We start from the raw sequence: 72,089 nt of genomic DNA, 5'->3' as shown, positions 1-72,089 counted from the left end.
TTGTATTTGTAAATCATATTATATATATAAAGGAGCAGAGTTCTTTGTTGTGCTTTTGAAAGTATATATAAAAAATGATGTATATAGAATTTTATTCCAATCGAAAATGGATCCTGCCCGAACAAAAATAGAATACTAATTGGATTCGAATTGAGTTGGCACAGTAAACATGCACTCTTTCTCTGCAAAAATTTGAACAAAGCGGGGAAAGTCGAAGTAACCGCCCGAAACCAAAATCTGTGAGATGGAAATTATTGCCTATCCCTGGTACGCAAAGCCTATCGGCTCGAATTCTATTGGTTTCGAGAGGGGTAGGTTTGTAATTTCACTCAAACGTGACATAACCGCCTCTCACCCGGATTCATACACGGTGGGCGCCAAAACACAGTGTCTCCTCGGCCGAAATCGCCTCCCTCCCCGATTCATACATGGTGGGCGCCAAAACAAAGTCCCGTCAGCCGAAATCTCCGTCGGCAAATATTCGGTGTATGCGAGATTACCGTCCTATCCCCAACCGACTAATATTGCTGCGATGTAGGAAATTTTAAACGGGGGCTAAGTTTGTAAATTTCCTCGCATTTGAGACAAGCGCGCCCTGAAGACATGGTTCCCCCTTTCCTCTGTCCCTCCATTTCCCCATTCGTACTCCGTGGGCGCCAAAACACCCTCTCCACCCCAGCCTCCTCCGTCCGCCACCCCATCCACCGGCGTCCTCCTCCACCATGCCAGAGCTGATACCCTGACGCCGTCGTCCATTACAAGAGATCGACCTCTCTCATCCACGGCTTCAGACCAGGATCCTTGCATCCCATCCTCTCGCTTCATCCCCGCCGTCATCCACCTTGCCGGCGCCGCTCCTACGACCGTCTCGTCCATCGCGTCGGGATATTTCCCCCGCCGCCACCGTCTACCCTCCTAGATCTGCTTCCATGCCGCCGACAGCCATCGCTACCGCAGCACCGTCAAATTCTCAGCAGATGCATACATGGCGCCGAACCAGAGGCGGTACTCTTTTGTATCTACTCAACTTATTTATCGCAGCAAGAAAATAGATCGCCACTGCTTTACTGTGATTTCTTGTCCATCACTTAGGGTCTTACTTGTTAGTTGAAAGCAAACATGGGTTGCGAAGTTGCCTTTGTCCGGTTTGCACCTTCAGATCCGCCATGACACGCTCAACACTATACTCACAATGCTTATGGTTTTCCCCTTTTATAATCCAGACTAATTAAATGACAATAGACTAAATTTCAAAATTGGGTCAGTCAATTTTTGAGAGCTCGACGGAGTTCGCCGGAGGCAAGGAAGGGGCTCGGGTGGGGATGGTGGTTGTGGGGGGTGGTGAGGCCTCGCCGAACAAAGAAAACTCGACGTTGGTGGGGCAGGGTGGGGGTGGGGGTGGTGGAGTAACACAGGCGGTGGGGGCGGTTCAGGGCAGAGCGGGGGATCGGGGCCGGTGGTTAGGCCGGCGGCCCGTGCGGTGTTCTGTAGGGGAAGAATCAGAGACGAGGAAGAAGAAGGGTTAGGAGACATAGGATCTTCATCCAACCGCCTGAAATGGTCGGCTGACACAAATGATGAAAGTCACGCGACTTCCATGCAGACATTCCTTTATACTCAATACCATCATCGTAGCTGCTTAGCACTGCTCCTCAATCCATTAAGCTAAACAACGTGCCACTCATAATTCCAAACTTGTTGCTCAAATACGAATCTGATATGATGTCGATATTACTAAAACGGAAAACGTTTAATTGGTCAGCTAATGTTCCTACTTTACTTTCGAAAAGCATGTACACCACATATAGAGAGACAACGGGGAGTTGCATTCTTAATGCGCTCTGGTTCATCATGTGTGGGCACTGCGCAACGAACATTTTATTATACAAAATCTGCTTGCTCTTCTTTAGCATGTTCCTCTTCTGTTCTTCTTTAATAAGTACTCTTTCCATTCCTGAATACAAGTCTTTGTATAGATTCCACCATGGACTACATATGGAGCAAAATGAGTGAATCTACACTCTAAAATGTATATGTATACATCTGTATGTGATCCATAGTGGAAATCTCTACAAAGACTTATATTTTGGAACAGAGGGAGCATGATAGTAGTACAGTATGTTCCTTGTAGTGAAGAGGAGCAGGGACATTTGCAGTGTAGAGGTCTATTCGGTCAGTTGTGATGGACACTTTCAACTCTTCGGGCCTCTTTGATTCGTAGGATTTTGTAAACATAGGAATAGGAATTGTAGTGGCCTGCCCACTTGAATCCTATAAGATTAGCAAGGAAATGCGGGGAGTTGTGTCGCCTTTGAGAGTTACACTGATATTAACAGTACCGCACCTTCAGTTGAAGAGAGCTGGTATCCAAAGCCTTTCTAGCTGTACCGGCAATAGTGGCCCATATTTTCCAGCAAGTTCCACTTTCCTGATTTTACTTGTGATGCTTACGGTTTTCCCGTTACATCTACACTATGATCTGTGTAGCTGCTTTGTGTCGCACTAGCAGCAGTCCACTCTTGAAGCTAAACAACACACCAATCATAAGTCTAAACCTTACTTCTTCAAATATGAATTGTGATATGATACTAATATTAGTTAACAGACACACATTTAATTGGTCAGCTAATGCTCCCACTTGATTTTCCAAATGCATGTGGCCACATATAGAGATACAGCATGGAATTGCATTTCTTTGGGCGTTGTGATTCATCATGAGTGGGCAAGCAACATTGTATGCAAAGAAGCGGAACCTCAAGAATATGCTTCCTCTTCTGTTCTTTAACATGTTCCTCTTTTGTTATTCTGTATTTAGTATGTACAGTATGTTCCTTGTCAGGAAGGGGAGCAGGGACATCTGCAGTCAACAGATGATAGAGCTGGCATGTACGTGATCGATAGGCTTTCAATTAGTAGCGGCAATACAACACCGTATTTTCCAACCAGTTCCACTTTCCCGATTTATATATGCTGGTTATGGTGTACCCCTTTTATATACACTACGATCTGCCTAGTTGTTGTGTGCTCTTGTTATCATGGTTTGGCAATAAACTCTCTATACAGTATATTATGAACATATCATCTGCCAACTATCCTTACTTCTGGAGCCTTTTTGTGTACTTGTGCCAGATTATATTAATGCACGCACCATATTACATCACACATGGGCTCTCTCATCAGAATCCAGTGATAGCACACAAGGGTTTACAGAGAGCCCCTATATTAGAATATCCTCTGTATTACAAAGATAATCTCACTACTATTTATGTTTTCATGCTTCTCAGATATTGTACGTAATCACAATGAATATCAGAGTCCGTGCATCAGAAGAATATTGTGGAACACTGCAACGACTAACAAAATTGGCACCAAGGTATTGAGTGCCATTCTGGATGCAATGAAACTCATACACTCCCCACCTGCAGATTCTTGTTCAAAAATGATCCTAATGACTATTTTGACCTCGGGGAGTCGAGGGCAGATGGCCTGTCATGTTCACCCATCAAGGTGCTTGTTCTAATTTGGCAAGGGTTTATTGATTGCACTATCTTGCATAAGGTGTCTTGCATTTCTTCTACTTTGTTGCACCGCCATCTGCTTAGTTTACTCATCATATATGTCAAGATACCCATCCATTATCAATACATATTCCATCTGTCATCATATCATGTTTTTTCACTCAAATGTTCTTCTTGTGCATCAGACAACAAAAAGGAAGAGGGTGATTGCCGAACCTGAAGGAGCGCCAGCAAAGTCCTTGACAAACATGGTGGTGCCGGAGAAATTAGACAGCACCCCACTTATATTGGCTCTACAACCAGTGACACAAAATGTAGGACCGACTCGCCCAGGAGGGGTCGGGTCATGCCACTAGCGGCTTAAGATGAGGAGGCCCAAGAGGATGTGAAGATGGCGGTCCATAGAGCAAGCTTGTTGAAGGCCCAAGACCCGGGGACGACTTGAGGCCCACGGGAGTGAACCGCCATATGTTTAACTTGTATTGTAAGGAAAGCTTAGTTGGTTACCGAGCCGAACACGTTGTGTATGAGTCGGCTGGGACTCTGTAAGCCGCCGGGCATCAACCTGTGTATATAAAGGGGTGACCCGGTGGCGGGTTAACTCAAGAAACAACTCATAAAGAACTAGGTCAAGCGTATTCGCTCCCTAGTAATCGAAACCCAAGCAATACAACCTAAAGCAGGAGTAGGCTTTTACCTCGTTGAGAGGGGCCGAACCTGGGTAAACTCTCTGTGTCCTTTGTCCCGTTTAACCCCTTCAAGCTAACCTAGTTGCGATGGCTCCACACCTAAGTACTTTTGCTAGGGCATCTGCCGTGTTAAGTCCACGACAGTTGGTGCCCACCATGGGGCCAGTGACGGTGGTTTCGAGTTCTTGAAGGGAAGCTTCGCAGGGATCAAGGGATACGCCGTGGGCCGGATGACCAAGAGTCCTCGCGGCAAGCTCTACATCGACGACGCTGGCTGGGGCCCCGAGGCCGGCTGAGTACGGGTACCGGTCCCCTTCGGTGGAGTCCACGTCTTCATCGGCAAGATCAGCGAGCCAGGGCTTGAGCTGGACACATGCACTAACATCATCGAGACGGCTCAGCGTGCACGACCCGCCAAGGTTCGACCCACCGTGAAGCACGCTTTCGTGGGTTTTACTCAAGGAGTGAATCTTGAGGAAGGATCTGTGTCCGGCGGAGAGATGGCCATCTACTCTGGTGATGAGTCCTCAACTGGCGAGACCAATTCCATATATCAATTGCAATACGGCGGGCTTGGGGGCTGTTCCGATGGCGACAGTATTCCGGACCCCTATGAGCCACCAAACCGGGTCGCGATCTTCATGGCCGGCACACAACTGGTGCTCAATTCAACGACTGATGCGGCTATGACTTCTAGTTCAACGGCTGCGGTGACGGCTGGAGCGAGCGGCTCTGCGCGCGCGCCGGCTCAGGTTCTGACCGAGCTGTTGGATGTTTTGGCAACTTTAATGGGGGCAGAGGTAACCCCAGAGACTCAAGAACAACACAAAGTGGATGTCGCGAAGCTGCGAGATGAGATAGCTCAAGCCAAGGAGGAACTTGCTGCTGAGAATGCTAGGATGGCGACAGAGCGAGCTGCCTTGGACGCACAATCACAATGGATTCAGGAAGAGTCGTTCCGGCTCACCTTGGATCAGAACGCTTCAAACGCTATTATGAGGAGGAGGCACCAGACCCGTCTACCCATAGAGTTTAAGGCTAGGAACCTTTTCAACACGCCTGGAGCAGGGACCAGTGACCGTTGAGACACCCGTGACCGGAGCGCCGGTTCAGCCACGTACTGTAGACCCGCCTCTTTTGAATTTGACTCCGCCTCAGCATGTTCTGACACCACCGGATCATTATTCTAACCCTCTGGACAATATGATTGTTGCGGCTACGCAATTGGCGGCTCTCCCCGTTGAAGGTGAGTCTCCAGCCGCGATGGAGATACGGAGGGCCGGAGAGCTTCTTCAGATAGCGGTGGCTCAACAGGCGGCTTATTCGTACCACCGGGAACGGATTCATTCAACCCCTCGTCCAAGCCGGAGTTATAATAGGCATATTGACTCGCCAGCAGTTTCAAGCAGTGAGCGGCACCATAACCAGCCTCGTAGGCATGACCCGCCGCGTGCTGGTAATGATGCTCAGGCTTTGGTGGATCAGGGCAGGGTGCGTCGGGAGGCTGAGCTGGCGGCTCAACAACAATCCCCGGCTTACCCATCGGCGTCTGTGGAGGCAGGAGTGACCTTTGGAACCCTTGGTGTGCCATGTTTAGTGCCGGCTCTACGTAATGAGCGTTTGCCTAAGGATTTCAAGGGCCCCCGCAAGGTGCCTAATTACATAGCGGATCAGCCCCCAGAGGCCTAGATTGAGAGCTATGAGATGGCTATGGAGGTGTTGGATTTTAGTGATGATGCATGTGCTAAGTATTTCACCATGATGTTGGATGGGCCGGCACGCACTTGGCTGAAAGGATTGCCCCCTAACTCCATCAGATCATGGGCTCAGTTGAAGACGCGTTTTATCCAAAATTTCAAAGACACATGCAAGCAGCCTATGTCGATTCTTGATTTAGACTCTTCCAGGATGAGGGCGAGTCGACTACCAATTGGGTGCACCAGATCTCGGCCGTTATAACTCATCGGACAGTATCAACGCCGGCTCAGCCGTCCTAATGTTGGAAAAGAATTGCCGTTTCCTTCCCCTTAAGCAGAAGCTGGGGCGGCTTAAGTGCCACTGCAATGATATGGGAGAGCTCATGACGCTCTTGTTAAATACGCCGACTCTGATAGTACTAAAGACCCCGAGTCTGACAAGGAGAAGGCTGGCAAGGGGAAGAAGAATGGCAGTGCAAAGGGACAACAACATAATACGGCGGGTCAAGGTGGCAACGGTAAGCGCAAGGCTGACGGCGGTTTAGAATTTGTGGCTGACACCAATACGCAGAATAATAATCAGCGTCGTAAGGGGAAGTCGTCAGTACCCCGGTTTGGTGGGCCAAAGTTCAACCTTGAGGCGATGATGAATCAACCTTGCCCGAAGCACGGTACGCAAGAGAAGCCGGCCAGTCATCTATGGAAGGATTGCTTCATCATGAGGGAGTACAGAAATTCCATTTTTTCAGAATAATCATTGCCCGAATGGCGGCTCAGGATCCGGCTCTCATGGACCTGGCTTTGGGGGTGGCGACTCAAGCTCCGGTTTTCAGGGCCAAGGCAATCAAGGTGGTTTTAATCAGCAATCTGGTCAAGGGAATCAGCAGCAGCAGTCTGGTTATCAGAGCAATCCGAAATAGCTGAATAGTGGTCAGTATCATGTGTTTACCATGAGCTTGTGTAAACGAGATCAGAAGATTCATAAGCGGGCGGTGAACGCGATTGAGCCGGCAGTCCCTCGATACTTGCGATGGTCTGAACATCCTATTGTATGGAGCCGTGAGGATCACCCGCCCCGGGTTGACAATTCGGGTCAGATGGCTTTGGTGGTTGCGCCTCAAGTTGGAGGGTACAAGTTCACTAAAGTGCTCGTGGGTGGAGGCAGCAGCATCAATATCCTTTATTATGATACTTTTTGCCGTATGAATCTAACTGACAAAGATCTTAAGTCGTCTTCTACTATTTTTCATGGGGTGGTGCCCGGTAAGTCGGCGTACCCAGTGGGTAAGATAGCTTTGGAAGTGGCCTTTGGAGATGATCATGATTAGAGCTGAGACACTGACTTTTGAAGTAGTCAAGATCAAGAGCCCTTATCACGCCCTGTTTGGACGGCCGGCTTATGCTAAATTCATGGCACGGCCTTGTTATGTTTATTTGCAGCTTAAGATGCCGGGTCGTAAGGGCACTATCACAGTACACGGCAACAGGAGGATAACTTTGGAGTGTGAAGAGGGAGATGCTACTTATGCTGAGTCTGTTTATGCAACAGAGGAGCTGAAGTTCTACAAAGACAATGTTGACCCGGCCGATATGACACCTTTGAAAAAGCCAACCACAGAGCATGACCCTTTGTTGAAGTGTAAGTCGGCAGATGACACTAAGATGGTTGACTTTGTTCCTGGTGACTCATCCAAGCAGTTCAGTGTCAGTGCTAATATGGATCCGAAATAGGAAAGCGCGCTCATCAAGTTCATCCATGAGAACTAGGACATCTTTGCATGGAAGCCTTCAGACATGCCAGGTGTACTGAGGGAACTCGCTGAGCACACTCTCAATGTTGATCAAAAGTTTAAACCGGTCAAGCAATTCGTTCGTCATTTTAATGAAGAGAGGCGAAGGCCATTGGTGAAGAAGTGGCCCGGCTCTTGGCAGCTGGGTTCATCATTGAAGTTTTTTCATCCTGAATGGTTGGCTAACCCGGTGCTGGTACTTCAGAAAAATGGCACCTAGCACATGTGCGTGGATTATACAGACCTTAATAAGGCATGTCTGGCTGATCCCTTTGCTCTCCCTCGTATTGATCAGATCATTGGTGCTACGGCGGGTTGTGAGTGTTTGAGTTTTCTGGATGCTTATTCTGGGTATCATCAGATCAAGATGGCAGTTAAGGACCAGGAGAAGACAGCTTTCATCACTCCCTTTGGAGCCTTCTGCTATGTGTCTATGCCTTTCGGGCTCAAGAGTGCCCAGGCGACTTATCAGCGGTGTGTTCAAAATTGCCTTCATGACCAGATCGGACGCAATGTTCATGCTTATGTGGATGATATTGTTGTGAAGTCCAGGAAGAAGGAGACCTTGATAGATGATTTGAAAGATACCTTTGACAATCTCCGGGTCTACAAGATGATGCTTAACCCGGCCAAGTGTGTCTTTGGTGTGCCAGAAGGCAAGCTCTTGGGTTTTTTGGTTTCTGAAAGAGGCATTGAAGCTAACCCGGAGAAAATCAAGGCTATCACTTCTTTGGCTAAGCTGGCGTGTATTAATGATGTATAGCGTCTGGCGGGTCGTATTGCGGCCTTGAGCCAGTTTATAAGCCGTTTGGGAAAAGGCTATCCCTCTGTATCAGATGATGAAAAAGACAGATCACTTTGTCTAGAGTGATGCTGCCGATCAGGCATTTGAGGCATTGAAAAAGAACTTGGCTGAGCCGCCAATCCTTGCAGCTCCTATTGATAAGGAGCCCTTACTGTTATATGTGGCTGCTAATAGTTGAGACGTCAGTGTGGCAATCGTTGTGGAATGGAAGGAATCATGCAAGGAATATCCGGTTCAGCGGTCAGTTTACTATGTCAGTGAGGTACTCATTGAATCTAAGCAGAGGTACCCACATTGGCAGAAACTGGTTTATGGCGTGTTCATGGCTAGTCGTAAATTGAAGTAGTATTTCTTCGGTCATCCCGTCAGTGTGGTCAGTTCTGCTCCTTTGGGGGATATTATTCAAAACAGAGAATCCACAGGTCGGGTATCCAAGTGGGCCATTGAGCTTGGACCCCATGGTTTGAAGTATATGCCTCGGACAGCTATCAAGTCTCAAGCACTTGTGGATTTCATCAATGACTGGACAGAGTTGCAGATGCCTGAGGAGAAGTAGGGTAGCACATATTGGGCTATTCACTTTGATGGATCCAGGCAGTTGGAAGGCTCGGGGGCTGGAGTTATTTTGACTTCCCCACGAGGTGATAAATTTTGTTATGTCTTGAGGTTGATGTTCCATTGTACTAATAATGCAGCTGAGTATGAAACCTTGCTCCATGGTCTTCGGAAGGCTAAAGAGATGAATCTAAGCTGGGTGAGGTGTTTTGGCGACTCAGATTTGGTGGCTCAGCAAGTTTCAATAACTTGGGATTCCAAAGATCCACTCATGGTGGCTTATCGCCGAGAGGTTGATGCTATTGCTGGTCACTTCAAAGGTTATCAAGTGGAACATGTTGATCGTAGGAAAAATGAGGCGGTTGATGCTTTAAGCTGGCTAGGGTCCCAGCGTAAGCCGGTACCACCTAATGTTTTCCTTGATATTTTGCATAATCCTTCAGTTAAATTGCCTACGGAGGAAGATCTTGTTGTTCCCGACCCGGAAGCACAGTTGGTGGCAGCTCTTCATGCTATTCCTGATTGGACAGTTCCATATTTGGCTTATATGACCCGGGGTGAGTTACCTGAAGATGAAATTTTGGCCAGGCGGATTACTGATAACCCACAAGTATAGGGGATCGCAACAGTTTTCGAGGGTAGAGTATTCAACCCAAACTAATTGATTCAACACAAGGGGAGCCAAAGAATATTCTCAAGTATTAGCAGTTGAGTTGTCAATTCAACCACACCTGGAAAACTTAATATCTGCAGCAAAGTATTTAGTAGCAAAGTAGTATGGAAGTAACGGTAATGGTGGCAAAAGTAATAGTAGCAGTTTTGTAGTAATTGTAACAGTGGCAACGGAAAAGTAACTAAGCAAATATCAATATGTGAAAAGCTCATCGGCATTGGATCAGTGATGGATAATTATGTCGGATGTGATTCCTCATGCAACAGTTATAACATAGGGTGACACAGAACTAGCTCCAGTTCATCAATGTAATGTAGGCATGTATTCCGAATATAGTCATACGTGCTTATGGAAAAGAACTTGCATGGCATCTTTTGTCCTACCCTCCCGTGGCAGCGGGGTCCTATTGGAAACTAAGGGATATTAAGGCCTCCTTTTAATAGAGTACCGGACCAAAGCATTAACGCATAGTGAATACATGAACTCCTCAAACTACGGTCATCACCGGGAGTGGTCCCAATTTTTGTCACTCCGGGTTACCGGATGATAAAACATAGTAGGTGAATATTGACTTGCAAGATAGGATCAAGAACTCACATATATTCATGAAAACATAATAGGTTCAGATCTGAAATCATGGCACTCGGGACCTAGTGACAAGCATTAAGCATAGCAAAGTCATAGCAACATCAATCTCAGAACATAGTGGATACTAGGGATCAAACCCTAACAAAACTAACTCGATTACATGGTAAATCTCATCCAACCCATCACCGTCCAGCAAGCCTACGATGGAATTACTCACGCACGGCGGTGAGCATCATGAAATTGGTGATGGAGGAAGGTTGATGATGACGACGGTGACGGATTCCCCTCTCCGGAGCCCCGAACGGACTCCAGATCAGTCCTCCCGAGAGGGACTAGGGCTTGGCGGCGGCTCTGTATCGTAAAACGCGATGAATCCTTCTCTCTGATTTTTTTCTCCCCGAACGTGAATATATAGAGTTGGAGTTGAGGTCGGTGGAGCTCCAGGGGGCCCACGAGACAGGGGGCGCGCCCGCGGGGTAGGCGCACCCCCCACCCTCGTGGACAGGGTGTGGGCCCCCTGCTCTTGATTCTTTCGCCAGTATTTTTATATATTCCAAAAATATTCTCCGTGAAGTTTCAGGTCATTCCGAGAACTTTTATTTCTGCACAAAAATAAGACCATGGCAATTCTGCTGAAAACAGCGTCAGTCCGGGTTAGTTCCATTCAAATCATGCAAGTTAGAGTCCAAAACAAGGGCAAAAGTGTTTGGAAAAGTAGATACGATGGAGACGTATCAACTCCCCCAAGCTTAAACCTTTGCTTGTCCTCAAGCAATTCAGTTGACAAACTGAAAGTGATAAAGAAAAACTTGTACAAACTCCGTTTGCTCTTGTTGTAAATATGTAAAGCCAGCATTCAAGTTTTCAACAAAGATTATGAACTAACCATATTCACAATAACACTTAGGTATCATATTTGCTCATATCAATGGCATAATCAACTAGCGAGCAATAATAATAAATCTCGGATGACAACACTTTCTCAAAACAATCATAATATGATATAACAAGATGGTATCTCTCTAGCCCTTTCTGAGATCGCAAAACATAAATGCAGAGCACCTCTAAAGATCAAGGACCGACTAGACATTGTAATTCATGGTAAAAGAGATCCAGTCATACTCAATATAAACTAATAGTAATGCATGCAAATGACAGCAGTGCTCTCCAACTGGTGCTTTAATTTAAGAGGATGATGACTCAACATAAAAGTAAGTAGATAGGCCCTTTGCAGAGGGAAGAAGGGATTTGTAGAGGTGCCAGAGCTCGATTTTGAAATAGAGATAAATAATATTTTGAGTGGCATACTTTCATTGTCAACATAACAACTGTGAGATCTCGATATCTTCCATGCTACACACATTATAGGCGGTTCCCAAGAAGAATGGTAAAGTTTATACTCCCCCACCACCAACAAGCATCAATCCATGGCTTGCCCGAAACAACGGGTGCCTCCAACTAACAACAGTCCAGGGGAAGTTTTGTTTGCAATTATTTTGGTTTGGTTTGAGCATGGGACTGGGCATCCCAGTGACCAGGCATTTTCTCGTGAGTGAGGAGCGGAGTCCACTCTTGAGAATAACCCGCCTAGCATGGAAGATACAGACAGCCCTAGTTGATACATGAGCTATTCGAGCATACAAAACAGAATTTCATTTGAAGGTTTAGAGTTTGGCACATACAAATTTACTTGGAACGGCAAGTAGATAGCGCATATAGGAAGGTATGGTGGACTCATATGGAATAACTTTGGGGTTTATGGAAGTGGATGCACAAGCAGTATTCCCGCTTAGTACAAGTGAAGGCTAGAAAAAGACTGGGAAGCGGCCAACTAGAGAGCGACAACAGTCATGAACATGCATTAAAATTAATAAACATTGAGTGCAAGCATGAGTAGGATATAATCCACCATGAACATAAATATCGTGGAGGCTATGTTGATTTTGTTTCAACTACATGCGTGAACATGTGCCAAGTTGAGCCACTTGAATCATTTAAAGGAGGATACCACCTATCATACCACATCACAACTATTTTAATAGCATGTTGGCACGCAAGGTAAACCATTATAAACTCGTAGCTAATTAAGCATGGCATAAGCAACTATAATCTCTAATTCTCATTGCAAACACATTTCATTCATAATAGGCTGAATCAGGAACGATGAACTAATCATATTTACAAAAACAAGAGAGGTCGAGTTCATACCAGCTTTTCTCATCTCAATCAGTCCATCATATATCTTCATTATTGCCTTTCAATTGCACGACCGAACGGTGTGGATAATAATAATAGTGCACGTGCATTGGACTCAGCTGGAATCTGTAAGCATTCACTATAGAGGAGAAGACAAGGTAACATGGGCTCTTTGTTAAATCAACAATAATGCATATAAGAGCCACTTCAACATTTTTATCATGGTCTTCTCCTCTCGACCCCCAAAGAAAAGAAAAGAAATAAAACTATTTACACGGGAAAGCTCCCAACAAGCAAAAGAAGAACGAGAAATCTTTTTGGGTTTTATTTTAATTATTACTACTACAAGCATGGAAAGTAAACTAGCTAAAAGCTACAGCTAAATTTTCTTTTTGGTTTTTCTTAAGGTTTTTCAAACACACAAGAAGAAGGCTTAAAACAGAAAATAAACTAGCATGGATAGTACAATGAAAAAGTATGAGCACCGACAACTGGCATGAGTGTGTGAACATGAATGTAACATCGGTGAGAAATACGTACTCCCCCATGCTTAGACTTTTGGCCTAAGTTGGTCTATGCCCACTGATCAAAGTGGTCCTCTCCGGTGTACTGAGGAGGATCCTCGGGGCGCCACTGGTTAGCGAGCTCCTTCAGATCCCACTGATAAACAGACTGCTGGTAAGGGTCAAGTGGTGGTTCCGGTTCAGCCTCTGGAGCGGGTGTCACGCTCAGGTATGCATGAATGGCCTCCGACAAAATGAGGTACGTGCCTGAAAATATGTTAAACAGAGAGGGTGCAGGCAAGGTAATAATCTCATAGTAATTTTTATCAAATATTAATTTATACTTAAGCATCTTCTTCTTATCTTTAACAATAAAATCATGTGCTACCATACTCTTATAATCTAGAAAAATAGGAGGCAGCAACTTTTCCTCTTTCTCATAATGCCTAATAGGTATATTAAAGTGTGCAGCAAGGCGCGAAGCAAAGATGCCTCCAAAGATGGGACCCTTTGTACGGTTCAGATTTAATCGTTTAGCAATAATAGCGCCTAAAGTGAAAGTAGTATCACGAAACAAGGCATGGCGCAAAATAACAATATCAGGGGCACTAAGGTTTCCACTGTTCCCACGACCAATTAAGCATCTACTAGCAAATATTGCAAAGTAACGCAGAACAGGAAAATGTATGCTAGTGATTCTTGCATCGGAAACTTTCCTTGTTTCCCCTACAGCAATCATATCAATAAACCCTTCCACATCATTACGATGTGGTTCCTCTATGCTGCCCGCAAAGGGTAACTTGCAAACCGCACAAAATCATAAAGTGACATCTCCTTAAACTCATCATATAAATAAAAATCCACCGAAGGTGGCGATCTCCTAGCATGGAAATGAAAATTTTGCACGAAAATATTAGTGAGGAGGAGATACCGTTCGCGCTGGTCGCGGAGGAAGACGACGAGGCCCGCATTCTCAGCCAAATAATAAAAATCATCATAAATCCCGGCTGCTCTCAAGAATTCATCACAAGGCCATTCACACGGACGAACTTCCGCGGTGCGAGGAAGATTGTATTTGGGCTTCTTATCTTCTTCACTTTGTTTATCCTTCGAGCTTTGGCTCGAAGAGCCCCTCAATAATCTCTTCATCATTCTCTGAAAATTTCTGAAATTTTTAGTAACTCAAAATAGAAGTGAACCAAACTCAAGAAAATTGATAGCAGCTACTCCCACAAGTGCCTAGAGACTATATCATGCATTATAACTACTTGGGACCAAATAAATTTGGCATGCAAGCTCAAGAACAGGGTCACCTAAGCAGCAAAAATTTGCAATAAATAAAGCACTAGAACAAAAACTAATTGGACCATTGGAGGAGTCATACCGAAGAACAATCCCCCAAAGCAGTTTTGTGAGTGAAGCTTTGAGCAAGGAGATCGAAAATGGCAGCAAGATGAGCTAGAACTCGTGCTTGAGCTGGTGGGTGATTTTTTCTGGAGGAAGACGAAGTGTGGGGGTGCAAGAATAAGTGGAGGGGGCCACGAGGGGCCCACGAGGCAGGGGGCGCGCCCTGCACCCTCATGGCCAGGTGGTTACCCCCTCTAGTGTGTTCTCAGTGCCAATAATTCTTAAATATTCTACAAAAAATCATATTTCAATTTCAGGGCATTTGGAGAACTTTTATTTTCGAGGTATTTTTTATTGCAAGGATAATTCAGAAAACAGACAGAAAAATACTATTTTTGCTTTAATTAATCTAAATAACAGAAAGTAAAAGGAGGGTACAGAGAGTTGTGCTTTCTAACTTCATCCATCTCATGTTCGCCAAAAGGAATCCACTAACAAGGTTGATCAGGTCTTGTTAACAAACTCATTCCGAATCGCATGAAACCGGAGAATTTTCGAATAGCACTAGGTTACCTCAACGGGGATATGCACGTCCCCAACAATAAGAATATCATATTTCTTCTTGACAGTAGGAAGAGGAAATTCAAAACCTCCAATAATTATCGTTGAAGTTTTTCCAATAGAATTGATACTGTGGACTTGAGGTTGTTTCCTCGCAAAGTGTACCGTATGCTCATTACCATTAACATGAAAAGTGACATTGCCTTTGTTGCAATCAATAATAGCCCCTGCAGTATTCAAAAAGAGTCTACCAAGGATAATCAACATGCTATCGTCCTCGGGAATATCAAGAATAACAAAGTCCATTAAAATAGTAACGTTTGCAACCACAACAGGCACATCCTCACAAATACCGGCAGGTATAGCGGTTGATTGATCGGCCATTTTCGAAGATATTTCAGTAGGTGTCAACTTATTCAAATCAAGTCTACGATATAAACAGAGAGGCATAACACTAACACCGGCTCCAAGATCACATAAAGCAGTTTTAACATAGTTTCTTTTAATGGAGCATGGTATAGTTGGTACTCTTGGGTCTCCAAGTTTCTTTGGTATTCCACCCTTAAAAGTATAATTAGCAAGCATGGTGGAAATTTCAGCTTCTGCTATCTTTCTTTTATTTGTAACAATTTCTTTCATATACTCAGCATAAGGATTCATTTTAAGCATATCAGTCAAACGCATACGTAAAAAGATGGGTCTAATCATTTCAGCAAAGCGCTCAAAATCGTCATCATCCTTTTTCATGGATGGTTTAGGAGGAAAATGCATGGGTTTCCGAACCCATGGTTCTCTTTCTTTACCGTGCTTCCTAGCAACAAAGTCTCTCTTATCATAACGTTGATTCTTTGATTGTGGGTTATCAAGATCAACAGCAGGTTCAATTTCTACATCATTGTCATTGCTAAATTGAGCATCAACATGAACATTATCATTAACATTATCACTAGGTTCATGTTCATTACCAGATTGTGTTTCAGCATCAGAAATAGAAATATCATTGGGATTCTCAGGTGTGTCAACAATAGGTTCACTAGAAGCATGCAAAGTCCTATCATTTTTCTTTTTCTTCTTTTTAGAAGGACTAGGTGCATCAACAGTAGTTCTGTGAGAATCTTGCTCAACTCTCTTAGGGTGGCCCTCAGGATACAAAGGTTCCTGAGTCATTTTACCCCCTCTAGTCATAACTCTAACAACATTATCATTTTTGTTATTATTTAATTCATTGAGCAAATCATTTTGAGCTTTAAGCACTTGTTCTACTTGAGTGGTAACCATAGAAGCATGTTTACTAATAAGTTTAAGTTCACCTTTAACTCTAGACATATAATCACTCAAGTGTTCAATCATATAAGCATTACGTTTCAATTGTCTTCCAACATAAGCATTGAAGTTTTCTTGTTTAACAATAAAATTATCAAACTCATCTAAGCATTGGCTAGCAGACTTAGAACGAGGAATATCACCTTCATCAAATCTATAGAGGGAATTTACCTTTACTACCTGTGTCGGGTTATCAAGACCATGAATTTCTTCAATAGGTGGTAAATTCTTAACATCTTCAGCTTTAATACCTTTTTCTTTCTTGCATATCTTCAGGACTGAGAAATAGAATACCCCTTTTCTTCAGAGTTGGTTTAGGAAGTGTCCAATCATTTTCTTTACTCAACATATTATTCAATAGCAATTCAGCTTGATCAACAGTTCTTTCCCTGAAAACACAACCACCACAACTATCCAGGTGGTCTCTGGAAGCATCGGTTAGTCCATTATAAAAGATATCAAGTATTTCATTTTTCTTGAGAGGATGATCAAGTAATTGGAGAAGCCTCCGCCAAGCTTGTGGGAGACTCTCTTCTTCAATTTGCACAAAATTATATATTTCCCTTAAGGCAGCTTGTTTCTTATGAGCGGGGAAATATTTAGCAGAGAAGTAATAAATCATATCCTGGGGACTACGCACACAACCAGGATCAAGAGAATTAAACCATGTTTTAGCATCACCCTTTAATGAGAACGGAAATAATTTAAGGATATATTAGTAATGAATTTTTTCCTCATGAGTGAATAGGGTGGCTATATCGTTTAATTTAGTAAGATGCGCCACAACAGTTTCAGATTCATAGCCATAAAAAGGATCAGATTCAACCAAAGTAATTATCTCAGGATCGACAGAGAAATCATAATCCTTATCAGAAATACAGATAGGTGAAGTAGCAAAACCAGGGTCATATTTCATTCTAGCATTCAAAGACTTTTCTTTCACCTTAGCTAATAATTTCTTAAGATCATATCTATCATTGCAAGCAAGAAAGTCTCTAGCTGTTTCTTCATCCATAACATAACCCTCATGCACAACAGGCAATTCATATCTAGGGGGAGAATCTTCAGCATCACTTTCATCAATATTATCAGTTTCAATAATTTCATTATCTCTAACCCTAGCAAGTTGTTCATCAAGAAATTCACCTAATGGCACATTAGTATCAAGCATAGAAGTAGTTTCACCATAATCATCATGCATAGCAGAAGTGGCATCATCAATAACATGCGACATATCAGAATTAATAGCAGAAGCAGGTTTAGGTGTCGCAAGTTTACTCAAAACAGAAGGAGAATCAAGTGCAGAGCTAGATGGCAGTTCCTTACCTTCCCTCGTAGTTGAGGGATAAATCTTGGTTTTTTCGTCTTTCAAGTTCCTCATAGTGATCAGCAGATATAAATCCCAAGTGACTCAAAGAATAGAGCTATGCTTCCCGGCAATGGTGCCAGAAAATAGTCTTGATAACCCACAAGTATAGGGGATCGCAACAGTTTTCGAGGGTAGAGTATTCAACCCAAATTTATTGATTCGACACAAGGGGAGCCAAACAATATTCTCAAGTATTAGCAGTTGAGTTGTCAATTCAACCACACTTGGAAAACTTAATATCTGCAGCAAAGTATTTAGTAGCAAAGTAGTATGGAAGTAACAGTAACGGTGGCAAAAGTAACAATAGCAGTTTTGTAGTAATTGTAACAGTGGCAACGGAAAATTAACTAAGCAAAGATCAATATGTGAAAAGCTCGTAGGCATTGGATCAGTGATGGATAATTATGTCGGACGCGATTCCTCATGCAACAGTTATAACATAGGGTGACACAGAACTAGCTCCAGTTCATCAATGTAATGTAGGCATGTATTCCGAATATAGTCATACGTGCTTATGGAAAAGAACTTGCATGACATCTTTTGTCCTACCCTCCCGTGGCAGCGGGGTCCTATTGGAAACTAAGGGATATTAAGGCCTCCTTTTAATAGAGTACCGGACCAAAGCATTAACGCATAGTGAATACATGAACTCCTCAAACTACGGTCATCACCGGGAGTGGTCCCAATTTTTGTCACTTCGGGGTTACCGAATCATAACACATAGTAGGTGACTATTGACTTGCAAGATAGGATCAAGAACTCACATATATATTCATGAAAACATAATAGGTTCAGATCTGAAATCACGGCACTCGGGACCTAGTGACAAGCATTAAGCATAGCGAAGTCATAGCAACATCAATCTCAGAACATAGTGGATACTAGGGATCAAACCCTAACAAAACTAACTCGATTACATGGTAAATCTTATCCAACCCATCACTGTCCAGCAAGCCTACGATGGAATTACTCACGCACGGCGGTGAGCATCATGAAATTGGTGATGGAGGAAGGTTGATGATGACGATGGCGACGGATTCCCCTCTCCGGAGCCCCGAACGGACTCAAGGTCAGCCCTCCCGAGAGAGATTAGGGCTTGGCGGAGGCTCCATATCGTAAAACGCGATGAATCCTCCTCTCTGATTTTTTTCTCCCTGAACGTGAATACATAGAGTTGGAGTTGAGGTTGGTGGAGCTCCAGGGGGCCCACGAGACAGGGGGCGCGCCCCCCACCCTCGTGGACAGGGTGTGGGCCCCCTAGTCTTGATTCTTTCGCCAGTATTTTTTATATATTCTAGAAATATTCTCCGTGAAGTGTCAGGTCATTCCGAGAACTTTTATTTCTGCACAAAAATAATACCATGGCAATTCTGCTGAAAACAGCGTCAGGCCGGGTTAGTTCCATTCAAATCATGCAAGTTAGAATCCAAAACAAGGGCAAAATTGTTTGGAAAAGTAGATACGATGGAGACGTATCAATAACCCGGCGGTCTAAGTCAATGACTATTGTCAATGGAGAGTTGCACCGATGCAGTGTCACAAGGGCGTTTCAACGTTGTGTTTTTCCTAAGGAAGGCCGAGAGATTCTATGAGAGATTCATGAAGGAGATTATGGCCATCATGCCGACTCTAAGTCTCTCGTGGCTAAGGCTTTTCGTAATGGGTTCTATTGGCTGACGGCTCATGCTGATGCAAAGGCTTTGGTCAGCAAATGTGATGGTTGTCGGAAATTTTCAAGACGAGCTCATGTGCCGGCTCAAGAATGGAGGATGATTCCAATTACTTGGCCGTTTGCAGTCTAGGGGCCGGATATGGTTGGACCGTTTAAAAGATCCAAGGACAAAAAGATTCACCTCTTGGTGGCGGTTGACAAGTTTACAAAGTGGGTTGAGGCAGAGCCGGTCAACAAGTGTGACGCAGCAACGGCGGTTCAATTCATCAAAAAGGTGATTTTCTGTTTTGGATACCCTCACAGCATCATCACTGATAATGGCACTAATCTGTCTAAAGGTGCTATGAAAGAATTTTGTCAACGTGAACATATTCGTCTTGATGTTTCATCTGTGGCCCACCCCCAATCCAATGGTCAAGCTGAAAGAGCCAATCAAGAAATCTTGAGAGGCATAAAACCCCGGCTTATGGTCCCTTTGCAGAGGATGACGGGTTGTTGGGTGGAGGAACTGCCCTCGGTGCTATGGAGTATCAATACTACCCCCAACAGATCTACGGGTTACACGCCTTTCTTCATGGTTTACGGAGTAGAGGCGGTTCTCCCTAGTGACATACGTCACGACTCACCCCGTGTGGCGGCTTATGTTGAAGCTGATAATGAAAAAGAACGTGAGGATGCTCTTGACCTCCTAGATGAGGAGAGTGACCTTGCAGCGGCTCGCTCAGTGATTTACCAGCAAAATCTGCATCGTTATCATAGCCGCTGGGTTAAAACCCGGACCTTTCAAGGTGACTTGGTGCTCCGGCTCATCCAGGATCAAACGGACATGCACAAGTTATCCCCACCTTGGGAAGGGCCTTTTGTGGTCAGCAAAAATCTGAACAACGGGTCATACTACCTCATTGATGTTCGAGAGCACAAGGACTCACACAAGTCTGAGGAGGAGACCCGCTGGCCATGGAACATTGCTCATCTTCGGCCTTATTACACCTGAGCCACCGGCTCTTGTGATGTACATACTTCTACTAATGTATATATTATGATTAGTACAATAAAGCCGGCATCCCTGATAATTCAGGGCCTCTGTCGTTTCATTTCTGAGAATCTAAGTCTTTATTGTCAATTCATAAGATCACTTGGGGGCTTCCTGCTCATTGAGCATAGCTATGACTACCCTCTTGATCCGGCTTGTACGCCTTGATTGCAAATTACTTGGGGGCTTCCTGCTCATTGAGCATAGCTATGACTACCCTACTGATCTGGCTTATACGCCTTGATTGAAAAATTATTTGGGGGCTTCCTGTTTAATGAACAGAGCTTTGTTTACCCTTTTAATTGGCCTGGACGCCAGGTGTATTCACCAAAAATCTGGGTTATCCTGCATTTGTATGCCTGTCACTCCGACCAGGTATTCCTGGAATGACTCTCCGAACTCTTGACAGTCAATCTTATAAAGACCTTGAACTTGTCAAAGTTAAAATGACGATTGGTCATGTGAAGCCCGGCTTATAGGTTTGAATAAAGGATTAACTCAGTGGCTGTGCGGCCCTTGAATAGCACTTGATATTGAGGTTTGGCAGCCTATGAAAGCCTTGTTTTTTCTAGTTTGATTTTATTTGAACATTTTTTGCGTTCATCTTTTGTACCATATTGATATATGGTTTAAAAACGGTTCACGCCATGTAGCCTTAATCTTTATGGCTCATATTTTGAGCATATCCGGAGTTTTGATAACCCGGCCTGGCTTTGGACGATAAGTCGCCAGTGTGCTTTGATTATACGCTTGGAGTTCTACGCTCTAAGTCTTTGGGACGTTACCCTTGCTGCATATGGCGTTGTAAGCCGGCAGTATGAATAAATTGCATAGGGCGCTGCGCTCTAAATCTTTGGGCGGTTACCCTTACTGCATATGGCATGGTAAGCCCGCAGTATGAACAAATATCACAGGTATGTTATTTACTTGTTATGGATAATGAGTTCTTGATAAACCCGCCCTGGTTATGGACTATATAGTCACCAGTGGATTTTATATGGGGCATTATGACCCGCCCTAGGGTAAACTGCCAGGGCACATGTTATCTGCTTGTGTGCAGGGAATATGATAAACACGGTCTGCATGATTGATGATATTATAAGCATAAGTACCAGATCTTCAACATCAGATCAGCGGTTCAAAAGTGTTATGCAAATAAACATGCACGATGGCATGGCAGATCATTGTTTTCAATCTAGCCTATTACAAGGCATCGAGCGGCCTAAAAGAATAAGTGTTTTTGATACACACAGCATCCAATGTTGTGGATGATAAACCGGCCATTGGATCAGTTGTCTTGGCCTTCACATGTTGAAGCTTCCGGGTCATCTTGCACCGGCTCTTCTTCTTCTTGATCACCCATTGGTTGGAAATCGGGTGTGGCCCAGTCGATGCCAGTCAAAGCTCTAAACACAGCTTCATCATCTATAAGACTTGATGGATCAATGTCAGGAGTGAAGGTGTGCTTACGTGTGGGTGGGATAAGATCCACGGCTTCATGAACCGGCGCCTTCACTTTGGTGTTCTCAGCATCATAAACCGGGTGGTATTTGGAGAGGTCCATCTCATCAGCTAGTTTCCTTGCCCATGGACGCATCTCTCTTACTATTGGGGTGAAGTCATCAGCGCTGAAGGGAGACCCATCTTCTTTTAGGCTAGGACAGCCGGTTGATATCTCTTCCGGGTCAAGTTCAGCTTGCCACGCTTTTGCCCGGCTCAAGGTAGTGATGGCACCGGCTCTGGCGGCTGATCGCTTCAATTCGTCAACCCTTTGTGGCAGCACAGACATCTTTTCCAACACTTCCTTGATAAGGGAAGGCGATTGCTTCTTATGCAAGGTAGGAGAAATAGCCCGTTGGGCACCAGTGCACAACTGCTCCACAAGGGTATATACGGCTTTCAGCCTTGTACGCATATCATCACCCAGCTTGGAGCTTCTGGAACCTGCATTAGTAAGTATGTTTATGAACATGATCCATGGTTGTTCAACATTGATGAAGAAAGATTGAAGTATACTGTTACTTACCAAAGATGGCTGATGTCATATTGTTGATTTGATACTTTAAACCGGGCAACTCATCGGTCACTGGCTGAAGGGCAGCTTCGGCATTTTCCGCTCTTTTCAATAGGGCTGCCTTTTCAGTCTCCCAGCTGGTTCTCTCAGCACTAAAGTCCTTTTTCAGAGTTTCAATGTTTTCCAAAGCCGTCTTCAGCTCTGATTTGGCCTTTGAAGTCTCTGATTGCTGAGTTTGAATGTTTTGCCTCAGATCATTGACTTGGGATTCCTTCATATTCAGTTCAGCCTGGGACATGCAAAAGATGGGCAGCGTTATGATCATCTTATTTGAAGTACCAAGCACAATACAAGTATTTTACTTGGCACTTGGGGGCTAATGTACATTGCTCATTTTTGAAGACCATTCTATGATGACCCGACTCAAATTTTTTGACTATGGCCGGCTCATGGGGGCTACATATTTGGATTCTTGTTCCTAATTATGGTGATAAGTCCCGGCTTAGCCATGCTGGTTAAGCCGGCCCTTGGGGGCTACATATGTGAAATTAAGAGCTACAATTTAAAGTCCCGGCTTCAGGTATGCAGCTTAAGCCGGCCTTGGGGGCTACTTGTGTTGATTTTGCAGTTCTAACATGCTATGACATGGATATCAAGATCAACAAGGATATTTAAAGTCTACATCATATTCAAGTTTTTCATATTCAATAGACTTGGTGGCTGACAAATATATATTTATGTGAGACAAGTTTTTTATTTACCTCAAAACGATCTTTCATGAGATTAACCAAGCCGGCTTCAAAGTCACGGCTGGTGTGAAGGCGGTTCAAGTAGCCCGCGTGAAGCTCCTAGGCATTAAATTGAGCATAACTCTCCAGATCCAGTTTCCACTTGCCTTTGTTAGCAACTGATAATTCCTCTTTTGCGTTGTGCTTGGACAAGACGGTGGGGTTACCTGGTGCTGTGTAAGTCGTCCCAGTAACTGTGACGTCTTCGGTTTCTTGAGCCAGCTGAGCGGGGCTGGGCGGCTTAGCATTCTCTGGACCAACATTCACGGGGTCCATGGTGACAGGGTGCTCCTCTGGTGGCGGATCATCCATGGCTGCTTCAGAAGTTTGATGCAAAGACTCAGACATTGTCTGCTTCTCCAGATCAGTGACCTTGGGATCTTCGGTCGGTTTAGTCACTTTCAGCTTCTTGTTAGGTTTGGCCATAGCACTGAAAGAAATGCATGATGAGACAAGTAAATCAATTGAATAAGGAGTTACAACAGGAAGGCTTGCTACCTCTTGAGCACTGCGTTGGTTTTCCCTTGAAGAGGAGAGGGTGATGCAGCAAAGTAGCGTAAGTATTTCCCTCAGTTTTGAGAACCAAGGTATCAATCCAGTAGGAGGCTACGCGCGAGTCCCTCGCACCTACACAAAACAAATAAATCCTCGCAACCAACGCGATAAGGGGTTGTCAATCCCTACACGGTCACTTACGAGAATGAGATCTGATAGATATGATAGGATAATATTTTTGGTATTTTTATGATAAAGATGCAAAGTAAAATAAAAGCAAAGTAAAAAAGCAAAGGAAATAGCTAAGTGTTGGAAGATTAATATGATGAAGATAGACCCGGGGGCCATAGGTTTCACTAGTGGCTTCTCTCAAGAGCATAAGTATTTTACGGTGGGTGAACAAATTACTGTTGAGAAATTGACAGAATTGAGCATAGTTATGAGAATATCTAGGTATGATCATGTATATAGGCATCACGTCCGAGACAAGTAGACCGACTACTGCTTGCATCTACTACTATTACTCCACTCATCGACCGCTATCCAGCATGCATCTAGAGTATTAAGTTCATAAAAACAGAGTAACGCCTTAAGCAAGATGACATGATGTAGAGGGATAAATTCATGCAATATGATAAAAACCCCATCTTGTTATCCTTGATGGCAACAATACAATACGTGCCTTGCTGCCCCTACTGTCACTGGGAAAGGACACTGCAAGATTGAACCCAAAGCTAAGCACTACTCCCATTGCAAGAAAGATCAATCTAGTAGGCCAAACCAAACTGATAATTCGAAGAGACTTGCAAAGATAACCAATCATACATAAAAGAATTCAGAAGATTCAAATATTGTTCATAGATAAACTTGATCATAAACCCACAATTCATCGGTCTCAACAAACACACCGCAAAAGAAGATTACATCGAATAGATCTCCACGAGAGAGGGGGAGAACATTGTATTGAGATCCAAAAAGAGAGAAGAAGCCATCTAGCTAATAACTATGGACCCAAAGGTCTGAGGTAAACTACTCACACTTCATCGGAGGGGCTATGGTGTTGATGTAGAAGCCCTCCGTGATCGATGCCCCCTACGGCAGAGCTCCGGAACAGGCCCCAAGATGGGACCTCGTGGGTACAGAAGGTTGCGGTGGTGGAATTAGGTTTTTGGCTCCGTTTCTGATCGTTTGGGGGTACGTAGGTATATATAGGAGGAAGGAGTACGTCGGTGGAGCAACAGGGGGCCCACGAGGGTGGAGGGCGCGCCTGGGGGGTAGGCATGCCCCCCTACCTCGTGGCCTCCTCCTTTATTTCTTGACGTAGGGTCCAAGTCTCCCGGATCTTGTTCGTTCCAAAAATCACGTTCCCGAAGGTTTCATTCCGTTCGGACTCCGTTTGATATTCTTTTTCTGCGAAACTCTGAAATAGGCAAAAAACAGCAATTCTGGGCTGGGCCTTCGATTAATAGGTTAGTCCCAAAAATAATATAAAAGTGAATAATAAAGCCCAATAATGTCCAAAACAGAAGATAATATAGCATGGAGCAATCAAAAATTATAGATACGTTGGAGACGTATCAAGGCTTAAGTGTTCTTTTTTTTGACAGAAAGACTGTAAGGGAACCCCCTACAGTATAATTGGTGCAACAATCCCAAATTGCAAGTACCATGCCTTGAACCTGGGTGGGTGGGAAGGCATCAGCCCCTTCCCACCACTAGGATATGCCTTAGTATGCAGGCTTAAGTGTTCTTACTCGGGTACAGTCTTGAAAAGAGGGACCTGGGTCCCAGTTGAGTCGCCAGAAGAAGAGTGAGAAGTTCCCTGATAGTTTGAATCAGAAGGGTTAAGAGGCTGTCGAAAGAGACCCGCCTTGGGAAAAGCTAAGTCGGAAATTTGTGAAACCTCTGCCCGGCACTTGCGAGGAGCCGGCGTGTTGGGTAAGCCGGAGGATAGAACCCCACCGCCGCTATTCCGGGTTGTGCAGCGAGCTCCATGCTGCTGCTTCTTCAAAATAAAGTTGGGATCCAGGTAAGCTAAAGGGTGAGAAAACCTTGCTTTCTGGCTCGCTTGATGAACTTTCTGTCTTGGCAGCGGTTCTGTGTCAGAGGAAAGGATAGTTACCTCTTCACCATCTGCGTGGCTGCCCCCCGCGTCATCCTGATAGTGATCATTGTCAATAAGATGTACAAAAAATGAGCCAAGGGAATCAAGTTCTACATTTGACTCATCATCATCCAAGTTAAATAACTCAGAGGGGGTGGTCTTCTTCTTGGCAGGCTTTTTCTAAGCCTTATTCTTTGTCGGGTCTTCTTGGCCCGCTTATCTTGCAGCTTCCTATTCCAAAAAGGAGAATTGGCCTGCGGGAATCAAATGGGTATAAGAGGACAGTTTAAGTGAAGAAATGATTAAATCGGAAATTGTTTAAAAGCTTACAGCTGGCGGCTTGTTGAGAACGCAGAAAGGATTCAACCATGTTTTGCTGCAGTCTACCAAGCTCTCGTTCAGCAGGGACTTGGTCATATCATTGATATCATCATCAGTTGGCTCTGTTTGGTTGTGGCGTTGGGGGTCTTTGACAGTTCCAGTATACTCGCACATTAAGCCGGAGCGGCGGCTTAAGGGCAGAATTCTCCATGCGACCCAACATCGAACTAGGTCGATACCATTCAAGCCATTAGCCATTAAGGCTCTGATCTTTGAAAACACGGGCATATATTTCGCCCGCTCGTCTGTGCTGATCCGTTCCAGGAGGTGGTGCCTGTTGCTAAGTCGGTTTTCACGATAACCCGGCAGAGGATTTTCCCCTTCTGGAGAGGTATCTTGGCAGTAAAACCATGTCTGGTTCCAGTCCTTAGGATGACTGGGCAACTTGGCGGCTGGGAAGGTGGCTTCTTTCCGCCTCTGAATTGAAATACCGCCTAATTCTAGGCTGGGTCCATCTATAAACTCAGTCCGCCGGTTCAGGTAATAGAATTCCCTGAACAGCTCTACAGTGGGCTCCTGTTGAAGGTATACTTCACAAAACACTTGAAAGTTACAAATGTTTGAGACGGATTTGGGCTCGATGTCTTGGGGATGAAGCTGGAACAAGTGCAGTACATCGCGGAAATTTTTTGAGCCGGGTGGGGAAAACCCCCAGAGTAGATGATCTGTAAAGACAATCACTTCACCTTCCTTGGGCTCAGGAGGGATTTCTATGCCTGGGACCCTCCAATGGATATCATCTTTTTTAGCTAAGACACCCATTTTAACATACTCATTCAGAGTTTCTTCAGTGACCCGGGAGACAACCCAGTTGCATGAAGTAACAGTCTTGGTCATTTTGAGGATGAAGGCCTAGAAAGAAAAGATTGCCGGTTTAAGATTATGCTGACTAAGCCGGCTAATGATCAAAGAGTAAGTGCTACAAAGGTTGACATGATTAAACCGGAAGGTGATTGCCGGGCTACGCGAATTATGAAAGTATTTGGCGGCTTAACAAGGGGACTAATGCTATATGGCGGGTTATGGTTTATCATATAAGCCGCCCGTATGATCGTAGTGTGACAGATCTGAAAATGAATTTTTGCTAAGTAATGGACAAACAGATTCCACGGATTGATGCTATGACTTTGGATCTGCAGCAGTTCAGAAAATAAAATAAATTCTAGACATAAATTAAAGTAGTGGAAGAACTCATGTGTTTGGATGGATCTTATACAGGAAAAGTATCTACTACAATTGGAAAAAGGGATGCTAAGCTACTACCGCGTGTCTTCAATATCATATCCAGATTCAACTACGTGATCTAAAGAAGGAAAAGAAGAACCGAGAAGAACTCTGACGAACTGGGCAAACCCTAATGGAGATCTGATACGTGGGAGGAGGAGTACTTACTGATGCTGTTGAACAGCGGAGGTGCGGCGCGGTGCTCTGGTCCGTTCAGGTTGATGCAGCGGCTGGAGTTGAGGCAGTTGACGAAGGCTGACGGCGGCGGAGCTCGGGCGCGTGGGGGCATTGCGAGGAGGAAGACGAAGAAAAGGGGGCAAGGGTTAAAAAATGAAAAGGGCTCCTGTTCCTATTTATAAGGAGATGGATAAAAGGCATGCGCGGGAATCGAGGAGGCCGAAAAATGATTATGTGGCTGCACGGATGCCTCGATTTTTGGGAGGTCCATTAAAGATAAAGATATATTGAGATGTTCTGGGCTTCGTGCGAAGTTAATGCGAGATGACGTCATGGCGGGTTAACGCAATTCTGTGAGTTGACGTCATGGCGGGTTATAACAAGTTCATAAAAGTTGACGATGGAAGACTCTGCTGAAGGTGTTGACGATTGATGTAAACAAGTTCAAATCAACCTGGGGCCTAATGTTGAGGATATAGCTACTGGGTATGACCCGCCCAGGAGGGGCCGGGTCATGCCACTAGCGGCTTAAGATGAGGAGGCCCAAGAGGATGTGAAGATGGCGGTCCATAGAGCAAGCTTAGTGAAGGCCCAAGACCCGGGGACGACTTGAGGCCCACGGGTGTGAACCGCCATATGTTTAACTTGTATTGTAAGGTAAGCTTAGTTGGTTACCAAGCTGGACACGTTGTGTATGAGCCGGCCGGGACTATGTAAGCCATCGGGCATCAACCTGTGTATATAAAGGGGTGACCCGGCGGCGGGTTAACTCAAGAAACAACTCATCGAGAACTAGGTCAAGCGTATTCGCTCCCTAGTAATCGAAACACAAGCAATACGACCTAAAGCAGGAGTAGGCTTTTACCTCATTGAGAGGGGCCGAACCTGGGTAAACTCTCTGAGTCCTTTGTCTCGTTTAACCCCTTCAAGCTAACCTAGTTGCGATGGCTCCACACCTAAGTCCTTTTGCTAGGGCATCTACCGTGTTAAGTCCACGATAGTGGTGACGGAGAAATCAGACAGCACCCCACTTATATTGGCTCTACAACCAGTGACACAAAATGTAGGAACGACTCCAGCAGACTGTACCCATACTTCACTGGCCACACCACTAGCCCCACCACACAGGACCTGCACTCCAGCAAAAGGTATGCCGATTTCAGTTGCCATAGCACCAGCCGTACCACAGAAAAAAAATCCCGGTCCAGCAAAAAGTACAGCAAGTCCACCGGTCGAAGACCTATCTCAACTGCAGAGACGGCCAATTCCTGCAAATTGGAACCCCATTCCAGTTATTCCCAGTTTAAAAGACAATGTTTTCAATGTTGTTAGGGACTACGTGCATATATTCCCATCATGGGAAGATTATAGTGAAGACAAACACCATTTTCACATCTTCCTGTCCCACTTACGTGTAAGTGCTATTATTCATGGTGATTATTTCCTATTTTCTGCTGGTTGAACACATCAATGTTTTACATTACATTATTGTAAGTAGGCGAGGGTCAATCTGGACAGTCATGACAAGCAAAGCTTGCTTTCGCTTTTCAAGGAAGCATTGCAGCAGTATCGGTGTTACCTGAGGAAATCACACTTTGATGGCAAGTCTATAAACGAATTCCGGTGAAGTCTCCTGTGATAAATTTAGAAGACATTGAATGGAAAAACCTTGTTATGCAGTGGTCTCGTTCCCAGGATGAGGTACTGTCTATGATATCACATGACAATTTGAACTTCTACTTTTCCGCATGTGCCTTATGGATCTCTTTTGTAGGAAATCTACTCGAAGAATTCCGGTTTGAAAAGGACGACATGATATCGCAAATATGCCGCCCGCTGCTTTGCTCTTGTTAGTACTTGTTGTCCTGTATCACTGTACTTGCATTCATACCTGGTGCATGATATGCTTATCAATTATTCACTCCAAATTATCTGATCTGTATGAATGGTTACATTAGTCTAGAATATATCCAATGCCAATGAAAAAGTTTAGCTCTGCATTGTTCTTCTAAGTACGTGTTGTCCTTTATCAGTGTACTTATATTGACAGCTAGTTGTTCATGTACCATCACTCTACAGATTATTTTCCTTTGCCCTCCATTTTCTACACATCAGATCTATATTTACTCTTACCATAAGGTTGGATAACACCGATGATACTGAATAAGTTTAGCTCTGCATTGCTCTTGGTTGTACCTTTTGCATGTATCGATGTACTTACATTTATAGCTACTTGGTTATGTAGCATGATATGTCTCCAACGTATCTATAATTTTTTATTGTTCCATGTTGTTTTATTATCAATCTTGGATGTTTTATAATCATTTTATAGTCATTTTATATCATTTTTTGGTACTAGCCTATTGACATAGTCCCAAGTGCCAGTTGCTGTTTTTTTCATGTTTTTTACATCGCAGGAAATCAATATCAAACGGAGTCCAAATGCCACGAAACTCCACGATGATTTTTATGGGCCAGAAGGAAGGCAATGGGCCCTGGTTGCACCTGGGGGGTGCCCCGAGGGGGGCACAACCCACCAGGGCGCGCCAGGAGGCCCAGGCGCGCCCTGGTGGGTTGTGCCCACCTCGGGTACCCCCCAGACCGCCTCTTTGCTCTATAAATATGACAATATTCCAGAAACCCTAGAAGAGGCATCGAAATATTCTTCCAGCCGCCGCAAAGTCCAGAACCACCAGATCCAATCTAGACACCATCACGGAGGGGTTCACCACTTCCATTGGTGCCTCTCCGATGATGCGTGAGTAGTTCCTTGTAGACCTTCAGGTCCGTAGTTAGTAGCTAGATGGCTTTCTCTCTCTCTCTCTCTCTCTCTCTCTCTCTCTCTATATATATATATATATATATATATATATCTCGCTGAATTATCAATACAATGGTCTCTTGGAGATCCATATGATGTAACTCTTTTGCGGTGTGTTTGTTCGGATCTGATGAACTTTGAGTTTATGATCAGTCATATCTTTTTATATCCATGAAAGTTATTTGAGTTTCTTTGATCTCTTATATGCATGATCTCTTATAGCCTCGTATTTCTTCTCCGATATTTGGGTTTTGTTTGGCCAACTTGATCTATTTATCTTGCAATGGGAAGAGGTGCCCGGTAGTGGGTTCGATCTTACGGTGCTCGATCCCAGTGACAGAAGGGAAAATGACACGTATGTATCATTGCTACTAAGGATAAAAAGATGGGATCTATAACTACCGGCATATAGATAAACGGATCTTGTCTACATCATGCCATCGTTCTTATTGCATTACTCCATTTTTTCATGAACTTAATACACTAGATGCATGCTGGATAGCGGTCGATGTGTGGAGTAATAGTAGTAGATGCAGGCAGGAGTCGGTCTACTAATCTTGGACGTGATGCCTATGTAATGATCATTGCCTGGATATCATCATAATTATTTGAAGTTCTATCAATTGCCCAGCAGTAATTTGTTTACCCACCGTTTGCTATTTTTCTCGAGAGAAGCCACTAGTGAAACCTACGGCCCCCGGGTCTTCTTTCTCATATATTTGCCTTGCTGTTTATTTTTCCTTTGCATTTTTATTCAGATCTATTAAACCAAAAATACAAAAATACTTTGCTGCACTTTATTTTATTTGCGATCTATTACTTCAAACTATTACAACTTTATCCCGTCATCTCGCCAATTTCTGGCGCCGTTACCCGAAAGGGATTGACAACCCTTTTAACACGTCGGGTTGCGAGGTCTTGTTATTTGTGTGCAGGTGTTGTTTACGTTGTGTTGCTTGGTTCTCCTACTGGTTCGATACCTTGGTTTCATAACTGAGGGAAATACTCTACCGTCGCTGTGTGATACGTCTCCAACGTATCTATAATTTATGAAGTCTTCATGCTATTATATTATCAATCTTAGATGTTTTATATACATTTATATGCTATTCTATATGATTTTTGGGACTAACCTATTAACCTAGAGCCCAGTGCCAGTTTCTGTTTTCTCCTTGTTTTAGAGTATCGCAGAAAAGGAAAACCAAACGGAGTCCAATTGACGTGCAACTTGACGGAGATCATTTTTGGACCAGAAGAAGCCCACGGAGTACCGGAAGTAGGCCAGAAGAGTCCCGGGCTGCCCACGAGGGTGGGGGCGCGCCCCCTGCCTCGTGGACAGCTCGGAAACCCCCCTGGCTGAAATCAATGCCGACACCACTCATATATACCCAAACTTCCAGAAAGAAACCTAGATCGGAAGTTCCACCGCCGCAAGCCTCTGTAGCCACGAGAAATCAATCTAGGCCCTCTCCGGCACCCTGCCGGAGGGGGCCATCATCACCGGTGGCCATGGAGGAGTATCCCGGAGAGGCCATCATCGCCATGAAGGCCAAGGACCAGAGGGAGAACCTTTCCCCATCCCAGGGGGAGGCCATGGAGGAGGAAGCACAAGGGGGAGAACCTCTCCTCCTCTCTCTTGGTGGCGCCGGAGTGCCATCGGGAGGGGAATCATCGCCACGGTGATCGTCTTCATCAACATCACCACCATCATCACCATCCTCATCTCTTTTACACGGTCCACTCTCCCACACCCCGCTGTAATCCCTACTTGAACATGGTGCTTTATGCCACATATTATGATCCAATGATGTGTTGCCATCCTATGACGTTTTGAGTAGATATCTTTTGTCTTTGGGTTGATTGATGATCTAGATTGGTATGAGTTGTATGTTTTACTTTGGTGTAGTCCTATGGTGCCCTCCGTGTCGCGCAAGCGTGAGGGATTCCCGTTGTAGGGTGTTGCAATACGTTCATGATTCGCTTATAGTGGGTTGGTGAGTGATTGAAACACAAACCCGAGTAAGTGGGGTTGTTGCGTATGGGAATAAAGAGGACTTGATGCTTTAATGCTATGGTTGGGTTTTACCTTAATGATCTTTAGTAGTTGCGGATGCTTGCTAGAGTTCCAATCATAAGTGCATATGATCCAAGTAGAGAAAGTATGTTAGCTTATGCCTCTCCCTCATATGAAACTGCAATAGTGACTACCGGTCTTGTTAATAATTGCCTAGGACAATTCCGCACACCGATCCACCATTATTCCACACTCGCTATTTATAATATTTAGTAATATATTCTAAATTTATGATAACAGCACCTACTTTCATATTTTAGCTCTCCGATATCATACAAAGTTATCCACTTCATACCCACAACGTAGTTTTATTTCTCGTTGCTAGTTGGAAGCAAACGTTTGGTGTACGTAGAGTCGTATCAGTGGCAGATAGGGCTTGAGAGAATATTGATCTTACCTTTAGCTCCTTGTGGGTTCGACACTCCATACTTATCACTTCCACTTTTGGAAATTGCTACGATGATTCCTTGCACTTGGGGATTATCAAGCTCTTTTCTGGCGCCGTTGCCGGGGAGCAATAGCGTGGGGTTGATATTCTCGTGTGTGCTTGTTTGCTTTCTTCACTAAGTAGATTTTGTTTTTCCTTTTTGTTTCTGTTTAGTTGTGGGTGAAACATACAAAAAAATTTAGAAGAATGAAAATACAAAAAAAAATTACTTGCCTTTCATGCCTAAAAAGTTTTTGAAAAAGAGAAGTGATTGGAAAGTTATGCATTGAAGAAGTGAGGGTCGACCTTGAGCACTTGTGTTCATGCTCACAGAAACAATGTAGAATTTTTCATGGAAGTTTCTCTTTAAATAATTATCCCCTTGTATATATCCATTGTATTATAAAAATAATGTGCCAAGCTTTGGTTTTAGGATGATTAGATTGCTTGTTTACTATGTGCAGAACAAAAACAGAAACTTTGGCTGTAGTGCGTGAATTTACGTTTTTTACTGGAAAGTCAAATGGGTCTGAAACTTTTTGCACATTACTTCTGTACAAATTGTTCAAATTTTCATATTTATTTCATAATTTTAGGAGTTACAGAAGTTTACCAAACTTCCAGATTACTACAGACTGTTCTGTTTTTAAGAGATTCTGTTTTGCGTGTGTTGTTTGCTTATTTCGATGAATCTATGGCTAGTATCGGGGGGTATGAACCATAGAGAAGTTGTAATACAGTAGGTTTAACACCAATATAAATAAAGAATGAGTTCATTACAGTACCTAAAGGTAGTGATTTGCTCTATTACACTAACGGATCTCGCAAGTTTTTGTTAAAGTTTTGTGTGGATGAAGTGTCCGAAGGTCGAGGAGCTTTCAATATGAGAAGAATAAAGAGAGGCAAGAGTTCAAGCTTGGGGATGCCCAAGGCACCCCAAGTAAATATTTCAAAGGATACTCAAGCATCTAAGCTTGGGGATGCCCCGGTTGGCATCCCATCTTTCTTCTTCAACAAATATCGGTATACCTCGGTTTTTGTTTTGTTCACATGATTTGTGTCCTTTGTGTTTTTGTTTTTCCTTTAAGAACCATAATAGCATGATATATCCCTTCATTTATTTATAGAATACTTCATGTGCTTCACTTAAATCTTTTAAGTATGATCTTACAGAATTGCTCTTTGTGCTTCACTTAAATCTTTTGAGTATGGTTTTATAGAATGCTTCATGTGCTTCACTTATACATTTTGAGCTTGGATATTGGTTAGTCTATATTAATTGTAGAATTCTCCATGAACTTCACTTATATATTTTGGAGTATGAATAATACTATCATTTAAAGTGGGTTTGGAAGAGTGTCAACTTTAGGAATTAGTGATCCCACTATTTTGGAGGGTGTTGAATCTTAGTGTGATATTTATAAAAGTGGATTTGGAAGAGTGTCCACTTTAGCTAGTAATGATTCCACTATTTAGGAAGAGGTTCCAATTGATTATGAGAACAATGTTCCTATTCTTGTTGCTACTGAAAATTGTTATGCGGGAGGAATACATGCTTGTAGGAGTTGCAATAATATCAAGTTTCCTCTCTATGCGCTTAAAGTTTTCAAGTTATACTTGTTTTGCCTTCCTATGCTAGTTGATTCTTGTTCCCATAAGTTGTGTGCTCACAAAATCCCTAGGCATAGGAAGTGGTTAGATTTAAATGTGCTAGTCATATTCTTCAAGATGCTCTCTTTGTGTTTCGATTCTTGTCTATTATGTGAGCATCATTGAAATCATCATGCCTAGCTAAAAGGCATTAAAGAAAAGCGCTTGTTGGGAGACAACCCAATATTTACCCTTACTGCTTTTGTGTGTTTACATGATTAAGCTACTGTAGTAATCATGTTTTATAGCTTTTGTTTCAATAAAGTGCCAAGTAAGACCTTTGGGAAGACTTGGGTGAAAGTTAATGTGATCTTGCTGTAAAAAACAGAAACTTTGCGCTCACGAGAATAGATGTCAGTTTTTACAGAAGAGTGATTTTGAGTTGATTCTTTTTGCAGAAGATTAATAGACAAATTCCTCACGTCCACCAATTATTTCATAATTTTTGGAGTAGCAGAAGTATGGTTTATGTTCAGATCATTACAGACTGTTCTGTTTCTGACATATTCTGTTTTCATTGCATAGTTTGTTTGTTTTCTAGTTTCTATGACTTATATTCCTCAATATAAATTTTAGAAATGATAGGGTACAGTAGTCATTGTGTGAGAACAATTATTAACCTTGTCTTTGACAGTACCAAAGTGAATGGTTTGCTCTTTATCATACTAACCTATCTCACGAAGTTACGTTAAGTTTTGTGTGATTGAAGTTTTCACGCTTTGGGTGAGATATCGATATGAGGAGAATAAGGAGTGGAAGACCCTAAGCTTGGGGATGCCCAAGGCACCCCAAGGTAATATTCAAGGAAGACTCAAGCGCCTAAGCTTGGGGATGCCCCGGAAGGCATCCCCTCTGTCGTCTTCACAACTATCGGTATATCTTACTCGGAGCTATATTTTTATTCGTCACATGATATGTGTTTTGCTTGGAGCGTATTTTCAATTTTACTTGCTGTTTGAATAAAATCATTGGATCTGAAATATTGAATTAAAAAAAGAATCCTCCCATGGCTAGTTAATTATTTGACTACTCAGTGTTCTTCACTCATATCTTTTGGAGTAGTTTGTCATTTACTCATGTGCTTCACGTATATCCTATGAGTAAACGGTTGGATAAATTGAATGTCATAAATCTGAATTTATATATGTTTCATATGCTTATAACATGGGGAGTAATGACTTCACACATAATAAGTATAGGTAGTAAACTTATTGAAAGTTAGCAAACGTAGAATTGGTCACTTGAACAATTCATGAAAGAATATTGAAGGAAGAGGGATTTCACATATAAATATATTATCTTGGACATCTTTTGTAATTGTGAGCACTCATTAAAATATGACATGCTAAAAGTTTGATGTTGGACAAGGAAGACAACGTAATGGGTTATGTTTTCTTATATCTGAAATAAAGTATATTGTCATGGATCGCCCAACACGTTGAGCTTGCCTTTCCCCCTCATGCTAGCCAAATTCTTTGCACTAAGTAGAGATACTACTTGTGCCTCCAAATACCCTTAAACCCGGTTTTTCCATAAGAGTCCACCATACCTACCTATGGATTGAGTAAGATCCTTCAAGTAAGTTGTCATCGGTGCAAACAATAAAAATTGCTCTCTAAATATGTATGATTGATTAGTGTGGAGGAAATAAGCTTTATACTATCTTGTGATGTGGAATAAATAAAAGCGACGGACTGCATAATAAAGGTCCATATCACAAGTGGCAATATAAAGTGACATTCTTTCGCATTAAGATTTTGTGCGTCCAACCCTGAAAGCGCATGGCAACCTCTGCTTCCCTCTGCGAAGGGCCTATCTTTTACTTTTATCTCTTACCCTTATGCAAGAGTCATGGTGATTTTCACCTTTCCTTTTTACATTTTATCCTTTGGCAAGCACATTGTGTTGGAAAGATTCTGATATATATATCCAATTGGATGTAAGGCATCATGAACTATTATTGTTGACATTACCCTTGAGGTAAAAGGTTGGGAGGCGAATCTATAAGCCCCTATCTTTCTCTGTGTCTGATTAAAACTTTGAACCCATAAATATCGCGTGAGTGTTAGCAATTGTGAAAGACTAAATGATAGTTGAGTATGTGGAGTTTGCTAAATCAAAGCTCTGACATAGACCCTTCCTGAAAATAAGATGAATTGCAATTGTTTGATGACTGAGAATATTGTTTGTTAGTTTTCAATAAAGTTTATGATCTATACTTTAACATGTGAATAGCTTGTTACTTTATCATGAGAAGTTTTATGAGATGAGCTACTGTTATGAAATATAATGATGCTAGAAAAGGTGGCTGAAATTATCATTGATCAAACTTGTGCACTTGCTAGCATTCACACTTCATAAATTATTTCTTTTATCATTTACCTACTCGAGGACGAGCAGGATTTAAGCTTGGGGATGTTGATACGTCTCCAACGTATCTATAATTTATGAAGTCTTCATGTATTATATTATCAATCTTAGATGTTTTATATACATTTATATGCTATTCTATATGATTTTTGGGACTAACCTATTAACCTAGATCCCAGTGCCAGTTTCTGTTTTCTCCTTGTTTTAGAGTATCGCAGAAAAGGAAAACCAAACGGAGTCCAATTGACGTGCAACTTGACGGAGATCATTTTTGGACCAGAAGAAGCCCACGGAGTACCGGAAGTAGGCCAGAAGAGTCCCGGGCTGCCCACGGGGGTGGGGGGCGCGCCCACCCTCCTGGGGCGCGCCCCCCTGCCTCGTGGACAGCCCGGAAACCCCCCTGACGTGAAATCAACGCCAACACCTCTCATATATACCCAAACTTCCAGAAAGAAACCTAGATCGGAAGTTCCGCCGCCGCAAGCCTCTGTAGCCACGAGAAATCAATCTAGGCCCTCTCCGGCACCCTGCCGGAGGGGGCCATCATCACCGGTGGCCATGAAGGAGTATCCCGGAGAGGCCATCATTGCCATGAAGGCCAAGGACCAGAGGGAGAACCTTTCCCCATCCCGGGGGGAGGCCATGGAGGAGGAAGCACAAGGGGGAGAACCTCTCCTCCTCTCTCTTGGTGGCGCCGGAGTGCCATCGGGAGGGGAATCATCGCCACGGTGATCGTCTTCATCAACATCACCATCATCATCACCATCCTCATCTCTTTTACGCGGTCCACTCTCCCGCACCCCGCTGTAATCCCTACTTGAACATGGTGCTTTATGCCACATATTATGATCCAATGATGTGTTGCCATCCTATGACGTTTTGAGTAGATATCTTTTGTCTTTGGGTTGATTGATGATCTAGATTGGTATGAGTTGTATGTTTTACTTTGGTGCTGTCCTATGGTGCCCTCCGTGTCGCGCAAGCGTGAGGGATTCCTGCTGTAGGGTGTTGCAATACGTTCATGATTCGCTTATAGTGGGTTGGTGAGTGACTGAAACACAAACCCGAGTAAGTGGGGTTGTTGCGTATGGGAATAAAGAGGACTTGATGCTTTAATGCTATGGTTGGGTTTTACCTTAATGATCTTTAGTAGTTGTGGATGCTTGTTAGAGTTCCAATCATAAGTGCATATGATCCAAGTAGAGAAAGTATGTTAGCTTATGCCTCTCCCTCATATGAAACTGCAATAGTGACTACCGGTCTTGTTAATAATTGCCTAGGACAATTCCGCACACCGATCCACCATTATTCCACACTCGTTATTTATAATATTTAGTAATATATTCTAACTTTATGATAACAGCACCTACTTTCATATTTTAGCTCTCCGATATCATACAAAGTTATCCACTTCATACCCACAACGTAGTTTTATTTCTCGTTGCTAGTTGGAAGCAAACGTTCGGTGTACGTAGAGTCGTATCAGTGGCAGATAGGGCTTGAGAGAATATTGATCTTACCTTTAGCTCCTTGTGGGTTCGACACTCCATACTTATCAGTTCCACCTTTGGAAATTGCTACGATGATTCCTTGCACTTGGGGATTATCACTGTGCTACATCATCCCTCCCTCTCCGGGGAAATACTGACATAGTTCCAGCTACCATCAAGGAGAATTTCTGATGTGGCCATCGGCACCAAGGTTAATATCTCACATAAAATAACGATCCAACCTACACCAGTTCAGGAGGAGTTGCTGTCAGAACCAACGGAGAAGGCCAAGGCAGAAGAATTTTTCTTTATTGGAAAAATATGGATGCCTATTCCACTATCAGATCCTAAGCCTGAAGAAATCAAGCCAACGTTTAGAACGCCAAGCAGGTGGACCACGGTTGGTTCGTTGCCAGTTCAGGTCACGTAAGGAGCATATAAATTTCTTTTTTTTATTCCTAGAATTATGAAGTCACCATCGAGAAGATGTTGAGATCTGAAGGCAAACAGATCGCACGAGTTGTTTCCTTTGTTTTCAGGTCAAATACTAGTTATTACGTGAGTTAGTTTTAGAAGGTTTGTTTTTCTCTCTCCCAATCATAGGAGGAGAAACGTTTTATCTTTTTCTATCTAGTAGATGGGATTCGTGTCGTCCAAGGAGTCTTGAGTACGTACGTGCCTGCGTGCACTATATGATGGTCGGGAGTCGGTCGTGTAGAGGGGATAGAAGGGAGTTAAGAAAAATACCAGAAAAGTACCATGTTTGGGTACGCCAAATACCTGCGTTTATTTGCTAATCTCTGAGAGATTTAGTTGCTGCTACGCACGCGGTTCGATCTGTTCGATTCCGTTCGTAAGTGTTATTCTTTGGTTTTCTTGCATAGCTTGATCCGAAGAACCGATCTGCTACTTCGTCGTCTACGCCGACTATTACGAGAATTTTTTGTCATGTTCGTCACTGTTTTTGCGTGTACCGTGAAAGATTGGGCCTACGAACGACTCGCCGTCTAGTCGCGTCTCACCAATTTCTGGCGCCGTTGCCGGGGAAGATCTTCAACATAACTAGGTTCCTAATCACAAATCTCATCTCCTTGCAATTTTCATTATTTGCCATTTGCCTCTTGTTTTCCTCTCCCCCACTTCACAAAAATTTGCCGTTTTATTCGCCTCTCTTTTTTCCATTCGTCGTTTTCTTGCCGGATCTGTTTTTGAGTGCAATCTTGTTGTGTGGTCATCATGACTCAAGAGAACACCAAGTTATGTGATTTCTCAAATACCAACAACAGGGGTAGATTTATAGATCTTCAATGGAAGTGGTGCATAGTAGTAGGTTCAATCTTGCGGTGTCCTCATCCAATGACAACAGGGGTAGCGAGGCACATATTTGTATTGTTGCTACTAAGGATAAATGATGAAACGATGGGTTTAATCATATTGCTTGGTTTTATTCTGTCTGCATTATGTCATATAAGAGTGATATAATAAAAACTTTCATGTAGATCACTAAATATGAAATGTATAATTTAATTATATTGATGTCGTAATATGAAAGGATATTAGTTCACAAGCATTGTTTAGTAGAAATATCGATATTAAAGCTTTTTATTAATTACTCATTTGAGTGTCGGTCATTGCATGACTGGGATATTGGAGCATTTTTATTCCTCGTTGAAATCTTTGTGCTGTTTGAGTCGGGGGCGCGATTGTTAACTCCTACCAACCTCTTCCTTTGGGGAATGCAAGTAGTACTTTACGTCGAGGGCTAATAAAACTTTCACAATAAGTATATGAGTTCTTTATGACGGATGTGAGTTCATGGACTAATACATCACTCCCACCTATCCACATATTGCTAGCCTCTTCGGTACCGTGCATTGTCCTTTCTCACCTCAAGAGTCGGTGCAAACTTCACCGGTGCATCCAAACCCCGTGATATGATACGCTCCATCACACATAAGTCTGTATATCCTTCCTCAAAACAGCTACCATACCTACCTATCATGGCATTTTCATAGCCATTCTGAGATATATTGCCATGCAACTTCCACCGTTCCTTCACATGACATGTGTGTTCATTATCATATTGCTTCGCATGATCATATAGAGCTGACATGATATTTATGGCAAAGCTACCGTTCATCATTGTTATACATGTTATGCTAGATCATTGCACATCTTGGTACACTGCCAGAGACATTCATATAGAGTCATATTGTTTCAGATTATCGAGTTATAAGTAAATAAAAGTGTGATGATCATCATTATTAGAGCATTGTCCCAGTGAGGTAAAGAATGATGGAAACTAATGACTCCTCCAAAGAATGCAGATGAAGTTCCTGACTTTAAATTAAAGAAAGAAAAAAAAGAGGCCAAAAAGAGCCCAACAAAAAATGAGAGAAAAAAGAGAAGGGGCAATGTTATTATCCTTTTACCACACTTGTGCTTCGTAGTGCCACCATGATCTTCATATAGAGACTCTCCTGATTTGTCACTTTCATATAATAGTGGGAATTTTTACATTATAGAACTTGGCTTGTATATTCCGATGACGGGCTTCCTCAAAATGCTCGAGGTCTTCTTGAGCAAGCAAATTGTGTGCACACCCACTTAGTTTTAGTACTGAGCTTTCATACACTTACAGCTCTAGTGCATCAGTTGCATGGCAATCCCTACACCTTGCATTGATATCAATTGAAAGGTCTCTCCGTTGCCTATCGACCCGCCGAGTTGATCCGAGACTTTCTCCACTTTTTTCTTCCCTTATAACCTACCACCATATTCTATTCCACCGTAGTGCTATGTCCATGACTCAAGCTCATGTATTGAGTGGAGTTGAAAATGCCAATTGCTTGACTTGACACCGGCGTGCTCATGATTTTTACTTATGTGAGGAAGACAAAATCAAGCCATGCTTACACAATTTAATGAGTAGGGATAACATTCGTTAATCATCGTATATTTTGAAAACGTAATGATTATGTTGTTGTATTCATGGATATTATTATGTTGATATCAATTACTTCATCATTTCTCAATATTTATACCGTAAAAAGATTACATGATAGACATGCTAGTTAGAATTCAACAACAAAAATTATGTTTTTATCATTTACCTACTCAAGGACGAGCGGGAATTAAGCTTGGGGATGTTGATACGTCTCCAACGTATCTATAATTTTTTTATTATTTCATGCTATTATATTACCAATCTTAGATACTTTATATGCAATTGTATATCATTTTTGGGGACTAACCTATTAACTCAGTGCCTAGTGTCAGTTGTTGTTTTCTGCTTGTTTTTTGGTTTTACAGAAAATCTATATCAAACGGAGTCCAAACGCGAAGAAACTATTTGACGATTTTTTCTGGACATAAAAGACCCTAGAAGTTTCAGGGGAGGATCAGAAGACCTACGAGGAGACGACAAGGCAATAGGGCACGACCTGGGGGGTAGGCATGCCCTAATGCCTTGTGGGCCCCTTGTGGCTCCGTCTGACCTAATTCCAGTGCTATAAATTCCCAAATATTGGAAAAACCCGAGAGAACCAACAGAAACAATTTTTTCGCCGCTGCAAGTCTCTGTTCTTCCGTGATCCCATCTGGAGGCCTTTTTGGTATTCTTTTGGAGGGGGAATCAATCACGGAGAGCCTCTACATCAACCTTGCTGCACAATCGATGATGTGTGAGTAGTTTACCACAAACCTACATGTCCATACTGATTAGCTAGATGACTCTCTCTCTCTCTCTCTCTGATCTTCAATACAATGTTTTTCTCGGAATTCTATTCGATGTAATCTTCTTTTGCGGTGTGTTTTTTGGGATCCGATGAATTGTGGATTTATGATAAGATTATTCATTGAAAGTAATTGAGTCTTTTTCTGAACTATATTATGTGTGATTGTTATATCTATGTAATGCTTTCTGATCTATGGGTTTTCTTTGGCCAAGTTGATTTATAGATCTTCAATGGAAGTGGTGCATAGTAGTAGGTTCAATTTTGCGGTGTCCTCACCCAATGACAATACGGGTAGTGAGGCACATATTCATATTGTTGCTACTAAGGATAAATGATGAAACGATGGGTTTAATCATATTGCTTGGTTTTATTCTGTGTGCATTATGTCATCATACTTCATGCTTACTCTATTTGTTATGAACTTAATACATAGAGAGGCGAGCATAGAAGCGCTCTCAAGTAATAGTAGTAGATGTGGGCAGTAGTAGATCTACTTGTCACGGACATAATGACTATGTACATGATCATGCCATGAATAATGTCATAACTATGTGTTTTTCTGTCAATTGCTAAACATTAATTTGTCTACCCACCGTATGATATCTTTATGAGAGAGATGCCTCTAGTGAAAACTATGGCCCCGGGGGCTATTTTAATCATATTGCTAAAACCAAAAATACCTTGCTGCAATTTTTATCTTTTATTTTACTTTCAATTTATCTATCACCTACTACCAGATTTGATCTTTGCAATTAACGAGTACAAGGGGATTGACAATCCTCTTGCCCGCGTTGGGTGCAAGTATTTGCTCTTGTGTGTGCAAGTACTGTCGACGAGTGTTTGCGTGGTTCTGCTATTGGTTCGATAACCTTGATTATTTACTGAAGAAAATAATATCTGCTACTATATTGCTTCACCCTTCATCTTCGAAGAAAATCTCATGAGTAGCACCCGCCTCGTCGGAATGATGGAGTCCCACACGGAACCGCCCAGAAACCCGGTGATCTGAGGGACGTGTCCTCCGGTGCGGGGGGGGGGGGGGGGGGGTTGAACGTCACGTGGTGCCGCTCCGGCTCTCTGCCCGAGGCCAAATCCGGCTATTTAAGCCGGCCGTCACCCCCCAATCCTAGCACATCCACCTCCTCCCTCTCCGCCTCGCCATCCCGAGCCCATCCACCTCCTCTCTCCCCCTCCTCCACTCATCCCACACTCTCCGGCTTCGCCATGGTCCAACAGAAGATAACCATGTACACTATGCTTACACAGGAGCGCCGGTACCAGATCGAGTAGGAGATCCATGTGAGGCGCGTCGCGAGCGCCACCCGCATCGCTGTCGGGCTGCCTCCGGACTCGCGGACGTGGACGAGGGGGAGCGGGTGGAGGAGGAGGAGGAGGGAAAGGAGCAGCAACCGGCTCCGATGGAGGTGGCGAAACCAGAGGAGGATGACGCAGGGTAGCCAGAGCAGGAGTTGGCGCCGGCTCCGGGCTTCAACATGGAGGACGCGGAGGCGGAGTTCGTCGTCGCCCAAGCGGGCGAGATGGTGGAGCAGCACGCAATCCTGGAGTCCATCCAGGATGAGGCCTATGTGGAGGCCAACCGGCAGTTCATCCGGTAGCAACGGACGGTGACCGACGCGCTCTTCGACGAGGTCGAAGCCGAGATGGATGCGGAGGCAGACGCGGAGGAGCCGAAAGAACCGGAGCTGCAGCTGTCGCTCATGTAATTGGAGTCGGGCATAGAGATAGTGGACGTCTCCAACGAGAACTAGGGTAGTTGATCTACGTAGTATGTGAATTTTATCATTTGCATGTTTTTTTATGGATTTAAGATTTTTAGTATGAAATGTCGGAATGCAGATGAGCAAGTTTAAGGACGGGTCGGTCACGCGTGAGGAATTGCCAGTGCGAGCGAAGCAAAACGGTTGGTCCCCTTGCAGTAGGATGCCATCTGCTTTGGGTTCTTTATTATCTCCTTCGAGGGATTTTTAGGATCGTTCAGGCTATATATATTTAGTCTATTTTGGCTTTTACTGTCTACTTTTCTTAGGGAGATGGTTAAGAACCTCAGAAGATAGAGGAGAGCCCCAGGCCCAGATTTCCGGAATACTTCTACGGGGAATGCTCATTGAATGAGCATTCTCCATATTATGCCTTGAAGAGGACTCGAACCTCCACGCTCTTCAGCACGAGATTTTGAGTCTCGCGTGTCTATCATTTCACCATCAAGGCATCTTGAAAGTGAATCGTATTCCATGAATATGATATCTATCAGGGCGTCCGAGGGCTACTGTGTGGCCCCCGGTGTGGCCGAAACGGGATGCAGGCCACGTATGACGCGGCGCAAGGAGAAAATCTGCACGGCACGCGTGGTATAATTCCCTTGGCGGGAATGGAATATTTGGAGAGCTACTCCTCTCTCGCCGGCCTAGCTATACATAGGAGACTGTTTGTGCATTCCAACTTAAACCTCTACCACATCCCATTATCACAGTGCTGCCATTCTTCCCGTTTCTGTCGTCTTTCCGACAAATACTTTTGCTGAGAACTGCCATTACTCGAAAAGTGCACTTAAAAATCGAAAAATGCATCACAAGTTTCATTAAATGATTGCAGTATAGAATGCGTGCCACACGCACACACCTTACCCACTAGCTAGTTTATTTTTTGCAGGGTATCCACTAGCTAGTTTGCTGTACCTTAGAAGTGTTTTTGCTAACTTAAAAAAAACTGAAGTCGAAATTGGACTAAATAAATTAAAATTGCCTTTGTTCACACAAGTAATCGTGTAGTACGTGCAAGGCACGTTTCAAGGATTAACCACAATATCCTCGCAAAAAAAGGATTAACCACAATAAATATTGACTCCATGAATAATTGTGCTTAATAAAATTAATGTCATTTCTAAATTATGATTAATGTAATTAACATGTTTTTTAAATATTGACGATGTGATGGATACATCATCGAAGCAACGTGGGACATTAGATATAGGTGGTTGGATGGCTCAAATTATTTGGATTCATCAAACTAGTGGTTTTATTAGTACTTCCTTGAACTAAAACCACCACAATTATTTTGGATCGGAGGGAGTAGTAGATGGTAGATAGATGAAGAAGAAAAGTAAGCAAATGATTTGGCAAGGTCTAGCCCTATCCCATGTTGTCTCGGTCGTCCTTCCCGGCCACCACCCTCACCTCCCATCGCATATCGCCGCCCTCACTGCAGCTCGTTGTCATCATCGACGCAACAATTTCACTCGGTTGTAGTATGGCCAGTGTGTCACCAGTTGCAGCAAAAAACATCATCTGTCGTAGCTATCTGCGGTGTCGGTTGCAACTTATCCCCCAATGCCGGTGCGGCTCATCCCCATGCCATCCCAGCATCCGATGGCGTCGGTTGCAGCTCTCCGTCATACTTGTTGCAGCTCATCGTCGAGCCATCGCAACAACCCACGACCATGGTTCCGGCTCGCTGCAATGACCGTCACAGCTCGCCAATGTGTCGCGGTTCCAGCAAGCCGTTGCCCCCATTGCAGCATCCCATGGTCACAATTCTAGCTAGTTGTGTCGTCGTTGCAGCTCGACACAGTGACCGATGCAACTCGTCCAAGTCATGGTTCTAGCTAGTCGCTTCATCGTTGCACCTCACCTAGTGACCGACACAGCTCGTACCAGTCATGGTTCCGGCATCTCCCATGGCAGGTTCCAGCACGCGGTAGCCATGGTCACCGCATCGTTGTCGCCCGGTTCTAGCACACGGCTCCCATGGTCACAGCATCGCTGCCGACCGGTTCTAGCACGCGGCGCCCGTGGTCACAACATCACTGCCGACCGGTTCCAGCTGTGGCGGACGCAGTCGCAGCATCGCCGCTCACCGGTCCCAGCATGCGGCTATCTCGGTTCTAGCACATGACTGTCGTATGCACCACCCATCGCAACATCCCTCGCGCCCCACTATTGTAGTACGCGACAACCATGGTCGTAGCTCAAAGTCGTCGTGGTCCCAGCATGTGCTCGTTGTGGTCGTAGCACGTGCTCGTCGTGGTTGAGCATGCGGCCGCCGTAGGCCACCGGCGACACAACATCCACCACCACCATCAAAAGCACAAGATCGTCATCTGCAACACCTGCAGTTGCCTCCCCCCTGATTGTGCGCACGTACGGTAGCGGGGGGTGTGTTAGTGTGGTTGAAGGGAATCAGGTGTGTTGTGGGTTGAGGGGGGATTGTAGATGCGTTGGGTTCCAACCGATAAGGATGAAGGCAACAGAGAAGGATGGGAGGGGTGAGGGTGACCCGTGTGGCCATGTGGAAAGTGAGTCACTGTCCCGAGCAAACTGCGTAAAACGAAGCCGATCAACCGACTCAGAACATTTTTTACAAGGAGTGCAAAACTAGTGCTCCTCTTCCTTGGGTTTGCATGCGAAGTAGATGTTTTTATTTATTTGAGGGAACGTGTGAAGCAGATATTTTTATTTATTTGAGGGAATGTGCGAAGCACATCATGAGATATGGGTCGTGCCACCTTATGGTTGATTGTCTTGTGCTAAAGTGGTTCCAATTTTTATGACTGCAGGACATGGTTGTGATGTCACTTAAATTTGGGACTCCAATCCGTGGCGACCGTTCTCTAGGAATAGGAATGATGGCAAGCGCGGCCCCCGGATGGCAATTTGCATGGCTGGCCGGCTGGGGGTGGCTTTTTCAAAACTGTCATGGCATTTTGTTTAAATTGTGGGATGTTCTGGGCAAAAACTGCCACTGTCAGATCTAAATCTGACGGCTTTGAGGCTTTTGCCAGGATTTGATACGGCCAGCAAACGTCAAATAACATTACAGTAAATTTGTTATTAAGAACTACTAGGAGTATGAGTTGCCGTCACTTTTGAGTACGGGTTTGATGTGGCTTGAGAGCCTCCCCAATATATGACCGGTCTCGTGGTTGACGTTTAGCGTGACATGTAAAAGGGTTGCCATCGCCAGTTTGCCACTTTGGCTTGTGCTTGTGAACCCTGTGGCGTCAGTCTGCTCCAGACAATAAATAAAAGTGAAAGGGCAATATGGTCCAAGGGCATCGCCGTAAAATACCTCTGCAAGCTTGGCCTGCCATCAGAATAAATGCAAGCCAGCCTCGCTCGAACTCCTCGAGCCACCCAAACTCTCGAGAAAAAACAGACGGCAAGAGAGGAAAGAAACGCCCTCCTTCCTAACTTCCCCAGCCATCTCCTCCCGTCCTGCCTGCGCGTGCGCATTTTCACACTAAACCCCCAATCCAACCTGCCGCGGCTCGTCGCAGATCGGCAGAGCAGTCCACCGCCGCCGCGGAGGTGTGTTCTCCTCCCGAATCCCGGTTTCTTCATCTCCCTCCTCCTTCTTCCTTACTGATTCTGCACGCCCAATCCGTAAGCTTTGTTCCCTTTGCTTGTTTGGATCGTCGGGCTGTTGGTTTGGCGGCGAGGGGTGATGGGTTTTGGGGAGGTTTGGGTTGGACCGAGGGCAGGGAGTTGGTAAGGATTTTTAGTCGTTCAGGATTCATGGGGGAGAGAGAGACGATAATCTCTCCCGTTATTTCCTGAATTAGGTGCTTGTTCTGCTGGTGGTACTGCTCGGTAGCCGTGGATAGAGCATTTAAACAGTAAGTAATATTTTGGATTTCGAATATCCAATACTAAGTTTAGTTCCTGTGATGGAGACCCTGAAATTTTATCCGGGGATATTCAGGCCAGACCAGCCTTTCTCCTCCTACATCCACCACTTGGGGTTCTTTTTACCTGCCCCGATTAATAGTATGGTAAGTAGATACTTGATACTTTAGAGTCACGGCTAAGTCGGTTGATTGCTAAGGAACGCATTTGCACTCAATAATAGGGGTGAATTCTGATTTGTGGTGTTGGAGATAAGAATAGTGTATCATCAGTCCTTTGTACCATGTGCTCTCCATGATCTAGGTCACAGATGACGTGATCATATTGTGCGGAACAAGAGCAAGATGGGTTTCCGTTTTTGGTGATCTAGTGGATGACTTGCACTTGCGATCATTGAACTGGGCTAGCCAACATATTGATCAATTTGTTTCCCAAATTGCTTTGGATCATTAGACATGTGGATTTTTACCATGTTTGCGTGTTAACCAAATAGCACAAAGTTGTGTTGGGATTAACGGAGTTTAAAGTTTTATAAAATGTGTTGAATTATTGGGTGCATCCATTTTCCCCATATTTGCATGGTAACCAAAATTCTACAAAGATGCGTTTGGATCAGTGATTTCTAGTTTTTTAAAGCATGATTGCTTATGGATGTTACTAACCACTAAGAGATGTATAACTTCAGTTATCAATTTTAACAGAGAATCGCTCCATTTGCCCATTTGTCTTACATCCTCTTTGATGCTTTCAGGTGGTGATCATTCTTTTTATCAGGAGGTGTACATCTGCTTGGCCTCTGGCAGTAGCTGCAGTTACCAACAGTCGAGAGTTCTCATGGCCAAGTCTCATGAGACGACGAGTAGGAAACCTCCTGGCCTCCGGTTATTCAAAGGTGCCAAGGCTCTAAGAAATTACCAGACGCTCGTCTTGGTCCTTACATTCTTGGCATACACTTGCTTCCATATGACTCGGAAGATAACAAGCATTGTCAAGAGTGAGCTTGATCCCCAGACAAAAGTGGGGTCTGCCTGGGGACGATTGCACACACGCAACAGTCTCAACATTGGTTGGTCTCCATTTAACACCTCTGATGGTTCCACTTTGCTTGGTGAGATAGATGTAGCATTCCTTGCGGTGTATTCTCTTGGGATGTTCTTCGCCGGGCATCTTGGTGACCGCATGGACTTGAGGATTGTTCTAACAATTGGCATGATTGGCACTGCCATATTCACTGCACTCTTTGGTGCTGGATATTGGCTAAATATTCACAACTTCTACTACTTTCTGGTCTTTCAGATGATTGCTGGCTTATTTCAATCATCTGGCTGGCCTTCAGTCGTTGCAGTTGTTGGTAACTGGTTTGGGAAGAGCAAGAGGGGATTGATTATGGGTATATGGAACGCACATACTTCTATTGGAAACATATCCGGTTCGCTGCTTGCTGCATCTCTGCTGAAATTTGGATGGGGGTGGTCATTTGCCATCCCCAGCATCATCATGGCTCTTGCTGGGTTGGTGGTGTTCTTTTTCTTGCCGGTTAGTCCTGATGTAATGGAGATAGATATTGATGATGGGGAGGTAAACTCAGACAAGGATACTGCAAAGGAGCCCCTTTTGGAACCAGGCCAAGAAGTGAAACATAAGGCAATAGGATTCTTGGAGGCATGGAGGATTCCTGGAGTTGCACCGTTTGCTCTCTGCCTCTTCTTCTCCAAGTTGGTTGCATACACCTTCCTGTACTGGCTACCTTTCTACATCAGCCATACACGTAAGTCTTCTTATTCATCTTTCAAATCTGTATAACATTGTTTCCTTTGGTGCTTCGATAGCGACTCGGATGCCTGTATTTTTTTTCCTGTTATAACCTGAACCATGCTTTTAAGTGTTCATTCCTGATAGGCCTTTGCTTGTTTCAGCTATTGGCAACGAGTACCTCTCTGATGCGATGGCTGGCAGCTTGTCAACAGTCTTCGATGTTGGAGGTGTGTTGGGAGGAGTCCTTGCCGGTCACATCTCTGATCGCGTAAATGCACGAGCAATCACGGCCGCGAGCTTCATGTACTGTGCCATACCTGCCCTTTTCTTGTACAGAACATATGGAAGCATGTCGATGATGTCGAACATTTGCCTCATGTTCATCACTGGCATGTTTGTCAATGGTCCTTATGCCCTGATCACAACCGCAGTGTCAGCTGACCTTGGCACTCACAGCTCATTGAATGGTAATTCTCGGGCACTGGCCACTGTGACAGCAATCATCGATGGGACCGGGTCGGTTGGTGCTGCGATCGGGCCATTGCTCACAGGATACATCTCAACAGAGAGCTGGAGTGCCGTGTTCACGATGTTGATGGCAGCAGCACTTCTTGCTGGGCTCCTCTTGACACATCTTGTCTGTGCTGAGCTAAGAGGAAAGCTGTCTTCCAATGTGAGCAAGGTTGTCGCCAATGCACAAACTACCTGCTCAGATCAAGTATAGGATTGTAAGTATGGTCTGCTCGCGCTCACGATGTGGTATTATGCATTGGAAACAATTTTTGTAGTTCCATCACCTTCTTGGTCGACATCAGTATGAGTCTGAAATAAGCTGAAGGATGGGGTTTCCGAGTGACTTGCTCCGTACAAACTCCAGGAATGACTAGCAGAGGGTAGAAAAGTTATGTCCAGATTTTTTATTTAGACAAGATGGAGGTGAAAGCACCAAAAGTTTCTGAGCCCACATATAATTTCTTTTCTCTAGTGCCTTGTAAATATGAATTGGGCAATAAGTTTGGGCCTGTGTTTGCTTGTATCACTGCATATTTAAGCTTGTACGCATGTGATTGCTGTTTAGGGTAGATATAAGGAAATCTCCCTCTACAAGAGAGATCCGATTCTATCTGCTGGCCATCTTGATCCCCTTTTGTACTTGTAAATACGTCGAGTTGATAAAATTTAGAATTGAGATCCCAGAGAAGTGTTGGTCCAAGAAAACAAATGGTGTACTGATTATCTGTGCATATGCTTTCAGTTTCGTTATTACTAGAAGATAACTTGTGGTTTACACGCCTAACTTTTGGAGTGATCTGATATACACTGCTACTATAATAGTATATTCTTTATATAGTAGGAAAGGAACCTACATATACATGTCCTTTTGATGTTTCATTGTTGTATCTTTGTCCTGATCTAGACCAAGTCTATAGAAAAACATGCAAATATCAACAACAGTAAATATAGATATGAAGTGTTCAAAAAAAATGAAAGTGTATTTTATGATATTTCAAATGAAAATAATTTGGTGTTGTAGACGTTGATATATTCTTCTATAGATTTGTTCGAGCTCATAAACATGTAGACAAATGAAAACAGGTTTGGCTCTTCCTCCCGCATACCCGCTTGGTTAAGAAGTATGGCATTTTTTTATTAATCATTGATCAAAACTTAAACATGTCAAAATACACCATATATTCCAAACAGACTATAAAGAGGGGAAAATCCAGTTCTTCCACAAACTAGAATAGCAAATTACTGCGACAAAAATCAGATTTACCTTTCCAAATGGCACACACATTCAACTATGGACTGACAATTTCACAGTACAGGTCTAACTGAACAAAAGCAATTGATGCATTTTCCAATTTACAGCGTCATCATAGCGCACAACTCACCAATGAAATTAACAACAAAAGAAGCTTAAACTAGCTCAATATTTCTCACACATGTACTCCTATATTGACAAAACATAAAGGAGAACTTGAAGACATTTGATCTCGAATGATCTTTTCAAGTTCCCAAACATGACTAGCAAGTCCAGTTCCCTTCGATACGGTCAAGTGATACGGATGAAAAGAATTATGACTTCATCATGTAGCCCAGGAAGATCCCAATCAAAGCTACAATTATGACAATTACAAAGGAAAACCCTCCACCGCGCCTCTTGCTGACTTCCCGTCTCATCATATCCTGTGACATAAACAGAAAAACATGATAAAAGTGAATCACAGATTCGTGACAGAAAAGTAGTAAATATAAATTGTTTCAGACAAATATAGAAGAATAGTATGCAGTCTATATTTTAGGTAGGCATCACTATATATACAATTATATTGCCTAGCGACATGAGGTTCATCTAGCTGTCTATTGGCTTCATCGATGCACCACTATTTCTTTTATTTGCCATGCTCAAGTTCTTAAAAGGATTGTTCATATTAGCATGCAATAATCTAAAACGACACGAACAAATGACCATTTCGTTGAACGAACCTATTTCTTACAACCAAGATGTTAGACATGAGCTCAGAAGTTCCTATCCACTTCTAAATGATTCATCAAAACTCCTGCATCCCTCGGTTTGACTTTTTTTGGCCTTCAACACAGTTTCGACTATGATTTTCACTTATAGTATGTCTACAGAATTGGTATAAAGACGTATGAAATGAAACTATTTTGCAACACAAATACAACGATACTATTTATACATGCCCAATCCATACACTTTATTATATATCAAGTTGTCAAAGTTGTGCATTAAAGACCGTGCAAAATCAAGCGCGCCTTAGATTGTGGGAGTATGCAATTTCATTATTTCAGTTCACCTTTCCTAACAAGGATTTGAGTAGTTCAGTAGCAATGCACTTATAGTGGTTTCTTACATTGACATCAAGGGTGGTTTGCTAGAAGTACTAGTGAGGTTCCAGAAGTGTGGAAGTTGGGCAAGTGGTTATTTGGGTGGCTTTTAGTGGAAACTATTCTGGCTCCCTCTGTACATCAACGACTGTAAATACCACATTTATGAATTTGTATAATGAAGATTTTAATCAAAATATCGAAGACAGAGCCCGGTTTCAGGTTGAAATACAGAAACCAAAAATTACTCAACAGTAGAGAAAAACCCAAGCAAATGACGTTACAGTCCATAGAGGAAATTTGAATACTGTTTTAATCTTCAGAATACATAAATTGAAAAGGAAATCTTTGAAATGTTATGTTGGAGCTGAAGATTCTCCAGCATGACTAGTATCGAGCTGAGGTAGCAAAAAACAAACAGCATATATATGCAGATTGCTATGGATGTAGTTTTCTTTTGGAAAAATGTCTTGTAGAAGTTCTTTGGCATGGGAACAGCAACTTAAAACAATTCAGTGTTGACTAGCTTGGGATCAACAGCCAGTCTTGCGACAAGTCAGAAGTCACCATTCCAGCTTGGCATATATACATTTGAAAACCTTGGCATGTTTCATTTATTTACAGTTTCAACTATGGAGCTTTCATTTTCATCAATTTGAGAATAAACAGGTACATCCATTGCTATTGTTATTCCTAATGCAGAAAGCGACAGTTAGGTGCCTTTTGAGCTTCAAGATAGTTCCATATTACTACTTTAATGTAATAATTATGTTGGTTTGGTCCTCAAGTAAAAATGCCCAATACATCACAAGGAAACAAGAAGGGTGAAAATTTTCAAAACAGAAAATGATAGGGAGAAGAAGAAAACTAAAGCATTCACAGCAGCTTTATACTTTTAAGTTCCGCTTAGCACCAGTTGAATTTAGATTCTTAAATTTCAGATGATCATAGATGGTGGCATCTAGTAGGTGCTTAGTATTAGATAAGTTCCAATACTGCACTTACAAGTTCCTGTCTAATTTTATGGTTCTGTTGAATTGCAGAATTCTTTTCTTCGGTTAACTTGGAGATCAAAGCTCCAGCCTGCAAAACAAATTTGAGAATGTAAGATATTTCATATCACGAGATACTAAACCCATAGCCATTATTAAATAAACTAGATGATACCCCGCGCATTTCTGCAGGAACCTTGTTAAAACAAATGCATAACTAGGTGCTACAGAAACAACTAAACTAATGCAAAAGCAAATGTAAAAAACGATCTAGGTTTACATCTTAAAAACAATAAACATACAAAGTATGTGACCGAATGATGCATAAAAAGAGAAACTTCTGGATCGAACTTATGACTGGCATGCATGGCTTGATTCCCCACAAAAGAAAAGACGTGCGTAACTTGATGAGGTGCCAAGGTTTTCATGGATAGATTAATACAAAAAAAATGTAACTTATGACCACATGCATGACTTGTTGATGTGGCATGGCTGCATGGAGAGGAAAATTAGGTGGTGGGTTGCACCTACGTAGGAATAAAGGATGAGGGAAGAGCTAAACCACAGGAGAAGCCAATAAAATCGCATGAAACTTACCGTGATACAAGATACCAGTAATCAAATGTAACATAATGTGTAAGGCCACGACCATTTTCAGGAAACTAACATAATTATGAGCCAACAAATCATTGATGAACTTATTATTGGATCACACACTGGAATAATAACTGACCTCTAAAGATTTTTCTTGGGGCTCAATGCGTTCTCGCAGTGCCTGCAATGAATACAGAATCAAGTAATTTTCCCTCAACAGGGGGTGGGGGGTGCTAAACGAGTGGGTGCAAGTTCAACAATCATGACAACTCACCCTGGTGAATCCCCCAGCAGGACCATCTCCATTTTCTGATTCAACCCTAGATGGGGAGCCTTCCTCGGATTCTTCAGGAACTGGAGATGGTGGCTGTGGAGGTGCAACATAGGTGACTCGTAATTTCACCTCTTCAATCTTATTTCCAGATTCCTTCATAAACTGCAAGCCATTCAACAACACGACCAATCAATCAATACAGGTGTACCACCAAAGTCAACTGAGAAAAAGGATACAACTGAAACAAGGATTTTCCAGCTCCTAAGTTCGATCGACTAATGCCTTGATTCTCATATAAGTAATGCCTCATTTGATTCCTTAAGAAAGATATTAAGAGGGAAACATTACCATCTCTCCTGTAACATCCTTCACATTTATGCCAGAGGGTGCAACAACGCTCTGGACTAGGAACTTATCTTTGCACTGCATGTCAGATGGTACTTCTCGCTGTGCTTGCATTGTCACTGCAATAATATATATATGCACAATTATCACCAAAAAAGAAGATAACCTGATCACATCAAGAACAATGGGGAAGGAATCTAAAGATCACAAACCAACAACATCGCATGTAGATCGTGGCAAGACAACCCCTGTGTTGGGCCGCACAGAGTATTTCTTTGGGCTTGTAGTTTTCACCTGAGACAATGAAGAGAAAAGGAAATATAAAACAACACAATACAGCCTCTTTGAGTTCATGATTTCTTGCAAGCTTGGATTGAAACGATTCCACTGCAAACCGTTCTAACGATTTCAGTGTCATTATGCAGTTATACGCTAGAAGGTTTCACCTCTAACCATCGAATGGCAAGGAAAACAATGAAATAACATAGGTACACAAAGTAATCAAGAATAATAAACCTACGGAATCGGTTGTGCGCGAACGTCCGCATGCATGCCTCATAGCGTGAACGGCTCTGAACCATGCAATCACTCGGCTGCCATACACACATCACGCGTCATGATTCAAGTCAGGATGATACCACGGTGATGTGTTTGGTGCACAGTGTGTCGCAAGGTAGTGCTGTCTTAAACCTATACCACAGTCACACCGAGGGCTGTATTTTGACATTAAACAACCCATACAGACGATGATTAGGATATAGTAGTTGGCACCATATGCCAACAACATAACCAACTCCAAGGTGCATGCCATCAAATTCAAGGTATAGACAATCAAACAACATACAGACTTGAACAACCAAAAACCCATAAAGAATGACCGGCGATTATGTTTGAGAGAGAAATAACTCTGAACTGTTCATGTTCAATCTATACAACTAGTGAACACAATATTTGGTTCTTAGGCATCATATTTTTCGAGATCACTGATCAGGTCAAATCCAACGACATGATTCACGGAAACAAAAAATCGCGAATAACAGCTGTGACATGCAGATAGATGATATGCCACACCGAAACGTACAACGCATCAAAGCGCACATGGAACTGGTGCTGTTCTAGGGTTCCAGGACGATCTGTACGGAACAAAAAGATCAGCCAGAGATTTCTGGAAAGGACTAACGGACCTTGAAGGCGATGTAGTCGTCGCTGAGATTCGACAGCTGCATCGAGCAGGAGATCTGCTTCTTCAACTCAACTGCTCAACCAAAACAACAGACGAGAATCACAGACCAATCGATCCACGGTGGAAGAAGAGAGCAAAAAAGGAGATCTTCGCAGAGGGGAAAGATAGGGGGAGGGGGGGTAAGGGGGCGTACAGGGGAAGCGGAGCTCGATGGGGTCGATGCGGAGGAGCTCGCCGGCGGGGGCTGGTCCGGGGGAGGCCATTGCCGGAGAGGGGGAGGCAAAGGGGAGATCTCGGGGCGGTGGGTGCGAGGAGGGGAGAGGCGTGGAGGGGCGAGAAAGGAAGAAACGTGGAAATAACGAAGAGGAGTACTGATTTGGCTCTTGTTTTCCTTCCGACAAATTTTTCTTTGCAATTTCAGGTAGCCACGCTAAGACAAACCACCTTCTATCGTATACTCTCACGATGATAATAGACATTTTTAATATTTTTGATGAAAATGGCCTATGGCCGATTAGACCCTTTTCAAAATTACGTCAAAATGTAATTTATGCCTGCTTGGCAGAGAGGACTCATACAGCGACCAGGACGACTCACCTAGTGCAGTCGGTGACCTCAGCCAAGCCAATACATCATCTCATGATAGCGGATGCACCCGACTGGGTATTTAAGGAGATGGACAAGTGGATGTGGTCCTTTTTCTGGGCAGGGAAGAACAAGGTGAACGGCGGTCAGTGCCTCATTGCTTGGAGCAACGTGTGTCGGCCTAAGTGCTACGGTGGGCTCAACATGAAGAATCTTAAGCTACAAGGGCTATCAATGAAGGTTAGATGGGAATGGCTACGAAGGACGGAGCCCGACAGGCCATGGCAGGGGCTACCTATGATTGAGGACCGGGAGGCGCGTGAAGTGTTCGACGGCTTGGTCGGCATCCGCGTGGGGAGAGGCGACCGGGTTCTATTTTGGAGGGACCGATGGATTCACGGTTTCGCAGTTAAGCACATAGCCCCGTTGGTGTTCGCCACGGTGCAGACACGGACAACAGATGGTTGGAGGACTGCCAGCTGGGCTTCTCCTTCATGGCCCAACTACAGTTGATGCATCTCATCCAAGCAATTGGTACGGTGACACGGGACGCGGAGGGTATGGACGTGTTCACCTGGTCGTGCTCAAGTTCAGGCTCCTACACTACTAGATCGACGTATGACAGACTATGCTTGGGATACACCCGGTCGCCCATGGCGGCCTGCATTTGGAGAAGCTAGGCGTTGTTGAAGTGCAAGATATTCGCGTGGCTAACGATGCAACACCGCATATGGACCTCAGACCGGAGGGCTCGCCATGGGTTATAGGACGAGGCCTCCACTTGCTACACTTGCCTCCAGGAAGAAGATAAAGTCGAGCACATCCTATGCGCTTGCACCTATGCCTGTGAGGTCTGGCGTAGAATCTGGGATATCCTTGGCATCGACGTACTACGCTACTCGGTCGGCGACACAACCCTTGACTGGTGGCTTCGTGCAAGGACGACCTTTCACTCTGCCGAAAGGAGGGGATTTTACTCTATTTTCATTGCGACGATGTGGGCTTTATGGAAGCAACGGAACGCCTCGGTGTTCAATAGTATAGAGCAGGAGCGAACACCGAGGGAATTGGTGGTGATCTTGCTGGATGAGGTTGCCGACTGGAGGGCAGCCGGGTTGGTTGTAGGTGGCCTCCAACGTTTCGTGAGAAGTTAGTCTAGGTCCGTAGCTCGTTGTGGGTGTTGGCTTGTTCCCGTGCTACCCGTTTGTTCGCATTCGTGACGCATGTCTTGTAATTATGTCTATCCTTCTATAAAAATATGGTACGCCGTTGGCGTACTCTCGAAAAAAATTACATCAATCATCCTTGAACTTACTGGTGCGTAACAGAATCGTCATCTGACTTAAGAAACACTACGATACAATACTTATACATGCGAATATGTAATATCTATGGTCATGTATACGGTCATGAGTACGCTTTGCCGACACGAACACCCTCTCGCGAGAGCGACGACCATTTTGCGGAAAACCCTCGCTTTCTACATAATGAACCCGTGCCCCACAGCTTCGGACATCGTTGCGACTTTGCAGTAAGGCCGTCCTGACAACCCGAAACGCCCCTTCGTCGTACTCAAGGAAGACGACGTCGTGCAGTGGTGTGACAGGATCATCGTTGTGGCGACTGGAGAGTCTATTGCGCGGGTGATCTAGCACGGACGACAATGACATTCTCGTCGCCTGGTCTCAGTTCATGCGTTGGGCATACGATGGCCGGAGCACGGCCCCTCCTGCAGTACGGTAAGCACCATTGTCGGTCAATCCCGTCGATTTGGTCCACTTGCAGCTCAACAGCGAGTGTTTCGACTACTTTTCTACTGGTTTTTATCACAAATCATGGCTGATTCGAGCTCGTTCGCCTAGGGTCTACTCTGCATCGTAGGGTTTAGTTGAATGTTTTAACACTTCTGTTTTTTCGTTGGATTTTTCTTTGGTACTGAATGTTGGGGAACGTCGCATGCAATTTCAAAATTTTCCTACGCTCACGCAAGATCTATCTAGGAGATGCATAGCAACGAGAGGGGAAGAGTGTGTCCACGTACCCTCGTAGACCAAAAGCGGAAGCGTTAGGTTAACGTCGTTGATGTAGTCGAACGTTTTCACGATCCAAGTACCGAACGTACGGCACCTCCGTGTTCAGCACACGTTCAGCTTGATGACGTCCCTCAAACTCTTGATCCAGTAGAGGGTCGAGGGAGAGTTCCGTCAGCACGACGGCGTGGTGACGGTGATGGTGATGTGATCCGCGCAGGGCTTCGCCTAAGCACTATGACGCTATGATCGGAGGAGTAAACTGTGGAGGGGGGCACCGCACACAGCTAAGAGAACAATTGATGTGCCCCCCGCCGCCATATATAAAGGAGAGGGGGAGGAGGCGGCTGGCCAGGAGGAGGCACGCCAAGGGGGGGAGTCCTACTAGGACTCCACTCCTAGTAGGATTCACCCCCCTTCCTTCCAACAGAGAGGGGGAAAGGGGAAAGAGGGGAGAGGGAGAAGGAAAGGGGGGCGCCCCCTTCCCTTGTCCAATTCGGATTGGGCAGGGGGGAGGCGCACGCCTCCTCCTGTGGCCTTCCTCCCTCTCTCCACTATGGCCCATAAGGCCCATTAACTTTCCCAGGGGGTTCCGATAGCCTCCCGGTACTCCGATAAATCCCTGAACCTCTTCGGAACCATTCCGGTGTCCGTATATAACCTTCCAATATATCAATCTTTACCTCTCGACCATTTCGAGACTCCTCGTCATGTTCGTGATCTCATCCGGGACTCCGAACAAACTTCGGTCACCAAAACACATAACTCATAATACAAATCGACATCGAACATTAAGCGTGCGGACCCTATGGGTTCGAGAACTATGTAGACGTGACTGAGACACATCTCCGGTCAATAACCAATAGCGGAACCTGGATGCTCATATTGGTTCCTACATATTCTACGAAGATCTTTATCGGTCAAACCCATAACAACATACGTCATTCCCTTTGTCATCGGTATGTTACTTGCCCGAGATTCGATCGTCGGTATCATCATACCTAGTTCAATCTCGTTACTGGCAAGTCTCTTTACTCGTTTCGTAGCGCATCATCCCGTAACTAACTCATTAGTCACATTGCTTGCAAGGCTTATAGTGATGTGCATTACCGAGAGGGCCCAAAGATACCTCTCCGATACACGGAGTGACAAATCCTAATCTTGATCTATGCCAACCCAACAAACACCTTCTAAGACACCTGTAGAGCATCTTTATAATCACCTAGTTATGTTGTGACGTTTGATAGCACACAAGGTGTTCTTCCGGTATTCGGGAGTTGCATAATCTCATAGTCAGAGGAATATGTATAAGTCATGAAGAAAGCAATAGCAATAAAACTTAACGATCATTATGCTAAGCTAACGGATGGGTCTTGTCCATCACATCATTCTCTAATGATGTGATCCCGTTCATCAAATGACAACACATGTCTATGGTTAGGAAACTTAACCATCTTTGATTAACGAGCTAGTCAAGTAGAGGCATACTAGGGACACTCTGTTTTGTCTATGTATTCACACATGCACTAAGTTTCCGGTTAATACAATTCTAGCATGAATAATAAACATTTATCATGGTATAAGGAAATATAAATAACAACTTTATTATTGCCTCTAGGGCATATTTCCTTCACTAAAGGAAATAGGTCATATCTGAATGTAAAAAAGGTTTTTTTTATGATTTATGTGATGCTAGGGAAACTTGCATGTCAATCTTGGATGATTTGGTAATGGGTCTGGGGTATGAGATTGCGGGAAGAATAAAAACATACTTGTTGCTACCTGAAATGCAAATCAGTGAGCGCGGAGTTAAGCTTATTACAGATAACAATGACACCACATCAGGGAACTAGTTAGAGAGGGGCGATGTTATCTTATGTTCTTTCTTGATCATGAGAACAACATGTGGTGCGGATCACCCAACGGTCAACCCTATAGATTCTACACCGACTCCTCAAGTGCCAAGTGGACCAATGACTAGAGCATGACCACGAGCACGAGCCATACAAGAAGAGGTTAACTTGCTCCATTTGAAACTATCTTTCACTTCACTTGACATGGCTTCTGATGCCTGCAATCCAAACAGGGTAGTGTAGCACTTTTGCAGAAGTATCCCAATGAGTAATCGTCCCAACAAAGAGCGGAGGAGAGTATTTATAGGTAGCGTTTCTGTCACACACAATGAGTCACGGTTCTTGTGCGAAGTGATTTCTTGGGCTTCTGCAAATATCGTTACTGTCCTGGATCACAGATAAACCATTTTTACAAATATAAAAGGAATCAGCTATGAGAACTACTAAAAGTAAATAACATGAGTAGGGCTATAGGTTGTGTTTTCTGCAATGGGGAGATTTCAGTTCATGGTAAGAATGTATAAACTGTGCCAGTGCGACGGTAATATCAGTTACCTTGTATTATACTCACAACATTTGATATATGTCTTATGTAGGTGGTTCTCCCTAAGGTTATGAAACTCCTCCACGCGGGATTATATTTCATTCTATGGTCCTGCTTCTCCGTTGCCACAGAGTGGTCGTTTCCACAATTAAGGTCCTCAGACCGAAACCAAGCATTAAGTGTAATGGATCACCGTTATCTCATATTGTCTTCGGTCCTCATAGATATTTCCACCTGTCATGTTAGAGGTCACAGGTTTCCTAAACAATATGTGTTACCTGTGTAGGTCTTGAGATCATGTTGCATGGGCCCTTAAATTGGACAACATGCATAGAGTTCACCACACCATAACAACATACTAGATAGATCACACTACTACGAATGCAAATGACGACATATAGAATAGGCACGGATTATTCTTACCACTTACCTACATCTCCCACACCCGGGGGGATTACTCACACATCATATGAGGGGAATTAATCACAACAGAGATAATAAAACCCATGAAAACAATATCGATAATACCAGGAAGATCCATAATAAGATGAAATGGGTAGCTCAAGTAGTCTTGATCTCCAGATGAGATCGAGTAAAATTACAATTACTCTCCCAAATTGGAATTCCTCTTACAATAGTGAAAGGGGTGATGATGATGATGGAGATGAACGAACCAAAACTAAGAAGATCTTTGATAGTTCCTCATATCCTCTCTTCTCCTGTTCTGGGTGGTGTGGCAGTGGCTAGGGCTCTCTTCCCCTCTCAGGCCCTTCATAAAAGTGGCTTGTATAGACATGGTGGAGCTGATAGTAGTCCATACGACCGCTCATATCACTACTAGGGAAAAGCCTAGCAGCAGCGCGGGTTCTAGGTATATCAGTAGCGCGGGGACCGACGGTACTAATAAGGCGCTACAGCTAACCCGTAGCAGCAGCGCGTGCACGCCCGCGCTACTGCTATACAAGTGTAGCAGCAACGTGCTGCATGGAAGCTCGCTACTGCTAATAGCTCTAGCGCGCTTTGGCTGGACGCGCTACTGCTACTGTCACGCTGCTGCTAACTTTTCTCCACTCGCTACTGCTAAATTTAGTAGTTTTTGATATTTTTTCTGCATATTTGTTTTGTATTTGAACATGATTTATACAAGAATCTTTAGCAGATACAAATGTCATCATGATACACATACAAATGGTTGCGAGACCACAAATGTAATCATAGCATATACATACAAATAGTCTCATCATAATCATCATCCAACACAAAGTGGTATCTCGTCATCATCTCGAAAATAGCGATACATGCAAGTCTCGAATACTTGCAACTACAACGTCATCCATCTAACAATGGTATACGCGAGAAGAGCTATCACTATGAGTGAGAGCGGAACTATGCAGTATATGAGGCGGCGGTTACGAGTCCTCTCTCGCGCTAGCGTGAACCTCAAGTAGCTAGCTTCTCCTTCTTGTCTACTTTTGAAGCCTTTATGGCTAGCGCCCGAGACCCCATTCACTTGCGCCTGACACTCAGGCCACTCGTTGTACACCCCCGGAACCTTCCCTTTGTACACGACATAGCACTGCCATCTCGCCATCAAGAAACTAGGTACCTGTTAGAGATGCATCTTCATCAAGAGGATGTACAATCATATGCAACAAAATATACTAGAGCAATACGAAAAAGAAAGGGTTAGCAACTAGATGCAACATACAGTGCGCAAACTAATTAATTAGAGGTACACAGGTCATCGTACCCAAACTAACAAATTAGCGTTACGCAAGTTCGGCAGGGACCGTGGACATCACAAAGTTTCATCGCTACAGAAAGTATACAAGTTCAACCGACACATATCATCATCATCGGCATCGTAAATCACTAGAAGTTTCAACCGACGCCGTGTATTTCGGACGTCAGCTCGCAATATAGGGCCGTGGTGGAACATCCCCGTCTCATCGACGACTTCTTTCATGATGATCATCGCAATGTCCCTTTGGATGCGAAAGAAGTCATCTTTAAGTTTATAATCCGCTTCTCCATGAGATTCTACCCACTTGTGGATATGATCATCATTTCTGCTTGTCATGCGAAACTTTTGGTGATCCGTGCTGAACTCAATCATGAGATGGAGGATGTAGAATCCATCTTTCTTGCTTGGTTTTGGGACATGGATGCAGCAGAAGTTAGTTTTATGCGCGAAACCCATCTTCTTGTTCCTTTGTTTCCTGATCTGTGTGTGGACAACTCTAATGCTGAAGCCTTGGAGGGCATCATCTAGAATATTCATTATGTGGGTGCAGTCCTTCTTCTCGTAGTCTCTAGAAGGGTCGAAATACACGGCGTGGGAGACTCGCGGGTAAAGAACGATAAGGATGGCGCGCCCGTTGCTGCGGGGAAAAGACACCTCAAATTATTCTCCATATGAGCGAAAAGGAATGATTGAAATGCACGAAAGGGTTGTCCGGAACTGACTTACTTTGGATGATAAGGTAGGAGGACAATTTCCTGGTCCTTATTCTGTACCATGAACTTTTGGAGGTAGTCCCTAGCAGTTTCACGCTCAAAGTCGCCAAGACTCAAGAAAGACTCGTGCATGTAGTATGGATCCGCCACACAGATTTGCGACACTTCTTCTCTCTTCATGACGGAGCTCATATGTAGCGCAAAAAGGCGGACGATTGTAAAATCGAGCCACCTTGTCAGAAACATCTCAAAGATATGGTCAAACCGCAGGAAGAACACCTCCGCGGGCCGTGTGTCGACGTAGAACTTCCCCTCAGGCACACGAGCCACGTATGTCGGATATCCTGGATCCTTCGAGGCTAGTAAGCTTTTCTCAATCGACAGCACATGGTCGTGCAGTCTCCTGAGATCCCCTGATAAGTGCCTCCAGCGGTTTCGGCGGTAGCATCGGCTCGCCCGTGAGATGGAACATGGCGCACCTTTCACGGGTACACGCTCTTCAGAATCCATCGTCTGGCTGCTATGTGCTATGTGCTCTGGCTTGTTTGGAGGCAGCTATCTTCCCCGATATCTTCCTCTCCTTTTTCTTGGGCACACCTTCCAGACCCTTCCTTAACCCCTGCCCCAGTGTTCCCGGGCTAAGCACTGTACGACCCCCGGCTAGTTGAGCCTATGTTGAGGCGGCATCTTCAGGCGTGTCATGTGAGGATTTCATGAAGAGAGACTTTTTTCAATCCCTGCTACGACCTTCCTGCCCGGGCAGATCATCCATATCCTCATTAGCATGCTGATAGCCCGATTCGTCATATGGTTGACTCATCATATCTAAGTCACACTCATACGCGTTTGTATTGAGGAAAGCCATTGGGTCGACCTCCGTCTCATCATCCATTCTCTGTTCTACAGGACCGATTACATCAGCCAGTACTATTGCACCCCCTTCATCACGTCGTCCGCCGCTCTCCCAGCACTACAGGAGCTGGTAATTGCGTAGGCGGGGTGGTGGTCTCCGCACATGCTTGTTGATGTGTGGTTATTGGTGTGCTCTCGGCCGGCTCCAGATGAATAATATTCTTTGGCCATAGCAGCACCCAACCCTTGCAGCTTCCAATCCGCGGCGGGGTCTCGTCGTCCTCTCCCACATGCTGTACTGGAGGAGGCAAATCCTCGTGCCTCGATTTCACACTGGACAAGTTAACCCTGAAGTGCCCAACGGGGATTTGCTGGTTGTGGAACGTGGGTTGCAAGGGGTTCATTATCATACCCTTTCCGACGTCCACCTTCTGGTCTTTGATCAAGTAGAGTATGGTGCACGGGGTTTCTTCGGCCTGCAAACACATGTATGTGGCGTAAAACATCCGAAAGGCAACGAAAATGGAATATTCTCTATATATATATGTTGGTGCGACATGTAATTACCGTGAGGGTGTCGAGCTCAGCCAAAGACGAAGGCCCACCTAGCACGCCAGAGACTGAGGACGGGCTACTATGAGCGGGAGCGACTGCGAGAGGAGGCCCGGTTGCATGAGCAAGTGATGGTGCGGTGGTGTTGTTGTTCACGGATTTTCTCCCGACGAAACTGGGCAATGGGAAATCATGTACCGTCTTGTCTGGATTTTCCTTCGTCCAGTTGATGATAGCTGGAACCAAGTTAGTAGCAAAATCATTTCTGCACGCAGTTACAGCTGCATTGACTGCTTGCTGTAGCAACTCATTTTTCTCTTCGCTGTTTTTTCGTGTCCTCAGCCTGACTAAACTTCTTTTTCTACTTCTTGGCCTCCGGGCCCTCGTTGTAAAACACCTTCCACGTGGCGCCGTCTCCAGCGCCATGCACACGACCATATTGCGGCCGCTGGCCCAAAGGGAGTCCCTTAAGTTCGTTCAAGGCCCGGTTGAGAGGGGTGTCCCACTTGGGCCTCATCGGAGAAGTAGGGCTTTCGGCTGCAAGCTGGTGTTGCTTCTCCTGCAGAAGGAGCGTGAACCGTTTAGGAATGTGTAGTCGACTAGATCTGGAGCTAAATGTAAGGTGGTAAAAGAATAATTACCAGTAGTCTAATCAATTTCCTCGTGATCTGGTCCGTGTAAAAAACCTTCTTTTCCTTGTCCCACTTGTAGCGAGCCCTGATGAAGTCACGCTCCAAGGGGTTGGTGAACTTCGCGAAGGGGTCTGGGATACCCGCGGCTTCACGTTCCGCGTCCTCCTTATCCCATATGGGCCTTTTACCGAGGTAGCCACGGCTTCCGAGGCGATGCTTCCCCGTGTTCCTTTGCTGAAGGCTCTTGAATTTCGCAGCCTTAGCCTTGGCTGCCTCGGTAGCGCAAGTGTCCTTGAACTTTTCGAACTCCTCTTCTGTAAGTGTCGGATTTTCCTCCAGAATCTTGGACAGGGGTTCCTCAGCCTCAATAGCTCGTTTCACCCTCCCTTTCCAGGAGGCCAAATCATTGCTGAACATGCCCATGGCGTGATTGTTAATCTTTTCATCTTCGGATCATCCCACGGTTGTTCTATGTTATCATCCCGGTCGGGGAACTTGAATCTCTTGTGCAACTTCGTCAGGACCAACTGTGTCAAATGTTCTTTACTCCTTAAGTCATCGTCGTTGATGCTCGCGCATTCCCGTAGGATGCATCCTACTTGGTTCCCATAGCACTTGCGAGGTTCTTCCGGCTCTAATGGCTCAAACTTGCCAGGTGCCATCTTTGTGATCACTAGTCGTCCAATCCCTAGTTTGTTAGGTTTTCGTATCCTCTGCTTCTTCTGCTTCTTCTTTTCGGTAGCGGCATCGGCGCTGGTACCTTCCCTGCCGGTACCTTCCCCGCCGGTCTCGGCGCCGCCATCGGTGTCGGCACCGCCATCGGTGTCAGCGCCGTCGGTGTCGATGTCGGCGTCAGTACCATCATCGAGGCCGACCTGCAAACCTTGACTTTGCAATTGCTTAGCAGTCAAATAGTTGAGGTACTCTTGTTCATCCTCATAATCCATCCCGTCTGCATCTTGGTCAGAAGGCCCAGTTTCTTCGTTGTTTGACATGTTTCCTATGATTAAGTCTCCTCATTTAATTCTAAAACTATGAAAAAAAGAGAAATGACATAAAAAAGAAATCTATATTTGCCGGAATGTCGTTTCCTAGCAACTCCCAGCACTCGATATGCCTACTATCTAGCACAAATCATGCCAAAATTCACGGAAAATTTCGGCATGACCTTTGCTAAAAAAATGGACATATCGAGCGCCTGAAATTCACCGGAACGGAAATGAATCAACATTCCGGCGTAACATAGGCCACTCGGATCATTTACCCTACACATAATCATCATGTCCAAATGACATGTCCAAATTCCAAATATGACATGTCCAAAACATCACATGTCCACATATCACATGTCCACTTCAAATTTGCATATAAAAGGAAGAAAAATATAGAACTTGAAGAAAAAACCTAGCTAAATTCATAACTAAATATATAACCTAATTAACCATCTGCCCTAACTAAAACCTAAGTAAATTAACCAAAAAACCTAGCTACCAGAGAGAGGAGGAGCGGTGGGGGGCTTACAGAGGGTGCAAGCCCGACGACGGCCGAGGTTGGGAGGGGTCGGGGTCGAACGCCGGGGCCGGAGCCGGGGTCGGGGCCGGGGTCGGGGTCGGTCGGGGTCGGGGGCGAGCGCAGAGGCGCGGCGAGGGCAGGGCTCCGGCGGCGCGACGTGGGAAGAGAGAGTGTGGGGATTTGGGGGAAAAGAGGCAGGATGAAGGGAGGAGTGGGGATTTTGGGGGTTAAGTGGGCATAGCAGTAGCGCATTTAGGCAAAACGCGCTATAGCTACTCCAGGTAGCTATAGCGGTTTCGTGTAGAAACTGCTACTGCTATCTTGACTAGCTGTAGCTCTTTTCTCACAAAAGCGCTGCTGCTATAACCAGTACCTATATAACAGTTTTCCTGTTTGTTTCCTTCTATTTTCTTTTCCTTTATTTTCTCTCACTTTTTTTGAGAGCAATGAACGAAGGGAAGGCAATATATATTGCATCATTTGACGGTTAAATATGTATACAAAATAGGAACATATATATTACATCATTGAGCCCATGCATAATAATGGCTAAGTGTGTATACAAAATAGGAACATATATATTACATCATTTGACCGATAACATACGGTTCCTCAGGTTGGCATTTTAGTTTTTTAGTCAGCTTCTTTCCCTTCTTGTTCGTTGAAGAATAATTGAGCCCCTCATTATGACTTTGCCTTTTCCATGGAGTACGATTTTTCTTACGTAATGTAGTATTGATTCTTCTTTTGACGTATACTTCATCATCATCGTCATCTTCCCTCATTGGGTTGTCGTACTGATCGTAGTCTTCCTCGTTGGCGACTCCATCCATTCCAATTATGTTCCTTTTGCCTCTCCTCACGACAACACGGCTGGGATTGCGCGGGTCGGGTATGAAGAAGCATTGTGTCACGTGCTTAGCGTGTACCCATGGCTCGTTTTTTGCGATAGCATTCACGGTACCGCTCTTGGCATCGGGTATAGTCATGGTAGTGAAATTCTGGTTTTCTCTTTCGACATTCTTAGCCCATCTGACACGTAACATCGTCGTGTTGTGCAGTCCAGAGTAGTCAAGCTCCCAGATCTCCTCGACCCTTCCGTAAAATCTTTCAGTTGCGCCGTTGTCGCTGCCGGTCATGCATTCCATCGTCACCCCTGAGTTCTGATCATCACTGTCCATATCTTTGGCCTCCGTGTAGAACGTGTATCCGTTGATATCGTATGCCTGATAGGTTACGAGGTTGGGCGAGGGGCCATGTGCTAAGGCGTATATGAGCAATCCGTCCTTAGAGCCCTCCTCCGGGGGATTAGCAATAATATGCTCTTTGAACCAATGCATGAAAGTGGAGTTGTGCTCTCTAGTAACTTCGGCGTCCGTCCTGCATACCCCCGGTCACGATACTTCTTTGCGATAATTTCTTTGTGCAGTGCCACGAAAGGATCTACCTCGTCTAGGTGTTGTAGCACTACCAAGTTTGCTCTGTCAAAGTCGCTGCGTCGATCTGAGTATGCCACGTGCAGTTCCCTGCGACCATTGGAGTGACCTTCTCCTTCGAGCCTCCCATCGTGCTTGTTAACGGGCAAACCAACACTAACACCAGGGCGGCTGGTCTGCGCCATATAGAAAATTCTCGCAGAAAGAGATGCACTCTTGTGTCAGATAGCCCTGGACGATGCTTCCATCCGGATAGGACATGTTACGAACGAATTCTTTGATGATCCCATTCATCCTCTCAGACGGCGTCATGTTGTGCAGAAATTACGGCCCCAGGTCTATTATGTCGTCCACAATATGGACACACAGATGCACCATCACGTCAAAGAACGCGGGCGGGAAGTACATCTTAAGCTCATTCAGTATCACAACGATCTCTTCCTGTAGCCTTCGGAGCTACTTCACACTGATCGACGTTCGAGAGATGACGTCGAAAAAGTTGCAGAGACCAATAAGCGTGTCACGGATGTGCTTGTCCATTATCCCTTTAAGGGCAACACGTAGTATCTGCGTCATCATCACATGACAGTCATGGGACTTCATCCCGCTGAACCTTTTCTTGTCCGTGCCTAGATATCTGCTTATCTTGCCATAGTAACCGGAACTAACTTTGACTCCGGTAAGGCACTTAAAGAATTGATCGATCTCAGCCTGACTTAAGGTGAAGCAAGAAGGGGGGCAATAATCCTCTTTCTTTATTTTCTTGCCCTTCTTCTCCCGCGCCTCTGTCTCCATCTCTGTCTCGTCTGACTTCTTATGGGGCGGCATGTGCAGATCTTCCCTGATATTCAAATCTTGCAAGTCTTTTCTTGCCTTCGGCCCATCCTTGGTCTTATCCGACATGTTCATCAGTGCCGGAGCAAGCTCTCAAGGACATTCTTACAGATATGCATTTGATCAAGGCAATGAGGTGTATCGAGTTTGTGCCAGTACTCCAAGTCCCAGAACACATACCTCGTCTTCCATACCTTCAGCAGCGGCTCCGGCGCCTTTTTCATCGTCTTTCCTGGCGCGGGGCACTCCTTCCAGTTTTCAACAGCTCATCGATTTCGGCGCCGCTCCGCTTACGTGGAGGTCCTCGATGCTCAGTGTGACCATTGAATAGATCTCCACGGTTTCTCCACGGGTCGTCCTGTTCGAGCCATCTTCAATGCCCCATGTACACGATTTTCCCAAAACCGCCATCTTTCCATAACGTTAGTTGCTGAGACGTCCTATCATCCATGCACCGCGTGCATCCGCAATATCCATGGCACACCTGGCCTGCGACATATCCGTATCCGAGATAGTTGTGCACCATCGTGATCAGCGCGACTCTCATGTAGAAATACTCGCCTTTGCTGGCGTCCCATGTCTTGGCCCATGTTTTCCATAACGTGTCTAACACCTCTTGAAGTAGCCCCAGATACAAATTAATATTATTTCCTGGTTGTTTCGGCCCTTGAATAAGCATGCTCATATGAATGTACTTCGACTTTATGCACAACCAGGGGGGAGGTTGTACATCCAAACAAACACGGGCCATGTGCTATGGTTGGTGTTCTGGTTGCCAAACGGATTCATGCCATCGGTACACGCGTCGAGCACGATGTTCCTTGGATCACATTCGAAATACCGATAGAAGCTGTTCAACGCTCTCCACTGGCTTCCATCCTTGACGTGTCTCAGCTTCGGATCATCTCCATCGTCGGGCTTCTTCCTCTCCGCGTGCCAGCGCATTAGCTTTGCTTCCTTGGGATCTATGAAATACCGCTGGAGACGGGGAGTGATCGGTAAGTACCATACAACTTTCTGGGGACATTTCTTCCCGACCTTCTTGTATCGAGAAGCATTGCACACCAGACAACTTGTTTTTTCCGCGTGCTCCTTCCAATAAATTATGCAATGCATGCATGGTATCTAAACATGCGGCAGATCAAGAGGGCACATGATCTTCTTGGCCTCATCAACACTAGTAGGACATAGATTCCCCGCGGGAAGAACATCCTTTAGGTACTTGAGATGCTCATCGAGGCTAGTGTCGGTCCATTTGTTTTCCTTCGTCTTCAGTAGTTGGAGCGTGAAACTCAAGCGGGTCACCTCAGGATTGCAACCATCATACAATGGAGTGTTCGAGTCTACCACCAGTTGCTCCAGCTTAGCCTCCTCTCTAGAAGTAGCTCTCTCAGTACTCGTCTCCTTGCGAAGCAGTGCTTGAACATGAGGGTCCCGCATGATTGAACTTAGTACCGACGAACTCTGCTGCGTGGAGTCCACGTTCTCTCCGCCGCCATGTCTGGCCCCTTCTCCGCCGCCATGTCCGGCCTCTTCCTCGCCACCATTATCGATCATCTCTTCGTCTTGCCCCGTGTCGTCATTGCCTGCCCCGTCGGTGTCCTCAACATCGTCATCCTCATCTTCAATTATCCATCGAGTATAGCCATCCATGAAACCAGTCATGAGCAGGTGCACTTCGACACGACCATCGTCATAGGGGTCGAGCCAAACTATTCCTTTGCATTTTCGACACGGACATAAAACCTCTGTCCGGTTATTTTCTTTCATGTCCTGCACCGCCTACTGCAACCACCTATCCACCATCGTTCCACTGACCATCATGAACTTCTGCACGGTAATAATAAACAAATTGATTATAAAAATGCGTGCATGCATCAAAGTCATACAAAAATTCGGCATGACCTTCCCTAAAAATAGGACATATAGATCTAGAGTTTGCCCGGAATTCGCCGAAACGGAAATAAATCGAAATTTCGGCAAAACATAGGCAACTCAAAAGCACAATTTGGCGTCAACTCATGCCACACACACAATTTCCATCATATTGCCCAATTATCACATCACACACACATACACATATTTCCATTTTGCAAAAGCATGAAATTTTAATCACCTCTATCTTGAGATCGAGCACACGGTGGAGATGATGATGTAGGGAGATCAAAAGTGCACAAAGCTCTTCTTGACAAAGATAGATCTAGTTAGGGGGCAAATAGGTCACTTAACTAAATGCTACATCTACCTAGCTAGCTAATTTGGGAGGAGACAACTTCAACTAGTGGAGGGGGAAGGAAAAAGAGAAAGGAGATGCATTAATGGAGGTGGTGTAGTTAGCTAGGAGTAATGAAGAGAGAGAGAAAGGTTGGTAGAAGAGGGAGAGTAATGGGGGGAGAAGTATTGAGGAAGAAGAAGAGTGAGAGAGGGAGGATGTGGAGGTAGGGGAAAGGGAGGAGAGGAGATGGGGGAGTGGAGGATGGGTGGAAAAAGGTGGTGGGGTGCTGCGTCTTAGCAGTAGCGCGGGAGGAATAACGCGCTACTGATAAGAGCATAGCAGCAGCGCACTTTTCTCACACGCGTACTGCTAAACGGGGCCAACCGTGTGGACAATTTCAAAATTAGCAGCAACGACGTGAGTAAAAAGCGCGCTACTACTATTGCATTAGCAGTAGCGCGCATCGTGACACCGCGCTGCTGCTAAACTTAGGTTGTTGGTTACTGTTGGTCGATTTTTGTAGCAGCGCGGTTTAGCCTTCACGCGCTACTGCTAAATTTGCATCAGTAGTGTGTTTTTCTTAACCGCGCTACTGCTAAGATTCTGTGTGTAAGGTTTTCCCTAGTAGTGTATGGGTGCTTGTGCTCATATGGAACGCCATCTTTTGCTCTGTTGCGCCTAATGACTTGAGTCTCTTTAGGAAAGTTGCTCCATTTGGCTTGATTTGCAGATATCCTCCTTGGTTTCCTTCCATTATTGATATTTCCTGCCAAATATTGGGAAATTGGATTTTCTTCCCTTTCGAGGGATTTGCGTTAGGAATATCCGAAGAGTGATAAAAATTCCAATGAAACCAAGCAAGAATCACTACTAAATCA

At 44.3% G+C, this 72,089-nt stretch overlaps 2 protein-coding genes across 2 annotated transcripts; one reads left to right on the top strand and one right to left on the bottom strand.

Annotated features, from left to right (window-relative positions):
• The first annotated feature begins 47,202 nt into the window (after positions 1–47,202).
• LOC109743175 (putative glycerol-3-phosphate transporter 1) lies at positions 47,203–50,690 on the top strand. Its single transcript, XM_020302252.3, has 3 exons — positions 47,203–47,395; positions 48,465–49,481; positions 49,630–50,690. The coding sequence occupies exons 2-3, from the start codon at positions 48,548–48,550 to the stop codon at positions 50,190–50,192; spliced, it is 1,497 nt and encodes a 498-aa protein (XP_020157841.1). The 5' UTR covers positions 47,203–47,395; positions 48,465–48,547; the 3' UTR covers positions 50,193–50,690.
• A 550-nt stretch (positions 50,691–51,240) lies between these two features.
• Positions 51,241–56,143, bottom strand: LOC109743174 (vesicle-associated protein 1-2). Its single transcript, XM_020302250.3, has 8 exons — positions 55,903–56,143; positions 55,711–55,781; positions 54,739–54,820; positions 54,530–54,645; positions 54,182–54,343; positions 54,047–54,088; positions 53,327–53,404; positions 51,241–51,658 (listed from the first exon to the last, which is right to left on the bottom strand). The coding sequence occupies exons 1-8, from the start codon at positions 55,970–55,972 to the stop codon at positions 51,548–51,550; spliced, it is 732 nt and encodes a 243-aa protein (XP_020157839.1). The 5' UTR covers positions 55,973–56,143; the 3' UTR covers positions 51,241–51,547.
• Between the last annotated feature and the right edge of the window lie 15,946 nt (positions 56,144–72,089).

Source organism: Aegilops tauschii, chromosome 7, assembly GCF_002575655.3.
Source record: "Aegilops tauschii subsp. strangulata cultivar AL8/78 chromosome 7, Aet v6.0, whole genome shotgun sequence".
NCBI lineage: Eukaryota > Viridiplantae > Streptophyta > Magnoliopsida > Poales > Poaceae > Aegilops > Aegilops tauschii.
This window is presented reverse-complemented; position numbering and strand designations above follow the sequence as displayed.

Excerpts from the sequence above, each read along its gene's own strand:
- LOC109743175 (XM_020302252.3), top strand. The coding sequence starts at position 48,548 with ATGGCCAAGTCTCATGAGACGACGAGTAGGAAACCTCCTGGCCTCCGG. Across the intron at positions 49,482-49,629 it reads TTTCTACATCAGCCATACAC|CTATTGGCAACGAGTACCTC; the intron begins GTAAGTCTTCTT and ends TGCTTGTTTCAG.
- LOC109743174 (XM_020302250.3), bottom strand. The coding sequence starts at position 55,972 with ATGGCCTCCCCCGGACCAGCCCCCGCCGGCGAGCTCCTCCGCATCGAC. Across the intron at positions 54,821-55,710 it reads ACGACTACATCGCCTTCAAG|GTGAAAACTACAAGCCCAAA; the intron begins GTCCGTTAGTCC and ends TCATTGTCTCAG. Across the intron at positions 54,344-54,529 it reads AGGATGTTACAGGAGAGATG|TTTATGAAGGAATCTGGAAA; the intron begins GTAATGTTTCCC and ends AATGGCTTGCAG.